The sequence below is a fragment of the Poromitra crassiceps genome (assembly GCF_964638095.1).
Source record: "Poromitra crassiceps genome assembly, chromosome: 4".
In the NCBI taxonomy this organism is placed as follows: Eukaryota; Metazoa; Chordata; class Actinopteri; order Beryciformes; family Melamphaidae; genus Poromitra; species Poromitra crassiceps.
This window is the reverse complement of record NC_139626.1, coordinates 17,650,085-17,722,173: the sequence shown is the minus strand read 5'-3', so window position 1 is coordinate 17,722,173 and position 72,089 is coordinate 17,650,085. Positions and strand designations below refer to the sequence as shown.

At 44.6% G+C, this 72,089-nt stretch overlaps 3 protein-coding genes across 4 annotated transcripts in view; 2 read left to right on the top strand and 1 right to left on the bottom strand.

Annotated features, from left to right (window-relative positions):
* Positions 1–632, top strand: part of LOC310775646 (somatostatin receptor type 2) — a gene marked incomplete at its 3' end in the record, with an annotated part of 5,012 nt that extends 4,380 nt beyond the window's left edge. The window contains exon 3 of the mRNA XM_083635801.1: positions 260–632. Coding sequence (XP_083491927.1) covers positions 260–632 — 373 coding nt within the window. The remainder of the gene's footprint in view (positions 1–259) is intronic.
* A 7,411-nt stretch (positions 633–8,043) lies between these two features.
* On the bottom strand, positions 8,044–11,330 carry LOC310774752 (somatostatin receptor type 2-like; the record flags this gene model as incomplete). The annotated part of the gene is made up of 5 exons (XM_083634886.1): positions 8,044–8,184; positions 8,813–9,103; positions 9,762–10,087; positions 10,771–10,906; positions 11,079–11,330. 5 exons carry the CDS (start codon positions 11,328–11,330, stop codon positions 8,044–8,046), a joined length of 1,146 nt encoding a protein of 381 aa, XP_083491012.1.
* Positions 11,331–38,626: 27,296 nt separating this feature from the next.
* On the top strand, positions 38,627–69,246 carry a1cf (apobec1 complementation factor; the record flags this gene model as incomplete). Of its 2 annotated transcripts, none has more annotated exons than XM_083635442.1 (12): positions 38,627–38,728; positions 42,626–42,760; positions 44,771–44,901; positions 48,350–48,588; positions 54,307–54,471; positions 56,740–56,837; positions 57,221–57,364; positions 59,360–59,504; positions 60,415–60,587; positions 62,383–62,519; positions 67,215–67,354; positions 69,092–69,246. In XM_083635442.1, the coding sequence occupies 12 exons, from the start codon at positions 38,627–38,629 to the stop codon at positions 69,244–69,246; spliced, it is 1,764 nt and encodes a 587-aa protein (XP_083491568.1). The 2 variants fall into 2 exon arrangements, with proteins under 2 accessions (XP_083491568.1, XP_083491567.1); XM_083635441.1 differs by having other exon boundaries at positions 60,391–60,587.
* Positions 69,247–72,089: the final 2,843 nt, after the last annotated feature.

The following is a 72,089-nucleotide window of genomic DNA, read 5'->3' as shown; positions in this document are numbered from 1 at the left end:
AAGACGAGAGGAGGGGCCAAAACCGAAATAGACCAATTGAAGACAGAAATACAGCAATGCAGCCAACCAAGCTGCAGCAGCGGGGCAGGTCTTGACAGGGCGAGTGCGAGTACTGTACATGCGAGTTTGTCTGCCAAGAGAGTCTAGTTCTGGGGAGGCATTTGGGAGTCAGGTGTTGTAGTGTCTTTTTTTTAAGATGGGTTTTGAGTTGGTTTTTGGATGAAGAGAGTAAGTGTGAGTTGGATTTTATTTCCTATAGGTCGCAGCGTGTCCGGGCGGCGGTGGCAGCGACGCATGAGGGCCAGCGGCTCGAGAGGCAGGTCACTCAGATGGTGGTGGCGGTGGTCGTGGTGTTCGGCGTGTGCTGGCTGCCCTTCTACACCTTCAACTTCTGCTCGCTGTTCAGAAGCCAGCTGCTTCTGAGCTTCATGCAGGCCTTCGAATTCGTGGTCCTATTGTCCTACTCCTGGAGCTGTGCCAACCCCCTCCTCTATGCCTGCCTGTCGGACACCTTCAGACGACACTTCCGCGCCCTCCTCTGCCCCGCCAAGTGCTCGGCCGACGCGTGGTGCGACGCGGACACCGAGCGCTACGACCTGAACCACACCGGTGCTGTCAGCATGCTGGCATAGCCAGAAGAGCATCAACTGAAGCTGTTCAAAATGTCTGCCTCTCACACGCACTTACACCCCTCTGCCTCTCACACGCACTTCAAATGGCATCATTCATTTTGGCATTCAGATTTTCCATGATAAACTCTCATAATAGAATGTAGACCCATCTCCTTTTCTGTGCGATATTGTATCATTTGATTTTCTAATCATTCAGACCATCAGAGGAGACCTGCTCCACTGCATGTAGTTATTATTCAGACCATCGGGGGGAGACCTGCTCCACTGCATCTAGTTATCATTCAGACCATAAGGGGGAGACCTGCTCCACTGCATGTAGTTATCATTCAGACCATAAGGGGGAGACCTGCTCCACTGCATCTAGTTATCATTCAGACCATAAGGGGGAGACCTGCTCCACTGCATCTAGTTATCATTCAGACCATAAGGGGGAGACCTGCTCCACTGCATGTAGTTATCATTCAGACCATCGGGGGAAGACCTGCTCCACTGCATCTAGTTATCATTCAGACCATAAGGGGGAGACCTGCTCCACTGCATCTAGTTATCATTCAGACCATAAGGGGAAGACCTGCTCCACTGCATCTAGTTATCATTCAGACCATAAGGGGAAGACCTGCTCCACTGCATCTAGTTATCATTCAGACCATAAGGGGGAGACCTGCTCCACTGCATCTAGTTATCATTCAGACCAGCGGGGGGAGACCTGCTCCACTGCATCTAGTTATCATTCAGACCATAAGGGGAAGACCTGCTCCACTGCATCTAGTTATTGGATTTCACAATAAACGAATGAAATGAGACACAACGACAGGAGAGGGATGAGCTATGGACAATCAGCATGTAAACTGAATAACATCAGTCCCTCTCTCACACACAGGCACGCACGCACGCGCACACACACACACACACACACACACACACACACACACACACACACACACACACACACACACACACACACGCATGCATGCATGCACACACACACATGCACATGTGAGCACACACACACATACGCATGCATGCATGCACACACACACACACACACACACACACACACACACACACGCACATGTGAGCACACACACACACACACGGCAGCTGACTCGATGACTGTCATGTGGGGATATAAAGGACAGTTCCACTGTGATTGTAGTTTTTGCTCACTTCCTGTAGGCTATCTCTTTCTCACATCCTGCAGATGGTTTTTCAGCGTTGTCATGTAAAGAGATACTTGCTGTTTTTCCATTGTTTCTGTTTTTCAAAGTAAATCATTTGAAACAAACATGGAAATATTATTCCCAGGAAAGAAGAGGTAATCCTTATCAAGAGTTTTACTTGATCAAACCAAGAGGTGCGAGATGAATCATGAGTGACCATAGAACATTCGACTCTGTGTGTGTGTGTGTGTGTGTGTGTGGGGGGGGGGGGGGGTTGTTGGTGGGTGGTAAAGACAATGATTGTCTCAGCTTAAATAAATAAATGAATCAATAAATGCGTAAATAAGTGAATAATTAATTAAATAAACAAATAAATAAATAAGTGAATAATGAAATAAATAAACACACTTCTGGGTTGGCCATCCCTGCCGTACTCTCAACTTGGGCTCGTCCCCTGCACACAGAGAAACGCCCGCTACACCCCCTCACATCCATGATTGATTGATTGATTGATTGATTGAAGTGTTTATTTCGAATATGAAAGCAAAATAATAAAATAAAAGCCATTTCAGATACAAAGAAAAATAGAGATGACAAGCACCTAAAGGTCATGCTCATTAAAATTGCCTAAGTGTGTGTGTGTGTGTGTGTGCGTGCACGCACGTGCGCGTGTGTGTGAGTGTGTTTGTGTGTGTAATTAAGCCATAGGCATTTTCATTGGTACTCTTCTTCTGTCTGATCCCCCCTGCACCCTCAGTCTACATGTAATTAACACCAGATGCCAACTTCTTGAGAGGCGTCCCAGTAAGAGTATTGATACAGCCCCAGAAAGAGAGAGACAGTGTGAGAGAGCTCAGGCAGAGAGAGCAGTCCCCTCACTCAGCTAGTCCTGATGCTCAGTTCACTATTTGTCTGAAAACTCCTGGGAATGTCTGGACCTGCTGGTTAAGTTAAGGTGACCAGATTTCTCAAATGAAAATCGGGGACATTTCCAGTCCAGCAATCAATATATCATTAAAATATCCAATGTTATTACCTATGAATTAATAAAGGGGGATGATTCTGGTTTCATTTATTTTGCCCATGGCTGTTGTACTGTAATAAACAGTGTCGGCTTCACGAAGAGGCCCCTGGTTCCCTATTAGGCCTGGCCATCCGAACCTACAGCGCCGAATGTTTTATGAATAGCCTCAGATCTCTATTTTCGGTGTCGTCCTAAGTGCTTCTTCATTGTTCAAGATTTACTGAAAGAGCTGCAGCAGAACATGAAAACACGTGTGGATGCCTGATGGGCTACATAGACATGTGATGCTTTGATATGCTTTTAACCCGCCCGTAAGCCTCCTGCAACCTTTCTGCTTGAGTGGTTTGCCAATAGACACGTCTGTAAAGGGGAGACTCGAGTACTCATAGAATCCCATCCTCATTTAGATATCTTGAGATGAGAATGGTCAAGGGTCCCCTTTGAAATTGACTATGCCGGTTTTTCATAATGCATTATTTAGCCCCCTTCCTGACAAGGTAGCATGGCATTGTTGGTCCCAATGGATGCTGTAGGTCTTACAGTTTCATAGCCTATAAGTATCTTCACTCTAGATTTAAGAATGAGCCCGCTAGAGCTAGAGTCTTCTCGGCCGCAGATGCCAGTAGAAAATCGGGGACATTTTCGGGGACAGCTCCAGCCGGGGACAGGTCATCAAAAACGGGGACTGTCCCCGAAAATCGGGGACGTCTGGTCACCTTAATAAGTGGCGGCGTGCGGCGGCTACTGCACTGGCTGGAGTGGCCAACAGGGGGCCCGGGACGGGGCATGAAGGCTTAAAGAGGACATGTAACATTTTGATCATGTGACTCTAGAGTCTAGTTCATTTGCATTTCACCTCAGACAAGACAGGGCACTGTTTTCAAGTCTGGAATTTAGGTAGATTGGCTGGAAAGATGAACAACATTTCAGCTTTTCGCCAACTACAGTAGGGCACTGCTTGATGACATCACTAGGGTGGCTGTACAGTACAGTAGTAAGGATTATGAACGTTTGGATGAATCAAAACGACCACAATCCAAGTCAGAAACACAACAGCATATCGTCGCTGTCGGGCGCAGACCTCATATGTAATTTTTTTTACATTAAATTTTTTTGTCATTAATCTCATTTTCATTTCCATTTTATTTGTTTATTTCACAGGGACAATGCACACCAAACAACAGTAAACTTTAAGTGAGCCGGAGTAAGCCTGGACAGCTAGTTTCCATCTGCTGTCCCTGGCCAGATGTTGCAAAGGCAGCCTAAAATAAAAATAAATAAATAAAATGCATGTGTTACAAAGATAATGCACACAGTTACTGTATGTCGTCATGGCTACCGACTTCTCTGTTACACCGTGACACAGAGCACACAGTTACTGTATGTCGTCATGGCTGCAGACTTCTCTGTTACACCGTGACACAGAGCACACAGTTACTGTATGTCGTCATGGCTGCAGACTTCTCTGTTACACCGTGACACAGAGCACACAGTTACTGTATGTCGTCATGGCTGCAGACTTCTCTGTTACACCGTGACACAGAGCACACAGTTACTGTATGTCGTCATGGCTACCGACTTCTCTGTTACACCGTGACACAGAGCACACAGTCACTGTATGTCGTCATGGCTGCAGACTTCTCTGTTACACCGTGACACAGAGCACACAGTTACTGTATGTCGTCATGGCTGCAGACTTCTCTGTTACACCGTGACACAGAGCACACAGTTACTGTATGTCGTCATGGCTGCAGACTTCTCTGTTACACCGTGACACAGAGCACACAGTTACTGTATGTCGTCATGGCTGCAGACTTCTCTGTTACACCGTGACACAGAGCACACAGTTACTGTATGTCGTCATGGCTGCATACTTCTCTGTTACACCGTGACACAGAGCACACAGTTACTGTATGTCGTCATGGCTGCATACTTCTCTGTTACACCGTGACACAGAGCACACAGTTACTGTATGTCGTCATGGCTGCAGACTTCTCTGTTACACCGTGACACAGAGCACACAGTTACTGTATGTCGTCATGGCTGCTGACTTCTCTGTTACACCGTGACACAGAGCACACAGTTACTGTATGTCGTCATGGCTGCAGACTTCTCTGTTACACCGTGACACAGAGCACACAGTTACTGTATGTCGTCATGGCTGCATACTTCTCTGTTACACCGTGACACAGAGCACACAGTTACTGTATGTCGTCATGGCTGCAGACTTCTCTGTTACACCGTGACACAGAGCACACAGTTACTGTATGTCGTCATGGCTGCAGACTTCTCTGTTACACCGTGACACAGAGCACACAGTTACTGTATGTCGTCATGGCTGCATACTTCTCTGTTACACCGTGACACAGAGCACACAGTACAGAGGCGTTTGGTTGTTTGGCTTGTGGAACAGGTTACCACGCTTTCTTTTTGTTTGGCTGTACACTGATTTAATGGCATCGTCTCACGTTAACCAAGGCAGATAGAGAAAAGTACCTGCACAGAAAAGCACATATCCATGGCTCTGTACGCTCAGGAAGACAGACAGAGCAGAGCTGGCTGATAATTGTTCGTCTTTGTTTTTGTGTGATTTTGGGGATATCGTGATGCATAAATCTGCTGTTGAAACTGAAAACAAGCTAATTTTATGTAAAAACTTTTAAATTGTGTTACATCACAACTAACATTACCATTCAGTTTAATGGGATTTAATGGGCTAACATTCATTTAATTATTGCCTCCGCCAAGGAGGGTATGTTTTCGGTCCTATTTTTCTGTTTGTCCGTTTGTTTGTCTGTTAGCAGGATTACGGAAAAACTACTGGGCTGATTTTCATTAAACTTGGTGGAAGGGTGCAGCGTGCAGCTTGGGCCAAGGAAGAACCTGTTACATTTTGGCGCGGATCCGATCTGATTCGGGTCAAAGCTGGGGGCAGGGCTAGGGAAAAGGGTCCGAGTCGGGGTTCGAGGGGTGGGAGGGGGAGTGGCTAGGCATATGTGGGTGGTCAGAGGGGCAGGCTCAGGAAAGGGGGTGGGGCTAGGGAAAAGAACTCATAGCTAGGGATAGGAAAGTTGTACTGTAGAGAGTCAGGGTTAGAGGGGTAGGTATGGGAGTGGCTAGGTGTATCTGGGTGGTGGGAGGGGCATGCTCAGGAAAGGAATGGGGCTAGGGATAGGAAGGTCGTAGAGAGTCTGGGTTGAAGACGTGGGGAGGGGGCACCAATTGAGTGTGTGTAGCTTGTAACACTGGTTTGGACTCAGGAGGCGGGGTCTGCTATGCAGCGCTTCACATGTGTGGAAATAAGCAGCAGACACAAATATACTATATACACAGAGATTCTATTGAAGGGCAGCTCCTCAGGAGAGCACACTCGAGCCGTTTGCAAATTAATTGTACAGCAGATACATGCAGGAGTTCAACATGCCCAAACCACCATCATACTTTTACAATATGACAATATGACAGGGGGGAAATTGACGGTAACGCTTTAGAATACAGCCCGCAAATTACCCTGTAAGTACAAGGTAACAAGAGATGTACTTACAGGGTAACTACGGGGTACCACACCAGTACTTACAGGGTAACTACGGGTTAACTACAGGGTACAAGATTTGAATTTAGTCTGTAACTACCGGGTAACAAGATCTGTACTTATAGCATAAGTACGGGGTACCACACCTGTACTTACAGGGTAAGTACGGGGTACAAGTTGTGAATTTACCGTGTAAATATGGGTAACAAGATCTTTACTTATAGGGTAAGTACGGGGTACCACACCTGTACCTACAGGGTAACTACTACGGGGAACAATATGTGAATTTAGCCTGTAACTACAGGGTAACAAGATCTGTACTTATAGGGTAATTACGGGGTACCACACCTGTACCTACAGGGTAACTACAGGGTACAAGATGGCTGGCTGTTAAAGAGACAGACCATATGACAGCTTACAGACCCGTTTTTTAATTGGGTTCCTAATACATTTACAGACACAAGCTCTGGTTTTCTCTCTGTCTCTCTCCTCCTTCCTCTGTGTCATGTCCATGTGACACATGTCCATGCCTTCTGAGCCATTCAGCATTTTGTCAGCTCATGGTGACTGAACCAAATGATGAATCTGAGGCTGGTGACCACATGTTGACATCAAATCAAGAATCCCCCATCCCCCCCCCCCCCCCCCCCCCACACACACACACACACACATTGGTAAAACAGAACAGCTTAGAACTCTTTACAATGACAGGGAGCAACAATCATGTTTATCACCAAGATACTGTGAAGTGTAAAGTACTTATGGGTTTTTCACACGTGGATGACACGATATGCAATTTTACAAGCGGGAGTTCCTTTGAAATTCAACTTATGACAGGAGGTCGCCCGTGTGTGAGACCATTTCCTATATACAGGGTCAAGCTGTTTTGAAGTCAGCAAGGTCGGACGGCTCGCCGAGATGTTTCCCCAACCGTCCATTTCATCCAGGATGACAAATTCCAGAGACAGAAGTTTGACAGAGGCCAAGTGGAAAAACGTCAAGAACATCCATCTTTGTCAATAAATAAGATAAGATGTCACACAAACAGAGATTGGCCATTGTGTAAGCCTCACTGTTTTTGAATAAAACATGAGCGTGAAATGATTTACTGTATCTTTGGAGCGTTCAGTTTCTGCTTTTTGTTTTTTCTTCTTTTCAAAGTCTTTGCAGAGTTCCTGCGCTGGATCTTTATCGCTGACATGTTTGTCCAACTGCTTAGCACATTCATTAGGAAAGAAATCAAACTACTTCTCCAGTGGGTCCACAATGCTCCACACACTGACTTGGTACAATTTGGAGACAGTCAGCACTTCTGCTGCCAGTAAGTCTGAAGCAGGCAAGAGTAAACACCATTCTTGTTCCTCTTCGATTCTGGCATGACTTGTCTAAATGTTGTTGACATTCAGTTCAGTGAATATCTCTTTAATATCAAAGCTATATTTTCTAATCTCTGAAACCCCACGCCAAATCGTTTATCTTTCACTTGAACTTTGTTCATAATGTCGACATCCATTGGCAAATCTTACATCATCCTCCTGTCCAGGTGTGTTTGGACAGTCGGAGGCGGGATGCTGAAACCGATTGGCCTCTGCAAGCCAACCGTGGCTCTGGACGTGAGCCACCCTTGGCTCTTCCACTGCTCTTCCACTCTCCCTCCATCCTTAGATGCTGGTCTGCAGCTCACTGGTGAGCAGCTTAGATGCTGGTCTGCAGCTCACTGGGGAGCAGCGCTGCGTTGTGCGTCTCCATGTTGGCGTGATTAATCATGGCGTCGTGGACCATCCTGCTCCTGTCAGCCCGGCTGTCGCTGCGCTCCATCTCGTCCAGACCCGCCACCTTGATTGATTGATTGCCAATTTTAATTTTGAACATGTAAAAAAAAAAAAAAAATCAAACAAAACAAGAATAATAAAATAAACCCAATAAGGAAACACTGATAAATAACACAAATTAAATACTGTAATATATGATTGAAAAGCGGCAGGAAGAAGTATGCATCATCCATATATATGTGTACACACACACACACACACACACACACACACACACACACACACACACACACACACACACACACACACACACACACACACACACACACACACACACACACACACACACACACACACACACACACACATATATATATATTTATACTGTATATATGTATATAAACACACATATACACATATATATATGTGTATACATGTGTATGTATGTGTGTGTGTGTATGTATGTATGTATGTATGTATGTATGTATGTATGTATGTATGTATGTATGTATGTATATATGTATGTATGTACAGTATGCATGCATGTATGTATGTATATACTATATATACATACACACACACACACACACACACACACACACACACACACACACACACACACACACACACACACACACACACACACACACACACACACACACACACACACACACATGTAAGTTTTGTATTACCTTCTTCAGGCACAGGACGTTCTGGAAGCTCTTCTTGAAGTTGTCCGAGAGGAAGGCGTACAGGATGGGGTTGGCGCAGCTGTTGGCGTAGCCCAGCACCACCACAAAGTCGAAGGTACTCTTGAGGGCGGAGGTGGAGGTGATGGAGCTGGTGACGGAAGTGATGTTGAACACGTAGAAAGGCAGCCAGCAGAGCACGAATACCGCCACCACGATGGACACCATCCGTGTCACCTTGCGCTCTGAGCGCTTGCGCTTGGCGGAGCCCACGCGCAAGCCAGACGACTTCACCTGACGGGGGAGGATTGGCAAGCGTTTAAAAGTTCCAACTGTAAAAGCACCAGAATCAAACATACAACCGTTTCTAAAACGTGGCATTTTACATCGACAATCTCAATGTAAATTCGAAACAAAACACCGGCTAATTTGAAAACCTCACTGCCTTTACAAATAAAACAACTTTGGATATGTTTAGGCAAGTAAAACAACTTGGTTGGGTTTAGGCAACAAAGCAACTTGGTTAAAGTTGGGGTTATGGTTTGTATCCCTTAAAGCCCGCCCCCTCCAGTGTCTTTTGTCATTTTTAAGATATTTCATGTGTTGGTGTCTGTTGATTAGTGTATTTTGGGGACAATCTTATTTTGTGCTCAAAGTCTTAAACATAAGCTGTTGGTAAAAACGGGTGATGACGTCAGCCATTATAGTGGTGTGACGACTGAGACATATGATATTCAGATAATACATTAAGTATACAGTAAATAGCTAGCGTTAGCCTCTGGTGTTAACTAGCTCTTAGCTATGTTAGTTACTTGGCAGTAAAAGGCCACTGAATGACCAGTTTGATATAACTGTTAACCGGTTAGAGTCACACTCTTTCCATAAAGCCCACCAGCTTATTATACAGTATTATATAATATATTATATATACAGGCAGACGCAGGATCCTCACCTTGACTATAATGAGCAGGTAACACATGCATATGACCACCAGGGGCAGGAAGAAGCCCACGAAGAAGGTGTAAAACATGAAGGCAGTGTAGTAGACCTGCTGGGGCTCGGGCCACACGATGCCACAGACCGGCACCTTGTCCAGGCCGCTGAAGATCATGGTGGGCAGATTCACCAGCAGGGACACCCCCCATACCGTCACGTTAATCAGCTTGGCCACGCGCGGCTTGCGCCATCTGGTGGACTTGATGGGATGAACCACCGCCAGATAGCGATCGATGCTCATCACCGTGAGACAGAAGATACTGGTGAACTGATTGAGGGAGTCTGGGAGGGGGTGAAGAGAGGAGAGGAGAGGAGAGGAGAGGAGAGGAGAGGAGAGGAGAGGAGAGGAGAGGAGAGGAGAGGAGAGGAGAGGAGAGGAGAGGTTAAAGGAAAAGAGGAGACATATTAAGGATGAATCCATTTGGATTAAAATGCAATTCAGTGAAATAAAAGTTTTATTTTTTATTTTGAATTTTTTAGTTCAGTTAGTTCACCCCCCAGGGCACCGGGGTTACACCCCCCAGGGCACCGGCGTTACACCCCCCAGGGCACCGTGGTTACACCCCTACTCTTGCGAAGAGTGCTAATGGGATCTTTAATGACCACAGAGAGTCAGGATCTCAGTTTAACATCTCATCAGAAGGGCGGTGCTCACTCCCAGGAAGTCTCTGCCCTGGGACATTGGGAAGATTATTCATGAGAACAGAGGGAAGAGCACCTCCTACTGGTCCCCCAACACCACTTCCAGTAAAGTAATTGGGGGCGGGGGGGGGTCTAATAAAACGAACAGTTCAAAGAACATTTTACAATTTCTTCAGATTTCTAACCATAGCGGAGGTTCATTTTGAGATATTTTCCTCCAGTGAGAAAGTGCTTAGCAACCCAGTGACCAATTACTTTTTAAATAGCGCCACCATCCTTGTGCTCCACACCCACCTACAGTCATGATCACCCTGCACACCCACCTACAGTCATGATCACCCTGCAGAGCGCCTCCTTAAAGGGCCAGTGCACAAGGGCCAGCTGCATGGCGATGAATGGCAGGCTCATCATGCACAGCACGTCGGCCACTGCCAGGTTCAGGATGTAGATGTTGGTCACCTGTAACACAAGGTCACAAATATTTTGCCTACTATGCTTTTGGAACATTGTTTCATTGCAGTAACAGATTAGTCCACTGGGTGGCACTTCTTGTTTATACTGAGTTACAGATTGATTCAGTGCCACTTCTAGTTCATCTCCGGACAAATAGCTTGTCTCTTAAGTAACTCACCGTCTTCATCTTGGCGTAACGCAGGATGACATAGATGACCAGCGTGTTGCCGCACAGCCCGACGCCGCACACCACGAAGTAGATGAAGGTGATAACCACGGAGCTGGTCTTGTCCTGGTGCGGGCCCCCAGTCTCGGAGATGTTCAGGTCCAGGTCAGACTCGTTCCCCTGGATGTAGCTGTCGTACAGCGGGGGCTCGGGGAGGGAAACGTTGGGCGGGGTCGGGAGGAAGGACCACTGATCCAAGGCCATGGCGGCTGAGAGGATGTTTCTCGAAGAGTACAATCAGGTTCTCGTTCTTGCTGTCTGAGGATGAAGGGGGAAACGTTTGGAGGTAAGATGGTGAAGAGGTTCAAAGGTTTGGGGTACCAAGGGATTGGGAGTTCGGGGATTTGAGGTGAGATTTGGGTTTGCCTAAAAAACATAGATTGAAATGTTTAGAGGTTTGAAAATACTGCTTATAGAGTATAAGGATTTGGGAGATATTCCTGGTTTTGGTGGTGCACGGTTGGCTAATAGGGAGTGGGGTATTGGGAATTTGGGGTCCAGGGGTTCGGGCCTCATGGCTCAGGGGATTGGGATAATTGTTTTTTTCCAAGGTGTTTGAGGTATAAACAACCACAAAGCATCGCATACCACCTGTGTGGAGAGACAGAGAGACAGAGACAGAGACAGATAGAGAAAAGTGAGTTTGGCTGAACAACAGAGAATTGTTCATTTGGTAAATAATATTCAGAACCATGGCAACAGGCAACTGTTGCAAGGTTATGCAACACACTTTATACACTTTCACGTCTTCACTGAGAATAGACCTTATTCGATAACCCCGGACGGCGCCATATTGTTGACAAACCGCAGCCGTAACGTAGTCTGGCCGAGCGTATAGCAACAGTTATGGCTTCCTCAAAGAGAACTGATGAAAAAATACATTTGGTCGGAGGTGCGGACCCCTATAAAAAACTGACAGAGTAAAGATAACTCATTATATTGCCAGGTATAACGTACTTGACAAGATGTATAACTACCTTGTGAATATGTGGCCCTTAAGGGGTTACATGCATGGTCAAAAGGTTTATACTGATATAGGCTACTGTAACGGCACAGGCGAGGCTGGTTTCAAACCCGAGGTCTCCAACTTACAAGCCCAAGACGTTAACGCTTTATCCACCCAGACCCCGGTTTGCTACACTACGCTAAGCTAATGATAATACCCCTAATGATAATACCCCCATTTAAATGTAACTATAATACAAGCATAATAATTAACCCCCCAGTTCCACATTTAAAAACGTATAGATCACTGTAGAGATTTGTTGTTATTTGTGCCTGCAGCAGCCTGTCTAATCTATGGAAATAACGTCTGCTAGGTTAGTAAACGGCCAGTAGAGGGTGCTGGCGCCTTTGGGTTTAGCCGTCTACTTTTCACGTCAGACCGAAAGTCAGAGTTCGGAAGTCAAAGAGCTGAAACTGTAACCTGACGCTGCCAGATCGATGAGTTTGCTTCAAATATCTGTTTCACAAACAACATCCATCTGGATTCGGCCAAGCTACATTGCTGAAGAGGGCGGTCACTTTTTTCAAGCTACTAGGCAGGTGATTGGATGGACCGTCTGTCTGTCACCGTCTGGGCTTGCCAGCGCCAACCAATCAGATCGACTTCCCTTCATGACGTAGCAGCGCCTGATCAGCTAGGACTACAATTGCTAATAGTTAGCATGGAGGTCGCAGATTTTTTGCTGTTTTTGTAAGGTGAATGTTGGGTGCAACCATTGACTATTCAATTTGCCAAAAGAAAGAAGAATTACTGCAGATGTCTGACTGAGGATGAAGTGCAGGTAGGCCATTTTGCACGTTAAATGTAACTGATTGGATTAACTGATGTTACGCTAACGATAGCAACATTTGGAGGTTGGGGTGCTACGTCTGATGATTGATGATTAATGTTAACGTTAACAGCGATTCATTCATAACACATATCGTTGTTCGTTTCTTCAGGGAACTGATGACACGATATGACACCGAGTGGCACGCACCCTGGACGGCTAACGTCATGGAGACGCAACGCTCTCTAGCCTTTATGATTATGGCAACAACCAAATGCTTTGATACAATATAATGATTTAACGCTACTATTTAACTGGTGAATTTTAGCATATGTGTCAGTGGAATGGTAGATATTTACGCATGACTGGAGAATGTTATTTGCTTACTTTTGTAATAATAAACTAAACGGAGAAATGACGGCCGTGTGTGGTGTTGTTGTTACATAATCTGCTGGTCTTGAGGCACGATTGGGTCAAATGATAAGACGATGTAAATGCATAAAGATGTTGTCAGATGAATCTGCGAAAGGGAGCTGCCTGGAGCCCAGAGGACGTCAACAGAGAAGAGGAAAAACACCCTGGTTACACCATGCAGCATGTATTTGGATATAATCTCTAACTTTAAGAATGGTTCCTTGTTGATATACCGTATTCCTAGTATTGGCTCCCATGACGTTTGTTTACCCCCTATCTAAAGTACAAGTGCAAAATCTTAAGCTACCGGTATGTTCTATCGATAAACCAATTTCTCGAATAACAGCTCCAAAATATCAGACATATAGGACTACTATATGCTAGAGCTATATTCACACTTCACAGTATAATTTATGCAAGCGGGGGAAAATATCAGATAAACTGATTGTTGTATTGTATCCTGAGATCTTTAATCTCGCCTGTATAACATAATATGTCACTCGGACACCAACGTGGTTTATTAAACAGCAGCCAACATTCCAATCATAGCAGAATACACTTCAGCTAGCAGTAAAGGGACAATACATCACACTGATCTTTGCAGTTCTGTGTTGATTAGCTAATAATTCAGTGGCATTTTGATTAACGTTATGATTTATTTCGATTTGGAACAAAAATTATGGTTTAACAGATTGCATGTTTACTGGGCTGTGGTGAGAGTGAGAAGGGCTTTGTGTTTGTGTGACTTGCGTGAATGGCTAGCCGTTAGCCATTACAGCCTTACAGCTAATAAGTTATCCCAGCCTAGCGGTCTGAAGCGATCTCCCCAAATTCTACAACAATGTCTTGTTTACTAACGTTCATAGTTGATAACATTACAGCAATACAGTTACGGTTTCGTACTCACTGTAAGATCAAGTGTTTAACGTTTATGTTAGCTTATTGTTTTGAATAGAATGTTTGACTAGCACACTGGAGCTAGCCTCGGTAGCCGCCGCCATGTTGAATAGTGAAAGAACTACAAACGCAGAGGCGCCTCTCGGTGGCGTCACACCCGGTCTCGCCACAGCCCGCCCCTAGCTCACGCTGATTGGTGCGCCTGTGTGGCGGCCGGTTTGAATGCATCTCTGAGGCCAGGGCCAGACTGAGGTGGATTGTGAATTTGTGGAACAATGCCGCCCCCGTCTGGTGGAGTCAGGCTACTGAAACTGTATTGTAACGAGTGAAACAGAAGCTAACTGATATCTGACCAAATGCTTTTATGTCTATACTACAGGTAAGGATTGCTGTTAGGATGAACCAGAACATATAATTATACAGTGTTAGTGTGAATGTGGAACCGGGATATGCTAGAGTGTGAAAGAATGAGTGGATGGTGGTATTATTAGCATTTCTTGCTAGCGCGCTAACGATTAGCATGGCGAACTGGGAAGCTAACGTTAGCATAACGATTGGTTAGCCATGTTAAATGTAGAGTGTAGGAGGTATTAATATTAGTTTAGCAACTGTTTTGAGTCTGTGATATTAATGTGTTTCGTTATGATTAAGTTACTGTGTCAGTTGAGTAATGCTATTTGTGTTTAGTGTTAAGCTATAAGTAAAAACCGTAATGCTATCTATCTGTACTGTTATGAGCTAACACTGTATTGTAATGAGTGAAACAGAAGCTAACTGATATCTGACCAAATGCTTTTATGTCTATACAGATCTTGGATCATACACAATAAATTAAATGTGTTGCACCAGTTTGGACTCCTCGTTCCACTCTGTACCTGTAACAAATACGTTGGCATACACGTCTCAGGAGCTGAAGGCTTTCAAATCCCTTGAGTCCTATAACTATTTCATCTGTGGCAATTGGTCTGACATTTTTACTTTTGTGCCACCAACGACATCATCATCATCATCATCATCATCAAACATTGTTGTGAGAGCAAAGGTAAATAACCTTAACGTTAAATGTTTAATATGATCTGACGCTTGCTTGCATGAGCCCAATGTTTGCTACTAACGTTATAGCCTCTAGTCTCTTTCCCTTCACGTTTGTGGACAGTAGCTAACACCCGGGCTTTTATTGCTGCTATTAGCCGTGTATTATTACACAGCACACTATCGCTGTGTAATATAGCTCCTGACGCAGTAAAAACAGCATTAAATAGGCTAGTAACTAAGTTACGTTGACTAGCGTCCTAAGCTATGACAGCCGTCAGTCACTTTTAAACAGCGCGCTGCGGAATGTCAACAATATGGCGGCGGTGGGCGTGCCCGTACGCGAGTTACGTCATTCGAATAAGGTCTATACCATAAAACCTCAATTAAAAGCAGAGTCCCAAACGTCACATTTGCTGAGCGATATTGCGACGGGCGATCCATCGCATGCCCTCAACTCAGTCTCCCACAAAATGATCAGGATGAAGGCTAAAGAAATATATGCCTCTGTGAGTGACAGCAGAGACGGGAAAGATTCTGCTGCTAGCGCCGGCTGGCTTGACAGATTTCGCCACCGTAACAACTTTTCTGTCAGAAGACATACAACTGTTGCCCAGAAAGACGCCAGGCACTTCACCAAGGAGCTGGTGAGTTTTCAATGCGGATTTGAGACAAAGAAGACACAGGCGAGTGACATCATAGCCATGGATGTGGTTTGACATGGTCAGCTCAACTACAGTGAATGCGAGAGGTGCGTAATTACGGCGTGGCTGAGTGATGCGCTCTTTAAAGTGGAAATTCGTTCACCAGCAACACATTTTCGTTTTGAGCTTTTTCTATTTGTTTCTGATGATTGTTTTTACATACAGGTTTGGTTCAATAATTCGTTTGACAATTCAGAGTATGTCTTTTTTCTCTGCCAGCGTTTCCCCTTTCTCATCACTGCACGCAGCACCAGGCAGCATGTGACAATGCCTTGAAGCTGCCTTCAAGAAGAAGAGAAACCATCTTCTCTTCTCTCACCTCTCTCACCGTGAGGTCGAGCAGAGAAAGGTCAGTGGTAAATCGGTCACAGTTTAAACAAGTTGAACTTTGACCTCAGCGCACGGTGGCAAATTCTAGCGGTGCGCAGCGCCAAGTGTCGCGCTGCCTTATAGTTGGGAGGCACCAAACTAGGGCACAGCGGGCGCAGAGCTGTTTTACCGTGGATCATGTGTGGGGGCTTTACTGTACTGAAAAACACACCAAATAGCAGGTGGCACAGTCAAACCTGATCTCTATACTGTATTCTTTATCCAAGTAATATTCATACTGGTTTAAATAAACAATTTCATACTATTTTCAATATTTGCTGAGCAAGAATTTTGTGCAAAAAGAATTAAACGCAGGTCCCATATACTGTAGATGCGGGGTCTCGCTACATATTTTGCTATTAATTGAAGTGAACTATTTCAGTCCTCCCTCTTCTTTAACTTTCCAGTGTCCAAAAGGGGGCGTGGCAATGGCCTTGAGCCATCACAAAAAGGCACTTAACTTCCAAACAGATTGCCGTGACAGCACAACACAGAGTTGAGGTCTAGTTTTCTTGATATATTTATGCAGGTTTCCAAGATCTATTCAACATCTAAATGTTTGCTGGGTCTCATCTCCTCTCTGTTCTCCTCAGTGGTTTAGCGTTCTGTCTCAGTCCAGACCATAAATCCTCTCTTGCTCCACACAGCCCAGTATGCACCCCTGTGCATGTGTGTGTGTGTGGGTGCACGTGTGTGTGTGTGCGTGTGCGTGCACGGGTGTGTGTGTGTGCCCACCGCCCACATAATGCATACATGCAAGAAGGCGGGCCTGAGAGAGGAGGGCACTGTGCTGCTGGAGACAAATGTTTATTCAATTGATCTGTGGACAAACAACTGGGACACTGTGACAGCAGCGCGAGCTCGCTCTGCGGACTCTGTGACAGCAGGGGCAAATAGCTGGGACACTGTGACAGCAGGGACAAACAGCTGGGACACTGTGACAGCAGGGACAGACACCTGGGACACTGTGACAGCAGGGACAGACAGCTGGGACACTGTGACAGCAGGGGCAAACAGCTGGGACACTGTGACAGCAGGGACAGACAGCTGGAACACTGTGACAGCAGGGACAAACAGCTGGGACACTGTGACAGCAGGGGCAAACAGCTGGGACACTGTGAGAGCAAAGACAGACAGCTGGGGCACTGTGACAGCAGGGACAAACAGCTGGGACACTGTGACAGCAGGGACAGACAGCTGGGACACTGTGACAGCAGGGGCAAACAGCTGGGACACTGTGACAGCAGGGGCAAACAGCTGGGACACTGTGAGAGCAAATACAGACAGATGGGGCACTGTGACAGCAGGGACAAACAGCTGGGACACTGTGACAGCAGGGACAGACAGCTGGGACACTGTGACAGCAGGGACAGACAGCTGGGACACTGTGACAGCAGGGGCAAACAGCTGGGACACTGTGACAGCAGGGGCAAACAGCTGGGACACTGTGAGAGCAGGGACAGACAGCTGGGACACTGTGACAGCAGGGGCAGACAGCTGGGACACTGTGACAGCAGGGACAAACAGCTGGGACACTGTGACAGCAGGGACAGACAGCTGGGACACTGTGACAGCAGGGGCAAACAGCTGGGACACTGTGACAGCAGGGGCAAACAGCTGGGACACTGTGAGAGCAGGGACAGACAGCTGGGACACTGTGACAGCAGGGGCAAACAGATGGGACACTGACAGCAAGGGCAAACAGCTGGGACACTGACAGCAGGGGCAGACAGCTGGGACACTGTGACAGCAGGGGCAAACAGCTGGGACACTGTGAGAGCAGGGACAAACAGCTGTGGACACTGACAGCAGCACGAGCTCGCTCTGCCCTGGTGAATAATGACACCAGTCTGACTCCTGCTTCTATCATCTACCTACCCGCTTTGTGATTAGCACATGTGAGCCCATCGCCCTGTCCACTTCAGACAGGACCATATATCCATATATCCTGGGGCAGAAATATTAATCGCAATAGAGTACCACAGATGAACAATAATAATAATAATAATAATATGAGCAAGTGATGTATGCTAATCTTGTGGAGAGAAAAAACATCCAACGCAGAAGAGCTTGGTTGAAGTAAGTGTCATTTTCGTGATCTGTGACTGAAGGTGCTGAACCTTGAAAGCAGAACAGGAGTGGAGTTATTTCAGCCCAGTGGCAGAACAATGAGCTAACTGCTCTCAGTCCAATGGCAGAGAGGATATAGAGTGCCTGCCTTGTAATGAGAAGGTTGAGGTTTGAGCAGCCATTTTTACCTGCCAGTGTCCTTGAGAAGACAGTACAACCCTATCTGCTCAGTTATAATGAGAGCTCAAATGCAAAAGGAAATTATTTCCCACAAGCGAGAAATAAAACGGTGCGCATGCAGCTTGGCAGCAGGAACCTTAACACCGCATAGCTCCATGTGTGTTTTAGGTTTTTATGTTGGAGTTTTAGGCTACAATAAGATTTATTAATTTCATTATTAGTGGCCATTTACGAAAGCTGTGCATCATAGGATGGGCTACTGCGTGCGCATACTAACAGGCATGTGCCACTTTTAACTGACGCTATACAAAATTTAACTCTTTAAGTAGGCTAAAGCAGTAAAGATGGACAACAGTGCGCAAAACAAGCGGAAATAACTATATAGATGCTACTCAAGAAAATTTTAATTAGCACCCTAATCAACACCAAAATGAAAGGGATCAAAAATAGAAAAAAATGAATTTTTCATTTCAGCTCGACTTTAAACTTCGCCAGTTCACCGTTACGAGAATGTCGAATAATGACTGTTTTGAGCATTTCTCTGTTATAATAGCACAATACATGTAATTCTGGACAAAAACAATAACAACTATTCTGGGTCTGAGCAAATGGGGTCCATGGCGATAATTTGGACTAATTAGGTGCCCTTCCTTGATAAGAAAAGGATTGAGAATCACCCAACATCACCTACCTTTCAACTCATCTCATATCAAGTCCGTGGTGGCAAAGTGTCCTTCAGCGGAGAGCATGGAGTTCAGCTGAGCTGCTGCATGCTGGACCCGTGCACCTGCTGCTGCTGCCTGGGGTGCAGTGCGCACAGTCTGAGCACCGCCAGCCTTCAGGAGGAGGCGAGGCTGATGTCTGTCCCTCAGGTCATTTCCTCTTTGGAACATTCCCCTTGAATAAAGCTGGAATGTTCCCCTTGAATTAACTGGAATAAAGCTGTCCTGGTCTGAAGCGCTCTCTGTGCGCTCAGTGCGCTGCGTCCAGCACCAAGGTCTTATGGCACCGAACCCCCAAGAGAGAGGGAGGGAGAGAGAGGGAGAGGCAGAGAGCAAGACTCGCTTTGAGAGTGAGTGTGTGTGTGTGAGACAGAGAGAGAGATTTGCTTGTTGTCTGAACAACAGAGTTGTTGCTGAAACGTCAAACGCTCACCTCCACCACCGTGTGCATCGCTGTCCCAAAAAAGTGAATGAAAAATATTGAGCCTATATATCACAGCATCAGCATTCAATTTATGTAGGCCTACTGCATAGGCTATATGCAAAAGCAATTTATACAACACAATGCATCAGGAGTAGACTAGGCTACGGATTCTCTCTTTTCAAACGAATCGGCCCCCATTGATGAAGATGAAGAGTAGGATTATTAACGTTAGTAGGCTACTAGGCTGCATTCAGCGCACAAACTGCATGGCCACCTCGAAGGGGTCCACCCGCTATGCCGACAGTCCGCAATGCCGATGTTAGGTTTAGGCTTGGGGGGTGGGAGAGGTTAGGTTTAGGCGTGGGAGAGGTTAGGGTTAGGGTTAGGGTCTGGGGGAGGTTAGGTTTAGGCGTGAGAGGTGAGAGAGGTAAGGGTATGGGGGAGGTTAGGTTTAGGCATAAGGGGTGGGAGAGGTTAGGTTTAGGCGTGGGGGGTGGAAGAGGTTAGGTTTAGGCATGGGGGCTGGGAGAGGTTAGGTTTAGGTTAGGGTCTGAGGGAGGTTAGGTTTAGGCGTGGGGGCTGGGAGAGGTTAGGTTTAGGTTAGGGTCTGAGGGAGGTTAGGTTTAGGCGTGGGGGCTGGGAGAGGTTAGGTTTAGGTTAGGGTCTGAGGGAGGTTAGGTTTAGGCATGGGGGCTGGGAGAGGTTAGGTTTAGGTTAGGGTCTGGGGGAGGTTAGGTTTAGGCGTGGGGGCTGGGAGAGGTTATCTCCAGCCGGTCCACCGACATGCTGCACGCCGCCTCGCTCAGCTGGTTCTGCTTGTGGGCTGTCGGCATTGCGGGCTGTCGGCACATAGACGGGGCACCGTTCTCGAAAGCAGCAGGGGTGAAGCTGCGCACAGATGGACCCAGCCATTTAGCCTACAGACATGCAGGAGTGTGGAATCCATTGGAGATGGACCCAGGCACCCAGCCATTTAACCTACAGCAGATGCAGATGGAGGGCATCTTCTGTCAAAGCTCCATGAGAAACTGCCCCAACACCAATCATCCTATAAGATTAATATTTCTATGTCCAACATCATAGGCTATTAGGACTGTCTGAGAGGTTTATTTATTTTAACCTTTATCTAACCAGATTTAGAATCTCAATAATCTCTTTTCAAAGGAGACTGGCAGAGACAGGCAGCAACCTAAATACGGTAATAAAAAATACTTACAAACAGAACACAAAAAGAGACAAAATTAACAAGAATGAAAAACATGACATCTTAAGGAATCTCTACTTCGTTTTGGATTTAAACATGTAATGAGATTAGCCATGTATTCCATGCTGAGGGTGCAGCATATACAAATGCCCTTTTTCCAATTTATGTGGGGAGAGCAGTTATAAATCATAAGTTATAAATCATGACATTTTATTGAAGTAAATGCTGGTTGGTGGGCCATGGCCTCATTTGTCACATTTGACAGTAATTGTATATCCATGTATCACAATTAATTTGATAATGACATATATTGATGTTTAAAATACTACACACCTTTATCTGCCAATTATAGTGCAGCGTGCTATTTTCTCTCTGATTTTCTCTGTATCTGCCTTTATTTCTCAACACACGTGTATGCACACATACACACACACACACACACAGCCACACAGCCTTGAACAGTCAGTCAATGTGTTAAGTCAACTACACCACACACACACACACACACACACACACACACACACACACACACACACACACACACACACACACACACACACACACACACACACACACACACACACACACACACACACACACACACACACACACACACACACAGCCTTGAACAGTCAGTCAGTGTTAAGTCCACTTGGCCTTCAACTTTGAGTAATGTCTAAGTCAACATTAAGCCTAGTTTAAAAGGTAAAGGTCCAAATTGAAGGTAACACACACACTTCTACAGTGTGTGTGTGTGTGTGTGTGTGTGTGTGTGTGTGCGTGTGCGTGCGCGTGTGCGCCTGTCAGTCACCCGGTGCAGCAGCAAGTGGGGATGGAGATTAAATGAGAAAAATGCTTGACACCTGTCAATAACCTGTTCAGTGACTGTCTGCGATCCAATCTGTTTCACAATCTAGTGTCGTCTTGCAAAGGTATCCCACGCAACACACACACACACACACACACACACACACACACACACACACACACACACACACACACACACACACACACACACACACACACACACACACACACACACAGTTATAAAGTAAACAAGGCAACTTAGGCCAATAATTTAATCATAATAATTTTGCTTAAGCATATTTTGGGAGACTCCGTTATCAGAGTCCAACTGGGACATTCAGCATGGCTCCGCCCCAATCCATCCATAAATGGTCAATGCCAATGACCACTGATGCATATAAATGTGCCTGATTATCAGGTGTGCGTGCAGCCTGATTATCAGGTGTGTGCGCACCGTGCCATCCCTGATAGGTTCGTCATTCTTTTAGTTCATCGTTAGTAGGGATCCTAAGCTTGATAAATGAGACCCAGTGCTAAATAGAAGAGAAATTAAATCAAAGCAAAATGATGCAGGTGTAAATGTGCAAAATGTTGATCTTGACATGATATTTATTTCCCCTTTTCCGTCATTTCAGAATGTGAAAAACATGACATTGGACCTCCATCTTTTCATGCTCCTATTTGATTGGCTTTTAAAGTTCACACAGTTGCACCTCATAATCCCTCTGCAATTTAATGTAAGGCAGCACTGCTTCCTCTGGTTGGCTGAACTTTCTTTCCACTTGATTAAGCGATAATTGAAACTAGTGTTCACAAGTGTGAATTATTTCATGAGGAAAAAAGATGGAGGAAATAGAAAAGAAAAACAGGAAAATATGAAACACAGCTGGAAGCAGTTAATACATAGCAGTTGTGCAAAAAAAACCTCAGTGGTTCTCAACCTGTGGCACGTGTACAACTGGTGGTACACGGGGCTTCCTCCTTCTCATACTTTCATAGGTGGTCATTTCTGAGCTGGTACTTGGTGTAAAAGGGTCAAGAACTGGTCTAACTGATCCGATTTCCACTTGTGATCAAAGCTCAATTCTATCAACATCTCAAATGATTCCAGTTGAAAGAAACCCCTCGATCCATGCAGCATAACAGAAAGAAATAGATCAGATATTGGAAAGCAACGGCCAAGTCCCAAAGAAAGGGGACCTCAGTTTGAGCCCAGATAGACAGAGAGCAGACAGAGAGACAGAGAACACACAGAGAGACAGAGAACACACAGAGAGACAGAGAGCAGACAGAGAGACAGAAAGTCTATTAAACAGTTTCACCATCACGACTTTTCAAAAGTTGCAAAATCCTTGACAACAAATCGATTTGGAGTGGACACAACATGGCAGACCTGGCAACCCGGGGTGAGGGGGATGCCGGGGCGCCAGTTCTATAATTTTTAACAGCTTAATCAATAATCCATGTTTGGAATCTTCTCCATGCTCCCCCAAAGCATCTAGCAAACACCAGCAGACATTGAGTAGAAAACCTGTCTAAATCGCCCCTCCTTCGCTACGGGGGCTTAAAAGTCGCTCATCCCGATCGCGACTCTTCTCGTCCCTGGCACCTCAATGGTGGAATGAGCTTCCAGCTTCAGTCAGGACGGCTGAATCACTGCCGATCTTTCAGAAAAGACTAAAGACACACCTTTTCAGGCTCCATCTGGGCCCTTCTTGAACTAACTTCTTTATCTCTTTAAAAAAATAAAAAAATAAAATAACTTTACCACTATTCCTTCAGAAGTTGTAGTTATCATAGACTGTGTTGCATAGTTGATTGCTCTATTGCTGACAAAAATGTGTTATTGTAAGTCGCTTTGGATAAATGCGTCTGCCAAATGACGTAATGTAATGTAATGTAAATGTGGTGCTCCTCAGGAGGGGAGGCAGAAGGGCAAAGAGAAAGGGGGAGAGAGAACGATTATAAGGTTGTAAAAATGTGCGTTGTTTTGCATTGGCATGGAAAATTATGTTGAAAAAGCGTGGAAAGGTGATTTTTTTTTAACGTTACAAACAGAGGGCAGATATGCGGCGTCGTTATGACGACCAGTTGTGGGCGGAGGGCAGATTGAGCGAGGACTACTTGCGGTGGAAGCAGAGACTACTTCAGGTGGAGACGAGTAAAGCAGAGTTGAGACGAGCCGTACTATGCAGTACCATGTGGTGGAAATGAGCCATTAGAGTGCATGGATACTCACCTGGAAGAAAACATGAATGGGTTTAGTCCTATTTAGAACATGGGGTAGTGGTGCACTCTTGTGGCCGAAAGGAATATTACAAACAACAAAGACGTGGAAAAATGAGCCTGACAAAGAAAGGGGTGTTCACTGTTTTCACAGATGAGAAAAGGGGAACTAGAAAGTTATTCTCACAAAACCTATTTTCTTTCATCTGTTCTTAAGTCACCACAAGGGACCAACACAGGAAACCATTTAGACCACATTTTAGAAAATGGATCACCAGATTTCTTTCTCAATTATTGCCTCTCAGGGCTTCCGTACTTTGAAAAAGTAATGTTGTATAGCGTAAATAAGCGTCCCTCTTTCCCCTTCGAAGGGTCCTTTTGTCCTCTCGCCAGGCCGCCATTGTAAATAAGAAGTTATTAATTGACCTGCCTGGATAATTAAAGGTTAAATAAAAGACTTGACTTGGACTTGTGACCCAAGACTTGAGACTTGGCCCTCAAAGACTTGTGACTTGACTTGGACTTTAAAATGACTGGTGAGCATCTCTGGAAAACAACCTTTGTGCAACAGTCCTCTTCATTCCATCACCCATCATCACATTTGACACTAACTCATGCATGTTTTTCATTGTTCTTGTAGGCCTACATGCGCACAACAAAATACAAGTAGAACAAGACCCTCGCAAAGACCCTTTTTTTATTCCCAACATGAACATTTCAGAAATAGGGTTTCCTATGGCACCTTCATAATAACATTGTAAATCCCAACATTTTAAAAATACATTCAATTATATATTTTACATATAGATATAGGTAAAGGTATATACATCTACCACATAAAAACTTATTTTGAAAGCCTGCTAGTCTATGGTGCATTTCTCAATTTGGACCAGTGAAAGAAGACGAAGAAGACAGTGCAGGAGTCCAAAAGCCCAAAACATGCAAAACAGCCACTCCATTTAGGTGGCTTTCACATATAATGTAAGCTGGTGGACTGGGTGCTTTCACATTTCAGATTCAGATTCAGATTCATTTATTAAGGACTGCACAACAAAGTTGGCAGACCACGTTTTCAAGCGGACCAGAGTTCGCTTGTTTGTTCCGCCCCAGAATTCGCTTGCGCTTTCACACCACCCCAAACGAAGTGGATTATCCAAGAAAACAAACTCTGGCGCGTTTAAAGCGGACCAAACAGCTTATGTGAAAGCCACCTAAAACAGGAATGCCGAGTGATGGGTTTAACAGGCAATCCCGAAACCATTCGATTTGAATATGTTCATGGTTGAAAAAAGAACAAAACAACTCAAACGCAAAATTTAAATCAAGCCATCCACTCGGTTTGTCGCCATTGTTGTGAAGCAGCAGTAACTCCTCCAGCACTCGTTTGATTCCTCTCAGTCCTTTTTTTTGTCCAAAGCATCTTCGGATTTGACAAGACTATCAACAGCAGAGAGAGACTGCAGCGAAACCCTTAATCTTCTGTGCAGATAGCTGTTTTTATGGTCTGTATGGTTCTTCCAGTGGGTTATTCGCGCTGGAATGTACTTCCGTATTATAACCAGTAGAGCACCACTGAATCGCCAGATACTGCACCTGCCCACTGTCTGGATAGGCCAACCACAAAGATCAACAGATAGGGCATCCAAAGAGAAACAATGCACCGGGACATACCAAATAGTTTGGACAGGAGTTGTGTTGATGAAGGAACTCAGTAAGTCCGAAAAGTGAACATAAAATAATAATAAACAAGGCTAGGTCGAAACCTAGCATAGGGCCAGCACGGAAAAGCGTTGATGAGCCTGTTCGCTGTAGCAGGCAGCGGCAGTGTTAATGGGAAGGGCTGTTAGTGGCAAAAGTATGAAGGATACTTGTCAAACATATTTCATTGCAGGGCTGATGTTGTGTGTTGGTGTGTACACCTTAAAATCAAATACGTGTTTGATTTTCAGATATTTTTTACCCCCAAAATAAATTGGCTATTTGCCCCCATTTAGCCCAATGTTTTTCTGTCTTTTAATCAATCACCTAAATGCTATATTATATCATATGATATCATATTAATTGTATTATATTATATAATTTGATATCTTATGATCTATAATATGTCATGTATATATATATAGATTTATAGATAGCCTATATACAATTGGATCTGATCAGTGTTGTAACTACATTACTGATGTAAAATATTATTTTAGAGGTAAAAAAAAATCAGACAAAACAGTTTCAGCCTTAGGCCATCATCAATGTACATCAGAACAAATGACAATGGGTAACATATATAGGTGTGGTCAAACAAATCACCTTGAAAAAAACATCAGCAGATGGAGTGCATCTGTGGAAGCTGCAGTGCAGCCAATCACAGAGAAGGAGGTGAGGCCACAGCACAAACAGGCAATCAACATAATTTGCAAGAACTATCATAGTAGCAGAATAGTGACAGCCCTTGTTAAATACATAGAAATATAAGAAATATTAACTCTGTTGGACATGATGTCAGCTCTCTTAAATTTCAAGGTATTGAAATGATTCAGCCTCTCAGAAGAGGTGGAGACAGAGATAAACTGTTACTCCAAAGGGAAGCTTACTACATCCACACATTGCAAACTGAGACCCGTAGAATTCAATTTGATGAAATTCCGTCAAGCCGTTCCTGAGATATCACGTTAACAAGCATGAAACAAGCGGTCGTGAGGTCACAGTGACCTTGAACTTTGACCACCAATATCTAATCAGTTCATCCTTAGGTCCAAGTGGACGTTTGAGGCAAATTATAAGAAATTTCATCAAGGCGTTCCTGAGATATCGCGTTAACAAGCTTGAAAATGGTTTTGGAGAGGTCACAGTGACCTTGACCTTTGATCACCAAAATCTAATCAGTTCATCCTTGCATGAAAGTTGACGTTTGAGCCAAATTGGAAGAAATTTCATCAAAAGGCGTTCCTGAGATATCGCGTTAACGAACTTGGGAATGGCGTTCATGAGGTCACAGTGACCTTGAACTTTGACCACCAAAATCTTATCAGTTCATCCTTGAGTCCAAGTCGACGTTTGAGGCAAATTTGATGAAATTCCGTCAAGTTCCTCAGATATCGCGAACATCGATGGACGGAGAGACATACAGACGTACGGACGGACAACCCGAATCACAAGCCAAAAATGGTTGGGAACCAGCAAGCTGTTCAAAAAAGGACAGTTATTTTTATTGTGTTCACTCATCATTCATAGCTTTGATTGGTCCTCTGTTGATCCGTTACTCTGCAAAGCATTAAATAGTCATGGTCAAAACATACAAACTCTGCTTAAAATAAATGGTTGGGATCAAGTGTAGGCCGACTGTTTTGTGTAGCCTGTCCTTTTTAAATGACATTATTGACCATTGCTTTCTGGCATAATTCATCATGTCATTAATTACATAAATTCTATTCAAGCTGCAGTTTACCAAGCCTGATTTGTTTACAACAGAGGTACCAGAGTACCCCCCCCATACCCCCCCCCCCCACTATCCTGCCCCCCATACACACTTTCCTGACTTGCAACTGCCAACTGCCAAGCTTGGAAAACTTGTGCTGCCTACAGATCACCACAAACAGTTATTAACCTGGAATTCCACAGCTATTTACTTTTGCTTACTGATGAAAATAGTACTTTTCCTGCAGTGAGAGCGGTAATGGGATGTTGTCATCAGAGTGACAACGTGTTTGTGCTTTAGAAGCACAGCACTCTGATCCACATGCTGACTGCTGGTCACAGGCCTCCTGTGCACGCACACACACACGCACGCATGAGCGCGTGCACACACACACACCCCTACACACACACACACACACACACACACGTGCGCGCGTACGTATGCACACAGACACACACGCACACACACACATACAGTCTTGCTTGCTCAGTGCCTATCCGTGTATTTGCATGTATGTGTATGTTACTGTTCCCACGTCTGTGTGTGTGTGTGTGTGTGTGTGTGTGTGTGTGTGTGTGTGTGTGAGAGAGAGAGAGAGAGAGAGAGACTATCTCTGGCTGCATGTGAGTGTCTCTTACAGATAGCGGCAGGTTAAACATTAACCCCTGCCGGCTCGTAAAGCTAACACCAGGACAGTGAACCTTTGGAGTTTGATACGATGTGATCACACACACACGTGCACGCACACACACACACACACACACACACACACACACACACACACACACACACACACACACACACACACACACACACACACACACACACACACACACACACACACAGTGCTTCAGAATGACACAGCTCTGAGTGGAGGGAGGTGATCTCTGAAATTGCTCAGGTAAGTTTAATTTTTTTTTATCAAGTTTTGTTTAGATTTAAATTTTACAGAGAGATAATATTAAGTAAGTGTTTCTCTCTTTGATGGTGTCTGATGAATGGTGGCAGTTAAAAGGAAAGAGAGAAAGAGAGAGAAGGATGGAGGGGAGAAAGAGAGTTGCCAAATGGTTTGATGGGACTAACGTGTTAACGAGAGAGGAGGCGAGAAACCGAAAGAGAGAGTGAGCACATGATGTAAGGGTCGCTCTACCTATCTTATTTGCCGGTGTCTGAATCATGGAAGAGGACTGATGAAAAACACAGAAAGAAAGAGAGATGGACAGTTTACTGACTAAACTGACCGTAATGTGTGTTGAGAGAAAGTGACAGAGTATGTTCAGTAAGTGTCGTAATATCTCTCTTCTTTGCTGGTGTCTGTTTAACTGTGGCAATGAAGAGAACTGAAGCGGAGAGAAAGAGATAGGGGGAGAAAGAGATAGAGAGAGCGAGAGTAGACAAATAACTCACTGAGTAGCCAGGTCAGTGTTACTGTGTGTGTGTGTGTGTTTTTTGTTTTTGTTTTTTCCAATTTTTTTATAGAACATCACACAAACAAGACAAACAGGCTCAGACCCAGGGAAAGAAAGAAAACAAGCATACAGCATTGACATTCAACGTGGTGCTACCAGCACTCAAGCATAGGCGGCGTTTGACTTTTAGCTTTGGGGGGCCACTTCTGCAGGAGTCAGAAAAAAAAGTAGCCGTTTTACATTTGAAATTTTGCCTGTTTGAAGCCAGATTTAGAGGAATATCCCATTTTAAGGCTGGCATCATCATGGTCTCTCTCTAATTATTGTTTAATAAGTATGAGAATAGAAATATAATAAACATTAGAATATGAGTAGAATTACAGAACATTAATACTCATTATTGTATGTTTAGTAATGTAATGTATATTATATAGTGCTTCACTGTTGACTGTTGATTTTGACCGTGCTCAAAGACACTTTACAAATACAGGATAAAACAACTTTAATAAAGAGAGAAAATATTAAAATAGATGAGAGAGAGGGAGAGAGAGAAAGATTATAGGTCAAAAGCAACAGTGAAAAGGTGGGTTTTGAAGGCTTTTTTTTGAAAGATGACATAATGAGTATGAAAGACAATGAGTTTTGACCTGTCAGATGTGACTGGGGAGGGCATTCCAGAGGGAGGGGGCGGCTGCAGCAAGGCCTTGTCAGAGGCCCCCCTGTCACAGCTTTAGCAAAGAGATACCTGTGATGCTTGTCAAAGTGGATATAAATTGTATGATCATATTCAGCCAGACAGTGAGGTGGAGAGCAAAAAAAATAAAAATGTATTACTGGGGGGGCCTCGATCTTCCGACAGGCGCTATCCCCTAAATAGCGTTTGCGCACTGTTTAAGTCACGGAAGATAGCATTCCGCCTTGCGCCGTCCGCCAGGTGTTCTGCCGAGTTTTGCTCCCCCGCCGAGCAGCAAAAAAAAACATCCCCACCTCACGGGAGCTACTTGTAATGATTTATACAGAAATGTAACTGTTTCAAAGTGATATAATTGTCTGGTAGACGTGACCTCCCTGATTTCTAAGTTAAAACAGCCCCGAAATATGTTGGGGATGCAATTCTCGGCGGGCATGCGGAAACGTTCACGGCACGGGATCATGTCTATGTTCCCTGGGTTCTATGTTCCCCGGGTTCTATATTCCCCGTTTTTCACTAACCTCTCCCAGCCCCCACGCCAAACCTAACCTCCCCCCATGCCTAAACCTAACCTCCCCCAGACCCTAACCCAAAACCTAACCTCTCCCACCCCCACGCCTAAACCTAAGGTCGGCATTGCGGGTGGTCGGCATAGCGGGTGGACACCATTTGGGAAAAACGGGGAACATAGGACCCGGGGAACATAGGGATGACCCCCACGGCACCTGTCGCAAACGCAAATTAGAGCCGTGCCAATTCTGCCAAAAATCATCTGCGCCCCAAAATGCCTGCGCAAATGTGATTTGGGCGGTCTTAACTACCAGAATTATTCACAGGCGTGGCCAGGCAAGGCTGGGCATTACGTCAATCAAAACCAATCAGATTCCCATCTCGCAATGGTTTGTTTGCGCGAGGCATGCAATATGCTGTAATTCTCTCCATGCGTAATAGAGTACTCACTCGTGCGAGGACAGAGGGAGCTTATTGACAGATCGTCTGTGGTGCCAATGACCCTTCGGGTTATGAAGGTAAATAGCCTATGTCTATTGTCCAACACGTTTTCTCAATACATTTCAAGATTCAAGATTCAAGATTTTTATTGTCACTCCATGGTACAAGTATCACGTGTGAAATTCTTGTGCTGTGAACTCCGTTTACAACATAGTACAAATATAACAGGGCATTTGAGTGCAAAAACAACAAGAGACACAACAAGCAATAAGGCAGTATAGTGATAAGACAAGTCAGAGACAGTGGCATATTCACTGCACATAGGTGCACATGTCGTGTGCATACTTTAAACGTGCTTAAACATTTTAAATTCGGCGTATTTGACATACAGGTGCCAATAGCATATTCCTTATTAAACATACAATTAAACTCGCCGTTTTAAATTCGGCGTATTTGACATACAGGTGCAAATAGCATATTCCTTATTAACATACAATTAAACATTAGACATACGTAATGGTAGCAGCTACAGTACGGTACAGTACGGCTACTTCACTATTTGTGTATGTTAAGGAGTCTCGTGGCCTGCGGGAAGAAACTGTTCCTCAAGCGATTTGTGCGTGCTTTTGGAACCCCTGTATCTTCTCCCTGAGGGTAGCAGGGAGAACAGGCTGTTGTGGGGATGGTTTGTGTCTTTGATGATCTTCAGGGACCTCCTGAGGCACTGCTGTTTATGCAGTTCATGCAGTTCTGGCAACTCACATCCTGTTACGCGCTGTGCCGCGCGTCTCACTCTCCATAGCGCCCTGCGGTACAGTTCCCGTACCAGGTGGTGAAGCAGCCAGTCAGCAGGCTTTCAATGGTGCCTCTGTAGAAGTCCGTAAGGATTTCTGGCCTTAGCCCAAATTTCTTCAGGCGCCTGAGTCCGTGTATTCGCTGTTGGGCCTTTTTGACAACAGTGGCGGTGTGGCCGGCCCAAGTCAGGTCCTGGTGGATGTTGACTCCCAGGTACTTGAAGCTGTCCACCCTTTCCACCACTGTGCCGTTGATGGTGATTGGGGGGTGTGTGCCCCCCCCCCCTCCTGTAGTCTACAATGATCTCCTTGGTCTTGGAGACGTTCAGAGAGAGGTGGTTGTCATGGCACCATTGTTCCAGGGCCCCCACCTCCTCTCTGTAGGCCGTCTCGTCGCCCCCCGAGATCAGCCCCACGACTGCTGTGTCGTCTGCAAACTTCACGATGGTGTTCGAAGTTTGAGTCGCACGCAGTCGTGGGTGTAGAGGTCGTACCAGAAGGGGCTGGAGACGCACCCCTGGGGCGCTCCTATGCTGATGGTCAGTGGGGAGGAGGTGAGGTTGCCCACCCTCACCACCTGGCGGCGGTCTGTCAGGAAATCCAGGATCCAGTTGCACATTGCTGTGTTTAGTCCCAGATCCTTGAGCTTGTGTACCAGCCTGGAGGGTACTATGGTGTTGAATGCTGAGCTGTAGTCCACGAACAGCATTCTTACATAGGTGTCCTTCCCCTCTAGGTGGGACAGGGCGGTGTGGAGCACATGTGCTACTGCATCCGCTGTGCTCCTGTTGGGGCGGTATGCAAATTGTAGCGGGTCGTGGTCCGGGGGGAGTGTGGGGCGGATCTGTGATATGACCAGCAGCTTCTCAAAGCACTTGCCGGCTATTGGCGTGAGGGCTATTGGGCGTGCTTAATGACATATCCAAAAGGAATTCCACTTTCCACTCCGCAAATACCTCTCTGCGCTGGGAGCGCAGCCGTAATCTCCGTGCAGAGTGCCCAGTGCAGAGAGGTATTTGCGCGTAAGAGGTCCTTGTCAAAGCTCTTAGCGCAAAGTAATTGCGCGCTGCTGACGATAGGGTAACGCCATCTATTTAACAAATTTAACACGAGAGGAAGGGGGTTGTGGGCACATTTACCACTGGTACAGGGTTGTGGCACGAAAATATCAGCCTGGACTGATATTTTACCCCAACCTCATGGCTAAACCCAACCAATCATCACTCATCATGCCTATAATCTCAACTCCTCCAGCCGACCCATTCTAAGACCGACCCTCTATGACTTACCGTAAATTCCGGACTATAAGACGCACCGGTGTATAAGCCGCGGGACCAAAATTGACTATTTTTTTCTTCTATAAGCCGCACCGGACTATAAGCCGCGGGTGTTTTGATGTTTAATTACCATATGAAAGGGTTCGTGCACAGAGAGGAATGTCGGGAAAGAGATCGCTGTTTGGGGAAGCTCCCATTTATTAACATTTCAACAAAACAAAACAAAAGTCAGGTCACTAATCCCCAGACAAAATCACACAACAATAGGCTACCGTATATGTGCAGCAAACCTGTAACCAGAGAAGTCAAGTCACTAATCCTCGTCTTCCTCTTCTTCCTGCGTACTGAAACCACCAAAGTCCTCATCTTCAGTGTCGGAAACGAACAGGTTCAGGGTGGCTTCGTCAACCACTCTCCTCTCTCCTTCAGGTGCCATGGCACGAGTCCGATACCTCACGAGTCCGACACCTCACGAGTCCGAAAAAAGAGGCTAACTTCCCCCAGACCCTAACCCAAAACCTAACCTCTCCCACCCCCACGCCTAAACCTAACATCCCCCAGACCCTAACCCAAAACCTAACCTCTCCCACCCCCACGCCTAAACCTAACCTCCCCCAGACCCTAACCCAAAACCATGAGGTGTCGGACTCGTGAGGTATCGGACTCGTGAGGTATCGGACTAGGGGGCAGTCCCCGTGGCGTCATCCTCTTCATCCCGCAGCAGTCCAGCGTTTTGGAACCCGTTGGTAATTGTGGATGTTTTCACACTCCTATAATATTCCGTGATCTTCCTTTGTGTGAATTCGCCGAAGTTTGTGATTTTCTCCTGATAGTCGGGAGGGAGTTGTTCAGTAGTTCTCCCCCGGACGGACAGTCCCTTTTGCCCAGGTTACGCGCGGCTGCTCTGTTTGATCGGCGGCTGCTCTCTTTTAATGCGAGATTGACTGCTTTCAACTTGAAAGCTGCCTCGTGTGAATTTCTGCGTACCTTCCCCATGGTAAGTGAGAGTGTTGCTTCTACTGCTCGTCTTGTTGTGAATATTCCTTGATCTTCCTTTGTGTGAATTCGCCGAAGTTTGTGATTTTCTCCTGGTAGTCGGGGGAGGGAGTTGTTGCCCGAGTGGCCGTTTGCTTACCGTAATTACCATATGTAAGTGGTCACGCACAGAGGGGATTGTCGGGAAGAGATGGCTGTTTGAGGAAGCTCCCATTTACCGTATTACAACATTTCAACAAAACAACATAACACAACACCACCGTTGTTTATTTTTACAGTGCACACAGTGTCCGCGGTGTGGTGAAAAGAGGGCAAGAGAGGAAATTAAAACAGAAGTGGATTTATAGTTAGAAAGAGTGCTAAAAAAGAGAGATTTTTTTTTTTTTTTTTTTTTTTTTCTGAAAAAATCCATAGATAAGACGCACCGTTATATAAGCCGCAGGGGCCAAAAAACGGGAAAAAAGCCGCGGCTTATAGTCCGGAATTTACGGTAGTTATTTGGTCCACATCCTTCTCTTCACTCGCACTCAGAGGGATGGAATCTGGGACCTGCAATGTTGCCCTATTTCATGCGATATAACCATGTCAACTGTGCTCTCTGGGGGACCATCTACCTGAGCGAGATGCACCAACTTCCACAGCCTGTCAATAAGGAGTATGAGGCTGGAAACTTCGTAGCCAAGCGCCATAGCCATAGCCTTTACATAGCTTCAACCAAGTGGACCCAGACCAGTGTGTGTGTGTGTGGGGGGGTGGGGTGGGGTGGGGGGGGGGGGGTGCTTTATGCATGGTTACATGGAGCCTCCGTCCTGCTTCATCGTTCATCCAAGGATTTCTCTGCTGGCTGCATGGATTTCTTCAGTGCACAATGCAAGCAAATGTATTATATGGTCATATTGGGACAAAAACATCATTGGTTGTATGGTTTGGAGGACATGCAACGATATCCACATTGACAGTGTCACCCCTACTATATTTATTTATTGTTAGTGAAAGGAACAACACAGCAACTCTTCGGCATATCGATATTAATTTAAACTAAATTTTAAATAGTTTGTGTTGTTTCCAGCTTATTTTACCATCTTTTCGGCGGGTTTCCCCCTAAAATGGGTGTGGGCATGAGAGCAAACTACAAATGACGTGTTGCCGATCTGATGTATCCCTAGCTACGGCCCAGGGGGGCACGGGGCCGCATTGGTTAGCGCTGTCACCTCACAGCAAGAAGGTTCTGGGTTCGATTCCCGCCTGGGATGCTGTGTGCGCTGAAGGTGTGTCCCCCTTCCCATGTCCTCAGTGCTATACGGAAAAAGTTAAAAACACGCACATCCAGGTCGAATCCGGCAGGTGTATCATTATCTGAGTTGTCTGTTCTGGTCTCTCTCTCTCTCATGTCAGTCCAGTCTGTACCTGTGGTTTTTGGCTGCTTATATTGCACCCTGTATAGGACACATAGAGGCGCCTCTCTAGTTTCCTCCCATTCTTTATGACGGCCTACAAGCCCGATGGTGGTTTTGGGGCGACACTACAGAGTGTCTTCCTCCTATTATTCTATGTATATATATATATATATATATATATATATATATATATATATATATAGACATGTTTTTAGTTTGAATTTCCTTTGGAAGGACAATTATCCATTGCATTGATCCGTTGTTGAAACTCATGACTAAAAATAGCATTAATGTGCATTAATGAGTGTCCTTGCCATTGATTATGTATTGCTTGTTGCTCAAATTACTACATGTACTGAGAAGTTAGCTTGTTTGTTCATGCACACATCCCTGCTTCAGGCATTGTGTTTTTTGTGGAGACAGATCCTCTCTCCACTTTATTTGGCACCTTTAGTGTTGCATTTACTTCACATGTATTATTGATATCATTTGTACTGTATTGTTATATGTATTTTTCTACTTTGTATACTCCACTGTCACATGACTGTCAACTCACGTGACTGAGTCGTGTGACTGGACCATGTGGGTATTTTAGATGGCGTCTCACTCTGTCCTTTTGTCTGAGGAAGAGCAGTCTGCTCGAAACGTTACCAATCTTGCAATACAATTATTCACTGGAGCCCTTGCAGTGTGCGAGCTGTTTTATTTATTCTCAGTGCTATACGGGCCAGGTGGGGTCATCAAAAAGTGCCTTTCCATGTGGAGTTTGCATGTCTCCCTGTGCTCCCCTGGGGTTTCCTCCAGATAGGAACCCCCCACTAAAAACATGGGGAAAAAATGCAGATCTGATGTATCTATAGCTACGGCTTATTTTCCCTAGCAACGCCCCTTACTGATCACGCCCCCTCCCACCACCAACATCCCCCTAGAGATTCCCCCAAACCACCCCTCGAATCCCGACTCTCTAGGACCTTCGTAACCCTAGCTACAGCCCCCTTTCCCCAGCCCCGCCCCGCCCCGCCCCGCCCCACCCCGCCCCGCCCCGCCCCCCTCCATGACCCGCACGCCCCCCTCCACCTCCCACATTCCTCTGGCCACTCTCTCTAGCCACCCCTGGAAAACCTATGGCCTTCATATCCCTAGGTTTGCCCCTTTTCCCTAGCCCTGCCCCTTTCCCTCACCATGCCCCTTCCCACCACCCACACCCCCTGGCCACTCCCCCTACACACCCCTTGAATACCGATTCTCTATGACCTTCCTATCCCTAGCTACGGCCCATTTTCCCTAGCTCTGCCCCTTTCTCTCACCATGCATCCTCCCACCACCCTACCCACCCCTCGAATCCTAACTCTCTACGACGGGTCAGTTGCAATCTACCGCTCGATCGCAAGCGCCTTGATGGTAGATCGGAAAATACCCCCGCCCCTCCACATTTTGTCCTCCCTCCCAATGCATTGGACACTTGATTGACATGAAGATCGACCAGTCTGTGATGTTGAGAGCTGTGTTACATTAGGTTACCATGACAACTAACACCGCTTTGCATTCTGGGGGCGTAAACCGCATGCTGCTGAAAAACCACTTCATTCACAATCATAATTGGTCTGGACCGTGGTTTTTCTTTGTGATTGATACAATGATACATTGTAGCTTTTCTTGTAATATAAATGTGCCAAGAGTGAAGGCAGTCACTCGCTACTATGCACCTTATATCTCTACTGTGCACTTTAGATCGCTGCTACAGTTGTCATATTGCACTTTAACTGTTGTGTTGCACTTTAAACTGCTGCTCTAGACTGTTCTTATAATGTTTTTATTTGTCTTATTTGTTTTTATGTATGTACTTTGTACTACGCTTTTTGCAACCCAAATTGCCCTTTTGGGACACTTAATAAATCTTGAATCTTGAATCTTGAACAACAGCACAATGGAAGAACGACATAAGAATGAGCGCAAACAACAAAAACAAGACTGAAATAGTATCAGCTATCAAAACCATCCAGCTTTCCAGCTTTCCAGAAGTTGAATGTGAAGTGATGGCGGTGATTTGAAACAGCAACTGCAGAAGGAGATAGCAAACTGAGTGTTTCTCACTCCAGCTAACGGTAGATTTGTCCACGGACCTAGAAGCCATACAGCACAATGTGCATTATGGTGTTCGAAGATATGAGAGCGAACAAGGAACTATTAACACTGTTACCAATGAAAGAACACACTCGGGGCAAGGAGACATTCAACAACTTTATTGACAAAACCCAGCTCCCAATGTATACGTTAGTGCCAATCACCATTCACCACCGACGGTGCGCAAATGGGTAAATGCAAGGAAGCAGACGACGCATTTCCTGACTGGCGTCCAACTATCACTGCATAATAACAAGATAGGAACCACAACCATAAAACAACCTGAGATCCTTTTTTTTCAGATTTTCCCCCATTTTCTCCCCAATTATACTTGGCCAATTTATCCCCATGCTGCCCTATTGGCTGTCCCGGTCACTGCTCCACCCTTTGCCGATCTGGAGAGAGCCAAGACTAGCACCTAGCTTCCTCCGACACATGCACAGTTGCCAGCCGCTTCTTTTCACCTGACAGTCCTACCAGCTTCACCGGTAGGACATAGCACGTGGGAGGATCACGCTATTCCCACCAGTTCCCTTCCACCCTGACCAGGCGCCCGACCGACCAGAGGAGGCGTTTCTTTTCTTTCTTTTTTTTGGGGGGGGGGGGGGGGGGGGGGGGGTAGTGATCATCTTGAGCTGGTCACCTTAAGCTCGCAAGGCAAAAAAGTGTGCGTACCCCGTGCTCTACAACCTTCCTATCACTAGCTATGGCCCCTTTGCGTGTGTGTGTGTGTGTGTGTGTGTGTGTGTGTGTGTGAAGTCAATGATTAGCCAGCAGACCATGACCTGCTGCTTGACAACAGACAGAGCAGCAGTCACCGGGGTTCAGAGTTGACCAATCACATCTCTTATTTTGACCCCCGCCCCCCCATTTCCGAGTGCCCCTTGATTTTGGATTTAGCCCCAGCGCATTCTCACTCCCAACTCGTCATATGCAGATCGGTCAGCAACCTGGGTTGGGAGTGAAAATGTGTTGAAGGCCTGTGTTGTATGCTGTGATTGAGTGAGGTTCTAGAGTCTGGGTGTCATCCTCGACAGCTCACTATCATTTCTATCTCACATCAATCAATCACCTTGCGATCATGCATCGAGTATCCTTCCTGACCGGACCGGTGCGATGGTACTAAGGAGTGGTGCGGACCAATGGCCTCTTCCCCAAACAAATCATACAGAAGTTTAGTTGTAAAAGTAGTATGGTTACCAGCCTTGGCACCGTCTGGAAGGATGTGTATGTTGAACCTTTGGCTTTGATTTTCAAGTTGGTTGACCTTCTGTCTCAATTTTTTTTTTTCATCTTCCATTGTGTGTTGGTTTCGCTCCAGGTCGGACAGTCGGATATCGGTATCCACAGCCGCCCTCAGGATTCCGTTACAGAATGTGTACAAATTGACTGTCTTTATAGAAAAAGGATGAGTTGCTGGATAATTAGTCGTAAGAGTCCAATCAGTCCATCAAACAGGCTTTAAATTAAAATTAAAACCAGGAGAGGAGCAGCCGCACGTATCACAGCATGCTACCGGAAGTCTTGATTTGTTTTCTTCTCATCTTCACTGATGTTCGTTGTTGTTGTTTTCCAGTGAGCTCCCCTAATTTCCCTGATTCACATATCGCTGTCAATCACACCCAATGGAATCCAATCAGAAAGCGAGCGGGGACGGGCTGACGGGGACGCAGAAGGAGGTGGCGCTGCGGGCACTAATTCAACGCACTGGCTACCAACTGCTACAGGTACGAGTGTCTTAAGTCGCCCTCACTTTGACTACGCCTGTACTACATGGTACAGCAGCAGCCCCAAGGGAAGAAAAACTGAACTTCAAACATTCAGACATATGTTGGTCCTTCTGAATTTAAAGGGATATGCCAGCATTTTGTGAGTTTAGGCCATTAGTCATATTGTCTATCAAAACTAGAATGTACATGGTTTTATTTTCAATCTGCGTGTCCTACAAAGAGCGGTACAGCCATCGTTGCTACTTAGCTAGCACTACAATGCTAGTGACCAGTAGCCATTCAGTCGCCCAAAATACACATTGCAACATCAACACAAACACTCACATGTACATGGGGTGACTTGTGTACTCACCACGCGATGAAATAATAATTCATAGTTAGGTGAAACATCATTTTTGTAGTAAATCCACACACCGAGAACTAAACAAAGAGTTACCGAACTAACAAGAGTAGCCTACAGTCATCAGTAGGCTACAGCGCATGCGCACTGCACACAGCGCATGCACCTCATGGCAGATGAGGAAGTAACTTTGGTTATACTCTTGTTAGTTCGGTTAGGCTACTCTTTTTAGTTTTGATATAGACCAGTGATTCCCAAACTGTGGGCCGCGGCCCACTAGTGGGCTGTGGAGGTACTGCAGGTGAGCCGCGAGTGGTCTGCCAACACTCACGATTTTCGTGGGCTATCAAATGGCTGTAGCAGGGTCATTTTTAAAGCTACATTGGATATCCTGTTATCAGAAGCAACTAGAAGACCTAAGGCATCCATTGGGACCAAGCATAATATGCTAGCTTGTCGGGAAGGGGGGTAAATAATTCTCCAAACATAGATTAAACTGTGGCAAGGGAAAACTATTTCAAAGGGGTCCCTTGACCTCTCAGCTCAATTTATCTGAATGGAAATTGGCTAAATGGGCACCCATGAGTCTCCCCTTTACAGATAAGGTAGCATTTTTCACAGCCTAGCATTAATAGCTTGTGGATTGATGTATTGTTGTTGCTCATCACATTTTGTCTCAACAAATGTGTTATGCATGCAAATAATTCAGTAAGGGGGGAGAAAATGTTGGCAATCATCTTTTGGGTATTTTGCCAAAATGTTTTTGTAAGTGGATGGATTATTAATTTCCCTTATGCCCAAGTTCACATGCTGTTAATGAAATAAAAAATATATAATATAAAAAAAAGATAGGGAAATACATCATCTTAGTCTTGTGTGTTGATCAGAGTTGTGATTAAAGGGTTGGGTGGGCTATGGAAGATTTTCAGATTTCAAAGTGGGCCTTCTTAAGGGAATCCCTGATATAGACAATATGACAAATGGCCTAAACTCCCAAAATGTTGACGTATCCCTTTAAGAAATTAAAGTGGCTGACAGAGTAAGGCAGTTGAAATTGAGGCTCACATACAAAATCCTGCAAGGTAATGGGCCAAAGTATTTTAGGAATAATTTTACGCTGGTTACTGACTCACATGGCTATTCTACTAGGGGCAGGGCCATGATATTTAAGACCTGTTCTGTTCAGAATACCTTTCTATCGTGTGTGTGTGTGTGTGTGTGTGTGTGTGTGTGTGTGTCTGTCTGTGTGTGTGTGTGTGTGTGTGTGTGTGTGTGTGTGTGTGTGTGTGTGTGTGTGTGTGTGTATGTGTGTGTGTGTGTGTGTGTGTGTGTGTGTGTGTGTGTGTGTGTGTGTGTGATTGATCAAGATGGAATCAATCACAGTGAGGTGATCAGGTTCATGGACGTATTAAGTCTATGTATTAACGTCACAGAAAAACAGATTTATTTAAGTTTTGCACAAATTCATTTAGTTTGACAGTTATTGAGAGTTGATTTGGCTTAAGTTGCGGACTGATTTCATTCATGTACAAATGACAAAAATACAGAAACGTTTTTAAATTACCTGGCAGTTATGGGTTAAGTTAGCCTGGTATTCAAGCTCCATATGAATCAGTCAGCACTTCATATATGGGTCTGGACGCAAGCCCATCCACTAGCGGTTATTCAGGACAGATACTGTCTGCGATGCCTGATTGAATGATTGATGTAGGCAGCGGGACCTCATCTAATGTTACCAATGATGCATCACAGAGCGCTGCAACACTTGTCACGATCTTTCCAGTAAGCCCATCAGCTTTGAAATCCATTGGCCGGTTGTTGAGCTGCTTGTAGCTTGCAGCTAAACGTTAATGGTTGCCGGTGTAGGTACCCATGTAGCAGACGAAGAGTATTTGTCACACTATACCAGTGGAATAATTAGTTAAAAGCTAAAGGTTCTAAGACTGGACCAGTTGGTAGCCACACAAAGCTAAAAACCAAACAGAAAAGGTAAAATACAAATTTATCAAATGTTTAAAATATGTCTTGGTTCTGCTGAGGAGGCCACGACTGGCAGAGGCACCAACTCCAGTCACCAGGTTCTAAGGAGATGACATGAGTCGTGTTTCCATTACTCTCAGAAATGCGCAAAATCTATATATCGCAATAGAAAGTGGGTAATGGAAACACGTGAATTTCGAAAAACCTCCCAAATATCGCAAAAAGTTTTTTCGCTCTCATGAGGTGGTTTTTCAGACGTGTCGATATAGAAGTTTATCGCAAAAGTGTAATGGAAACACATTTTTCGCATTTGCACGTCATGTGACCCATATTATCCCTTGGAAAAGGAGCGGAAAATAAGTTTGGTAAGTAAGGTTCGATAGCCGTGTCAAAACCTCTGCAGCAAGTGGAAAACTTTGAAGCAACGCTACCTAGCAGAAAGACGAGTGTTATGCAAAAGCGTAGCCGGGCAAATTAGATAATGTTTAATGGCAGAAATCGGTCCATGGTGACAGCAGGCTGCCTGTGTGCGCGCATTTGGCACAGCGGCGAGATGAGAGGATGAAAAGCACACACTGGTGCGGTGGTGCTGTCTGAAGTGAATACAGTGACTGTGAGTAGGCTAATACATTGCACACGTTTCAGGTGCAATTATAGAACCAAATCAGCCTTTTCCCCCCTCCATCTCTAAATCGGACCAGTTGTAGGCTATTAGGCTACCTTTTTTCCTCTGCCTGTCGCGCTGACTGCATTCACGCAGCCAGCAACATTTTGCGACTCATTTTCTTTTGAATTGATAATCAGGCTCGTTTATATGCATTGTAACTTCATGTTGGGATTTGCATTGACCATTGGTTGGATTTGAGCATGCAGGGGACGGGATATGGGGCAGAAGATCCCCGTGCGTAATCACTGTGGCAGCTGCTGCAACGGGGAATCACTCAAACGCAACTTCAATGGAAACGCCTACAAGTCGCAATTGTACATTGTCGAAGTTGTAGAAATATCGCAATTCTTTTGCGAAAAACTGTAATGGAAACACAGCTATAGACAGATTAGAACAGGTCCAAGGGTTGGAGACATTTAATAAAAATTAATAAAATAAACAACTGCATGTACTTCCATTATATTTTTATTTGATTATTAAAAAATATATATACGGTATATACAGTATATATGTTTTTTTTGTTTTTTGTTATTAATAATCGATTTTTGACGCGATCGACCTGGGGTCAGTCCGCGGTCGACCAGTAGACCACGATCGACTGGTTGGGCACCCCTGTTGTAGTGGAACCACTGAGTGGAACAACCTATTAGCCTTCAGTTCTTATCAATTTAAATTATTTTTGTGAAGAATCATCAAAGTTGTCCTGCTTTGCTACTGTGTTTTGTCAAAGAGTTCAATGATTGACAACAGACAGCAAACAATCAGTTGGGGCTGACAAATACATCACCGAATCAGTGGTGGATAGGTTTGCGTCCAGACCCTTATGAAGGATTCATTGGGGCTGGTTACCAGGCTAGGGCCCAGTCAAATCATTGATCTGATTGGTTGGTATTGCTGACTGTGTCAGGAGAATGGGCAGCGGCGGTACGGCGGCCCGCCCCCTGGCTGGGACGCCCCCCCTCCAGAGAGAGGCAGCGAGATCTTTGTGGGGAAACTGCCCAGAGACCTGTTTGAAGATGAGCTGGTCCCACTGTGTGAGAAGGTAAGACCCGAGACCTGTTTGAAGATGAGCTGGTCCCTCTGTGTGAGAAGGTAAGACCAGAGACCTGTTTGAAATATATCTGGTCCCACTGTGTGAGAAGGTAAGACCAGGGACTTGTTTGAAGACGAGCTGGTCCCACTGCGAGAAGGTAAGAACAGAGACCTATTTGAAGACTAGCTGGTCCCTCTGTGTGAGAAGGTAAGACCAGAGACCTGTTTGAATATAAGCTGGTCCCGCTGTGTGAGAAGGTATGAACAGAGACCTGTTTGAAGACGAGCTGGTCCCACTGTGCGAGAAGGTAAGAACAGAGACCTTTTTGAAGACGAGCTGGTCCCACTGTGCGAGAAGGTAAGAACAGATACCTGTTTGAAAATGAGCTGGTCCCTCTGTGTGAGAAGGTAAGAACAGAGACCTGTTTGAAGACGAGCTGGACCCACTGTGTGAGAAGGGAGACAAGAAACATGTTTGAAGATGAGCTGGTCCGACTGTGCGAGAAGGTAAGACCAGAGACCTGTTTGAAGATGAGCTGGTCCCTCTGTGTGAGAAGGTAAGACCAGAGACCTGTTTAAAGATGAGCTGGTCCCTTTGTGTGAGAGGGTAAGACCAGAGACCTGTTTGAAGACAAGCTGTTCCCACTGTCTGAATAGGTAAGACCAGAGACCTGTTTGAAGACGAGCTGGTCCCACTGTGTGAATAGGTAAGACCAGAGACCTGTTTGAAGACGAGCAGGTCCCACTGTGTGAGAAGGTAAGACCAGAGACCTGTTTAAAGATGAGTTGGTCCCTCTGTGTGATAAGGTAAGAGACATATAGACTACTTCAGATTAAAGGGCCAGTTCACCCCAAAATCAATACATATTTTTCCTCTTTCTTGTAGTGCTATTTATCCATCTAGATCATTTTGGTGTGCTGCAAGGTTTTGGAGATATCGGCCGTAGAGATGTCAGCAATGTCTCTTTCCAGAAATCATGACGCCGTTACTCAAGATAATCCACAGACCTTGTGGTGAGCAGTATAGGAACTATTTTCTCTCAACCAAACTACACCCACCAACCACGCAGAAGGAAGTGTGTTATGTTTTTGGGCGCTTCGCGCACCACAAGCCAAGTGCCATCCAGGTCCATTGTATTGGGGAGAAGGCAGACATCTCTATGACCGATATCTCTGAAATGCGACAGCTCATACCAAATGATCTAGATGGATAAATAGCACTACAATAAAGAGGAAGAATATGGAGGCACGGTGGTGCAGTGGTAAGCGCTGTCGCCTCACAGCTAGAAGGTCCTTGGTTCGATTCCCACCTGGGATGCTGTGAGCGCTGAAGGAGTGCATGCCCGTCCGCATGTCCTCGAAGTGCCCGCCGCCCGGGTGGGGTCGTCAAAAGGGCCTTTCTGTGTGGAGTTTGCATGTTCTCCCCGTGCCCCCTGGGGGTTTCCTTCATATAGGAACCCCACAGCAAAACATGCAATATCCTGGTCGCTGAAGTGGTGCCTCCTCTGGTCATTCGAGGCGCCTGTTCGGAGGGAGGAGAACTCGTTGGAATAGCGTGATCCTCCCACGTGCAATGTCCTACCGGTGAAGCTTCCCCTGTCAGGTGAAAAGAAGCGGCTGGCTACTGCCCATGTCTCGGAGGAAGCATGGAGCCAGTTTCGGCTCTCCCCAGATCGGCAGAGGGTGGAGCAGCAACCAGGATAAATAAATTAAAATGAGCACTAATGGGGGATAAAAATTGGATAAAAAAATAAAAAATAAATTAAAAATATGTACTTTTGACTTTGGGGAGAATTGTCCCTTTAAATCAGATGATATTACACTAGATTATGATTATTATATTAGACTATAGGCTATGTTAGAGACTAGATGAAATTAGATCAGACTAGATCAGATTAAAATACGGTAGATTACCTAATAGTCTATATTAGTATGTGTTGTTCATCCCCCTCTCTCTCTGTCCTCTCTCTCTCTCTTTCTATCCCTCCATCTCCCTCTCACTCTCCCTCTCTCTCTCCAGTTCGGTAAGGTCTATGAGGTAAGGATGATGATGGATTTTAACGGGAACAACAGAGGTTACGCCTTCGTCACCTTCACCACCAAGCAGGAGGCCAAGGCCGCCATGAGGCAGCTCAACAACTATGAGATCAGGTCAAACTCAACCTCTTTAACACAATAATAATAATAAATATATCCACAAGCGGCCACAGGGGTTCAGTGGCAGTGGTTCTGGTACATGGTCCAAATATATCCCTCGATATATCTGCCAAGTTTCACGATCATTGAACCAACGGGTGTGGCATTACGGCCATTATTGTGTTAGGCCACGCCCTTTTTTTGAATCTGCGGCACCCCCTTTTGGTCAAATCGCAGATAGCATGCAGGGCCGTAACCAGGGTTCCGAAATAGGGGAGGTCCAGCAAGGGGAGGCGAAATTTGAGTTTTTCCCCCCCCTTTTTTAGCCATATTTAGAGTAATATATCATTTAAAATCAACATTAGGATTATACTGTTGTGATGTCATTATTCAGTATATTCTCTTTCATGTCACCACCTGCTCAGCTCTCCTGTCAACATAATTGTAACTAACAAACACAAACTGTTTTAGCCAAATTCATATCAAAATGACACCTACAAACACAGGTACACAACCCAAGCCGTACACAACACACAAAGTCATCATCGATAATAAAAAAAACATACAGAGGGACATTTATTTATTCCTGATAGGAACGATTGAAAAATAAAATAAAATATATTATGTTGTTTTTAACTTTACACCACCTCTTTTTGTTACTTATTGGGTCATGAAACTGAAACCATGCATATAGCCACCTGCATACCTGACTTCGGGAGCTTGGCAATTGGCATCATGCATGATTAGCCAGTAGCATCCCAACGTGTCACACAGGTAACATTACTTAAGAGACAGACTACACACTTACTTTCTTGGTTGTTGCTAAAAAATCTGTCAGTGTCACTCACTGTCTGTCGTTCACTCGCTCACTGTCTCGCAGCTCGCTCACCTTCAATTATCTCGCCAGGCAGACAGACAGTCATCACTCACCACCATGCTGCTGCTCTCTCGGAATCAAGTTACCGCGGACGCGGCGTCAGATGACTTCCTGCCTGACCTGCCTTTCGTTTCAAAATAAAAGCGATCCCGTGTTTTTCATGCTTTTCCATGCAGATTGTTTTATAAAAAATAAAATAAAAAAATAAAATAAAATAAAAACATTTCTCTGAAATATCAGGGGAGGTCCGGACCTCCCCGTCCTCATAGCTAGTTACGGCCATGATAGCATGTCAGAAATACCATTCCAGATGAGACTGAGAAGTTTGGGACCGATTATGCGAATGGGCTTGATTTACCGCGATTACATCATTACGTCATAGACCCTACTCACTTTCACCAATGATGACAAAACTGATGATTTTGACTAGTACAGCCTCCTTGATATATCTGCCAAGTTCCGTGATCATTGGACAAACAGGTATGGAGTTACAGTCGTTATTGCGGTAGGCCACGCCCATGTTTGCCGTTTATTGGTCGAATCACAAATAATTTGGCACACATAGTGAGGCATATCTGAACATCTTTCCAAAGTTTTTTTGTAAATCGGTTATAAAGCTGTGACAATTTAGCTGAGAGGCCACACCCTCTTACAAATTTAAGGCTTAATATCTTCAAAATAGAAAAAAAGGAGCTTCTTGGATATTAGGATCATGATTTAATGTAGAAGTAATGTACAAGTGTCCTGAACAAGTTTACTAACAATGTACATCTTCAAACAAAATAGCACGGGCAACAAAACGCAACACGTTTCAACCTCGCTGGTCTTCGTCAGGCTGTATTAGCTGGGTGTGGGCTGCCGCACCTGTATAAAAGAGCATATGTGGCAAAGGTAAGGTGATGTGGCACACGGAAGATACGCAGTGGCAAATTTAAAATAATACCAGGAATGCCAAAAATAGCAATCAGGGGACACGGCTGCAGCTCGATTCCTAAGATGTCGGATAGGTTAAAGAATATGTCCCAAAATTAACAGAAATTAAGACAGAAATAGAACATATGACTAAGGTTGGCAGGCGCGTGGCTACATCTGCCACATCTGTTATCTACATTGGGATAGATTTCTGACAGTCTGGCTTGTGCAGCCTGTGCAGCACCTTGAATTGTATGAGACCCAGCCGAGCTCATGATGTTGTAGAGCTAACCCTATGAACTGCTCCAGCCCACCAATCATCAGAGAACTCAATACATATTTCCTCCTCCCAGGCTGATTTAGCTTTCACAACATAGTTGTTATTAAATGACATAATGGAGGAGTAAATCTGAGATATACAGCATGATCTCTGATCGAGTGAATGATTCAGTAATTCCTCCCAAGGAAGCAGAGTTGGTAAAGAAGGGAAAGAGCAGAACTGAGAGGTTACAGTGATGTATCTGAAAATATCTGAAGAGAACATGAACATGTTGTAGTTTCAGGTGTACCCCATGTGGGTGCTGTGTACGGAGACGGATTTTAAAATTATGTAATTAAGGCAGATTCATTGCCGAATGTGCAGATTAATAACCGAACTTGGCCATGCTGCACAATGGCTCCACAGCCTCCACTGCGCGAATCAGCCAAGGGCGGAGAATCGGCAGGCTGGCTGCCTGTTGAGGAGAATTGAGGAGCTGTCGGAGGAGCGACCCTGCAGCTCCAGGGAGAGGCAAACCGTGATTTTTTAATGCGTGTCTCACAAATCCGATTGCAGCAGTTCTTTGTATATACTGTACATTAAACACCTAGGGTATCTGCGCATGTTTTTGTATCGGTTGGGGAGCTAATTTATGACATTTATCAGTCTCAGGATGCGGAAATGTCTGTCCCCGCTGCCCAGTCTGCCAGCACACAGTCCATATGGGTTGGGCTAACATGTACACTCGATACACTGCACGGGTATTCCGCTAGTAGTAGTAGTAGTAGTAGTAGTAGTAGTAGTAGTAGTAGTAGTAGTAATACTAATACTAATACTAATAATACTACTACTAATAATAATAATAATAATACTACTACTAATAATAATAATAATATATAAGTCCCTTCATCTAATCATTCATTTGTCATTATCTTTTATTTATTTAAATATTTTATTTACATTTTTCTTTTTTTCATATTTCTTTAATTTCTTTGGTATTTATTTTTTAAATTGTATTTGATTTCATATGTATTTTATGTTATTAATGTATTTACTTTACTTTTTTATTTAATGTTTATTTTTTATGTTTATATTTATTTTATTTTATTTCATAATTACATTTAATTAATTAATTTTTTCCTGATTCTACCCCCCATTTTCTCCCTAATTGTACTTGGCCAATTTCCCCCTGCTGCTCCACCCTCTGCCGATCTGGGGAGAGTCGTAGACTAGCACCGTGCTTCCTCCGACACAATTGCAGTTGCCAGCCGCTTCTTTTCACAGGGGCGTGAACCTGCGGCACTCGTGTTTTTAGGCAGGGAATCTACCGCTACACTACCCGGACGCCCATCATTAAATTAAATTTTAATATTTATTTTATTTCTGCATTTTTTTCTATGTCTGGTCTCATGCAGGAATGGCCGTCTCCTGGGCGTGTGTGCGAGCGTGGATAACTGCCGTCTGTTTGTGGGGGGGATTCCCAAAACGAAGCAGCGAGAGGAGATCCTGGGTGAGATGAGGAAGGTGACTGAGGGCGTGCTCCAGGTCATCGTCTACCCGAGCGCCGCCGACAAGACCAAGAACCGCGGCTTCGCCTTTGTCGAGTATGAGAGCCACCGTGCCGCTGCCATGGCCCGACGCAAGCTGCTGCCAGGTACACACCGACCAACCAATCACAGCCTGAGATACTGACAAGAGAGTCGCGCACACGGAAGTCCAAAATGCTTGATCGTCACGTGACTCAGGTAGCTATGAGCTCCATTCTAACTAGTTCCAACGATAGTTCCAGGAAGTACGTGGTGGGCTGTTTGAATGCATAAAATAAAGCTGATAATATAGAAGAGATCCTTTCAAAGTATATCACAAACAGTCCATTCTGCTGCAACTCTACCAGAACCTTACTTCCTGGAACTATTGTGAGCAAAAAGACTGGTCCATTGGAGTGAATGGAGGTGACGCAACTCTTACTATCTCAATCCTCTGGCTCCTGCCACGTACACACACCGACTGACCAATCACAGCCTGAGATACCGACAAACAAGTGGAGAAAGAGATTCACACTAGTCAGACAGACACTGACAAATCAGAATATGTGTTACTGAGAACACTTAGAGACCAATCATAGCCAATGGAAAGAGAGCTCCAATCTACTTTTAGCTACAGACTGACCAATCACAGCATACTGACAAGCTATCTGATGAATAAAGACTTCTGTTGGATAGAGACTGACCAATCAGAACCTAGTAGAGCAGGTGGAACTGATAACATTAAGGAGGGCCTTGGTACTGGAACATCTACATGGAATGGAACCATCATTAATGGTAGGCCTATTGGTTACACCTGCTTTACTACTTCAAAATGGTTGCTCTGAATTGGGTCTATTGCTATAGAGACTGACCAATCACACTTAATAAACACTAACACAATGTTTTAGAGCAGCCAAAGTACAAACATTTAATCCATAATGAGTCAAGCAGCTCACAAGGAAACACATCATAAAATGTTGAGTTACTTAAAGGCTGTATTATCAGCAGCCAATCACAGCCTGTGTCTCTGGGTCACCGACCAATGGATGAGCAGCTGTTAGCTGTATGGTGATAAGATAAGTTGAGGGACTCGGTAAGAGGAACGATCATAAAGATAAACACATCAGGTTCCAACACATTTAACATTAGGGTAGGGGTGGGCGGCCAAACTATGGCCTGCGGGCAAACTGTTGCCGTTTTCAAGTGGCTTGATTTATTTTTTATTTTTTTTCCATGTCAGGCCACTTAAAAACGAATGTCGAGCTCCTAAAGTATAAACCATTTTCCCATTTTAAACCCCAAAAAAACAAATTGATTTTTGTTTTTTCCGTTTTAAACCAAAAACGAGAAAATTGTCCAACCCCCCCCCCCAGAGGTAAGTTGGGTGGAGATTGTATTGACAGATTTTTTAAGTGATTTGTTTTCCTTAGACAGTGCGTCTATTTGCTCTTGACTGTATTTGAGGCTACGACGAATGGCCTGAAACGTATGCAGTACTTCAATTAGTGCTATTCTGGCAACCAGTTACTGAGTTTATTGTCGATGGAGGTGAGTATGTCCCTTACCTCAGAGCAGCACGGTGGTTTTGGAGACGAGGGTGGAGATAGCTCAGTCTCTGCTGCATTACGGGCTCTTTTTGATTGCCCATGATGCAGAGTCTGTTGGAACACTCTTCGATATAGTCCTCAAGATGGTCCAGGTCGGTTGATATTGTAGTCCAGTATTGTAAGATGTGAAGCAAAAGTGAATTGAGGCAGATTATCTGGAGCTTCAAAGCCTCTGGTGAAGCAGCTAGCTCATAGCCAGTAGCTATCACTAGCCAGCATTAGTTCCAAAAAACAAACCACTTCGGTAAAATCACTCACTGATGGGCAAGGTCCACAAACCGGGTACAAGAGGAAGAGATTTGCAAGCTCTGACTGATCCAGAGATTTCTTGGCTCTTACGGGAAAACCAACACCCAGCAGTTAGCCAGGCCAACTGGCTAGCCTGGCTGGCTAGGCGAAAGCTAACCCAGCTAGCCGCTACTCAGTCAGCTTTGCGATTACAAAAGTAACTCCACCTTTACATACCAGATTGTTCTGGAGGTAAACGAGCTCTGAGACAGAGTGTTCTCGCCTCTATAGCACAGAGTAGACAACAAAAAATTTGATCAAATAGATGTTATTTAAAATGTGTCATGATATGCGAGGCGCAACTCCAAAACACAGCTATAGAGGAGTATGGTGACACAGACCGCTTGGTCTATGGTGACCTTTGTGAAGAGATGGAGGTTCTTGTTTAGGAAGACTCTGCACTTAAGTCTCCCAAAGGGAGCTGATGCCTGTTTAATGTCCCAGCAAGCAAAATTACGTCATGATAACGTTGTGATGACGTGTTCCAGTGACGTTCAGGACTAGGCCAGATCACAGGGTGATTTGGGGATGATTTAGACGTCTATGCGGGAACGTCAAGCTGACGTCGAAATATGACCGTTACCATGAATGGGCATGTTCAGTTATTCTGCTATGTACACAGTGTATATTCAGCAACTTTATACATAAAGCTATAATTATGTCCAGATTAACAATTTTATGTTACATTTTCAAAAAATATAGTACGACCGGGATCTACAACTTACAGGCCGGCTATTCTACCGCTACGCTAACTATTCGCTGAAATATTCTGCTGTAGGTTGGAGTAATATAGCCTACTGTTTCAAAACATGGACCCCTTGTTATTTTTATACCAGTATAACATCCATGGAGTCGGGACAGTTTTATTAAAAATGATAGCTAATTTAATTCAAAACTGAATCTGGAAGAATCATTGAGGGTCCCCTCAAAATTTACAAGTGTCACCAGCCTGTACGTTTGTTTGCCAATGCTCCTGCACAAACAGGCTATGAGACACGGATAATACATAGCCTACCGTACAGTATACGATAGGATTATGGTAGAAACTTGTTTTTTGGCCCCGGTGCTGGTAATGCACCAGGGGCCTTACATTCCCGCATGTCGCCAAGACTATTATGCACCGTTTTTGGCGACTAAATGGCGGCCGGCCACTAGAGGGCGCCGCTGCCCCACTAAGATTTGCCGTCATACCTTCCTCACGGTATCAGCTGTTTCCCCAAAACAACGTGCCCAGGTCGCTTTGCAGAATGCAGCTTACGCGGCCCCTCCCCCTTGCTGCATGCCAGACGCACAGTAGAGAGGAGCTGTGAGGAGCTGTCCCTGTGTGTTTACAACCGTGTGTGTGATAAAGCAGGAGAACGCAAGGACCCCCCTGAACTTTCCCCCATCTAAAAACGTTGGCTGTATGGGAATATTTCGGCGTTTGTAAAAATACAGATGGCCATAGCCTCAACGCAAGACTCATCCGAATGACTGATGAGTCTCGCGTTGAGCCTAGGATGGCCAGGGCTTAGATCTGCGTGAGCACGACCCGTCGTAATTTGTCAAATTCAAGGTACATTAAAACGTTGTCTTGCTTCAACATACATCGCATCGCATAAACCATTTCCACCCGCAGGTTTGAGGAGTAGCTAACATAAACGTCCGATAAATACTCTCTATAGGCTAACGTTACCTACTGAGGCAGCTAACATGGCTAATTAGCTAGCTAACGCGGTCCATCGATATACAGTCTGGTAGACAGATAAAGCAGTGTGTTCCTTCTGTTTTACACAATGTTAGCCAGCCTGCCTGGTCTCTTCTCTGTATATCCAGCTAAGAGAGGAGCTTGTGAAGATTGAACGAACATCCCCACAGTCAAAGCACTTCCCTGAGATATCTATATAAAAACGTTTATTGCTTTAATACCAAAAATAAAACCTCCAGTGTCTGTAAGCTAACGCTAACGCGTTAGCGATTAGCTATTGGCTGGTTGTTGTGTACACTTGTGTAGGCCCCATGTTATGGTTAGACCCGGGAGTTAACATTATAAAACACATTTCCTGGCATATGCAGGTAGTTGGAAAACCTGGTAAGTTCTGAAAATATGTGTCTATTATTGTGTTATTCCAGCTATCGTTATCGGTTGTTAGGTTAGAGTAATATGAAGCCGACAAAAACCGGCAAAACAGACAAGCGGTTAATGCTAGTCTGCTTCCATTAAAACCATTGTGTATTAAAATAAACGATAACGTAGCTGGAGTAACTAATAAAACACATTATTTTCTGAACTTACTTAAGTCCCCAACCAACTTCGCGCAGCTTTCTCAAAACAATGTCCTTTTTATTGCGGTCCATCGATATACAGTCTGGTAGACAGATCAAGCAGTGTCTTCCTTTTGTTTTACCAAGCAGTGTCTTCTCTATCTAAAACAGATCTATAAGGTGAAGAGCCTGTAGCCTGTAGATGATGGCTTGAGACTGGCTGCCACAGCTGTCAATCATCCCTTTTTATATGTCAAATAAGTACTTAAAAACAAACTGATCAGAAAAATGACCACTTGCACAGGCATTAGCATGACAATAACTATCTAAAATGATACAACCCACCTTTGGAAAAAATGCGTGACGATACCATGCACCGGGGCTATGCCAGGTTTCGACCTGGCCTTGTTATTTAAAACGTTGGCGTCAAGTCTGACGGTCCCTAAGCACTTGCCTCACCGCCCGCAGCACATAGAGACCAATGTTATTTGTCCAGCTCGGTCCTCGGAGGATCGTTCATTTAGGTGAAAATGAGGTTGTAGCTCGTTGTCTACCTTACTAAGATGGGGAGGCGTCGTGTGTGCAGTACACGCTTCGTTTATGAGCTATTGATCCGGGAAGTGCGAATCCTCGCAGTGTATTTTCTCTCTTTCAAAACAATCTGGCAACATGATATGCAAGTGAGACAATTGCAGGATTCCCCCGCAATTCATCTCCTCGTAGTCCCACCTCCACGAATAAACAGTTTGTTAATCAGCAGATGTCCACAACTGCTGATCACTCGGATTTTGGATAAAAAATAGCCCAGGCTGAGAAATACGTGATTGATTGCAACCATTTAGTTATCCTCATGGATATTTCAGTGGTGAGTGAAATTAATTGGATAGTGATACTTGGGCCTGATCTGACTCGTCATGATATGACTTGAGCTGGCCCCGATTGGGCTCTCTCGATTCGTCCGGGTCCGTCCGTGCTTGCTGGGGTGGCTCTGGATGTCATTGTCAATGCCACCATCCTCAGAGAGAATGCTCCCCAGATATTTGAATGATGGTATTGACAGTTGTTCATTACCAACAGTGAAGGCAGGTAGCATAGGTGGAACGCTGGTGTTCCATTGGCAGACCAATTCTGTCTTGGTGGTGTTTGTTCGGTTAAACCTTCGCTTCTTATTTACTTGCTTTGTGGATTGAGTGATGTCTGAATCACTGAATCACTGAAGTGATAGACTGCCATAACGGCAATGTCGCTCCTCATGTTGTAGCTGTCAGCCTCGTGTTGTAGCTAGCAGTCCTCTTAAGTCCCTCTGTTCCTCAGGGAGTGGATAGAAGGAAGGGCAGAAACAAAGCACCTTGTGGCTACTTAAAAATGCTGTGCGCGAGTGATTGGCCGATACTCAAACAAAAGCCAAACAAAAGCCAATTTAAACTAGTTATGATAATGAAAGACTGCCACCTCTAAAACCCCCTCTGTTCAGCAGAAACAAGGACTTTTATTTTTAATTTAGACAGTTATCTGTCTAGTTGGTTCCAGTAACAGAAGACGATGTCGACGTAACACTGAGTGCAAAGCCAAACCGAACATAAAGATTTTGGCCAGCGGCGGCCATGTTGGCTCCACAGTTTAGTCTCCAATGCTGAGTCATTGGTGATTCTGCTGCTGCATTCCTCTCTCGCTTTCTCACGCTCTCTCTCCCTCTCTCTCTCTCAGGGCGGATCCAGCTTTGGGGTCATGCGATCGCGGTGGACTGGGCGGAGCCTGAGGTGGAGGTGGATGAGGATACCATGGCGACAGTGAAGATCCTGTATGTGAGGAACCTGATGCTGCAGACCACAGAGGAGAGCATAGAGAAGGAGTTCAACAGCCTCAAACCAGGTACTGACTAATACCACTCCTACAAATACTACAACTACTACAAAATACTACTACGGGGTATGAAAAAATCTGGAGCAGCTCGGACCATTTAGATACCTTTTATTGAGGTGCAGAGTAGAGGGCTAACGTTTCAATGCCGAACGTCCTCCTCTGTCCCTCCTCTGTGATGCACCAGACCTGCCTGCAATAGCTGAACAGCACAGGGGTTAATAATAGTCTCAATTTCAAATGATAAACAAACAAAACAAGAACAGAATGAACAGAGTTGACTAGAGGCGAACGGCTTTGTTACACAGGTGAGTTTTGAGGGTGTTCTTGAAAGTGTCCAAGGATGGGGCATTGCGGATCTCTGCTGGGAGAGAGTTCCAGAGGGTGGGGCCCGCCACACTGAAAACTTTGTCTCCAAAGGTTCACAGGTCGGAGTGGGGGATGGAGAGGAGCCATTCTGAGTTTACATGGACTTGAGTATCCCGGTTACTGTCAGGGTTTTGGAGTATCCCGTTTTTGTGTTTGCGCATGTAAACATCATATCCCGGTTTCAGAAACCTGGATAGCCTAAGCCCTTATCCCGGTTTTGAGAAAGCCGGTTATGCTAGCTGGAGTACTCCGAAAGAACCCGGGATACTGCGCTGCATGTATACACCTTATCCTGCTTTCTGACCGCAGCAGACTACCTGTGCAGGCGCGGCTTCAGCCAAGTCTCACTTCTGGAGCGATGAGGAAATGGAGTTTTGCAGAGTTTTGTCTTTCGGTGATGAAAGAATTAAATACTTGGCAGCTTAGATAGGAGAAAGCATCGAAATGCTGATCTATTCAAGTCTGTAGTATACAGACTACAGGACGAAGGTGTTGTGACTCAAATGAAACGGGGACAGACCAACGCAAACGGTGACGCAAACGGGGACAGACCACCGTGAAGACGGAATCCAAGGGAATCCCACACAGTCTTCACAAGCAGCCAATACAAGCGAAAATATAATAATAATAATGAAGCCGGTTTGTATTGTAAAGATCACAGGCGCCTGCGCAAGTAGCATGCAGTAATCAGTAACCGGGATACTAGTACTTATCATGTATACAGGGATATGAATAAGCTGCTTCCTCTGTGTTCCATAAACGCCATATCCCGAATATGATCAAAAGCAGGATAAGCCTCATAACCGGGATACTCAAGTCCATGTAAACGCAGTCATTGTCTGAAGACCTCAAATTTCAGGACGGGTGGTGGGGGTGATGTGCTGCCAGAGCTTGGTGTGAGTAAGAACCCTGGCAGCTGAGTTCTGCACATATTCAGTTCAGTTCAGTTCATTGAACCCTGTAGTGTCCAGGGCTTTGCCGGGTACCCCGAACAGGACTCCATTGCAGTAATCCAGACGGGAGGTGATAAAGGCATGGCTGAGGGTCTCAGCTACAGAGTCTGAGGATGATGGCCGGAGTCTGGAGATGTTTCTGAGGTGGTAGAAGGTGGTGATGGCTTTTATGTGTGACTTGAAAGGAGAGTCACTGTGTGTGCGGGTCAAACTAAGCGCGCCCTCAAAGCTAGGATAGCTGAACATAAAACTGCCATTCGGACTAGAAACTTTGACTACGCCATGGCACGCCACTATGATCAGGCTAACCATGGTTCCGTGCCTTCTCTTAAGTTCTGGGGAATTGAAGAAATCCCACCACCACCAAGAGGGGGCGATATTGTGAATAAACTCCTCCGTAGAGAAGCCTTTTGGATTTTCACCTTGAACACTATCGAGCCTTATGGTCTTAATGAAGACAACAGTTTATCCTGTTTCTTGTCATGATTCTGTGTTTTGTTTATTGCTGCTTTTATTGACTTTTAATGTATTGCTCATGTATTGCACTTTTTTTGTCCTTTGAGTAGGCTATGTGGTAACTTTTCATTGGCTGTGTGTTGATGACGTATTAACCTTGCCCCACCAATGAGAGACTTTGTTTATTTCATGGTGGGAGTATTTAAACCTGTCATCTATGCCACATCTCTGTTTGACTCTGAGGAAGACACAGCTGTGTGTGTCGAAACGTGAATCTGCTTGCACCTTATTGCTCAACTTTGACCGTGTGCTCCACATTGCTTCTTTCTTACATGTTTACTCAGTCCCACTTCTGAGAGGCACCGGTTTCGGTTAGTTCGTCGGCTGAAGTGTGGATATTTCCTGTTTTTCACTGTGCGTGTGTGTGTGCCTGTGTTTGTGTGTGTGTGTGCGTCTGTGTGTGTGTCTGTGTGTGTGTGTGTGTGCGCGCGCATGTGTTTAGGAGCGGTGGAGCGAGTGAAGAAGATCAGAGACTACGCCTTTGTCCATTTCGCCCTGAGAGAAGATGCCATCAGCGCCATGAACACCCTGAACGGCAAGGTCTGTCTGTCTGCCTCTTTCTTTCTTTCTTTCTTTCTTTTTTCTTTCTTTCTTTCTTTCTTTCTTTCTTTCTTTCTTTCTTTCTTTCTTTCTTTCTTTCTTTCTTTCTTTCTTTCTTTCTTTCTCTTTCTTTCTTTCTTTCTTTCTTGCTTTCTTTCTTGCTTTCTTTCTTTCTTTCTTTCTTTCCTCAGCTCAGATGCACATCGTCCCTCTTTCGCCTCCATTCCTTCTGCTTCTACTTTTTTCTCTTTTTTTGCCCCAAATACAGGCCAGGAGAAGGACGCCCCACAGAAGCAGATGGGAAAACAAGGAGGCTTGGTACTATGAGCAAATATACTTATCAAACAGAGGCAATTAGAAATAATGATCCTCTCTGTCTCCAGGTAATAGACGGCTCTCCTATCGAGGTGACTCTGGCTAAGCCGGTGGATAAGGACAGTTATGTCCGTTACACGCGGGGAACCGGCGGCCGCGGCGGGTCTCTGCTGCCCACTGCTGACTACGCTGCCGCCTACACTCTGTCACAGGTAGGCCTCAAACCTGTGGCTCTGGGCCCAGGTAGGGAACAAGCTCAAGTTAAAGTAAACTTTATTCTCCTTAAGCGGAAATCTCTCTTGCAGCCAGGTAAAAACAAGCTGGGCTGGAATGATTGTAGTTTTCACCGCTGGTGAAGTTTGCACGGTGCTGGAGCAGGTCGCCGTGACATAGGCTGCTGCATGGTCATGGCACAATCCCTCAAGCAGGTCAGAAGTGTAGGCTATATAGTAGAAAAGAAAAGAAACATCATGCGCTTTGTGTTTATTAATTAGGCTAGGTGCAATAAGCTTTCAGTGTGTTGCACCGGTGCACAGCCCACAAAGGCGCACAGCGCACAAAGGCACATAGCCAAAACACTAAATAAAATCAGAAATGAATTACAGTCTGCAAAGGATATCAAATTTCAAATTACTGGCTGTAGCATTGTTGTCGGAGAAGCTAGTATTTAATCTTAAAATCTGCCTTGCGATATCTCGTTATTTGGCGCTATATAAATAGATGGTTGGTTCACTTTTTTTCATAGATTCACTTTGATGTCTACATCGTGATCATTTGACTTACAATGCTTACAGTAGCCTATATATCATCCTATGACAACCACTTATCTCTAAAACGCCAACTTTTCAGGAAATGAAAAAAATGCTGTCCTCTTACTGTAAAATACTGACCACCACGTTGTCATATTTGACACATGTCTTCATTATAGACAGTTTCCCACTGAATGTGTCATTACATTATTAATATCTTACCTGAATAAGCTCAAATGATGTTACAGGATTATCACACCGAGTCTGGGGCACTTTCTGCCAGCCAGGCAGCAGTGCGTGGGCGCCTGCCTTCTAGAGCGCGAGCACGAGCCGCTGTGTTCCAGGCAGAGGGGATGCTCGGACGGAGCTCTTCACTCTCCCAAGCCGGGGAGAGTGGCTCTGTCATGGGCTTGAGTAGCTCTCGAATCCAGACTCTCCACGACCTTCCTATCCCTAGCAACGGACCCTTTTCCCTAGCCCCGACCCGGATCGGATCCGCTCAAAAATGTGATGGGTTCTTCCTTGGCCCATGCTACACCCTTCCACCAAGTTTCATGAAAATCGGCCCAGTAGTTTTGCCGTAATCCTCCTGCTAACAGACAAACAGCACCGAAAACATCAGCTCCTTTGTGGAGACAATGCCAATTTTGACAATGTTCCACGACTGGGATTTTCTGGGATTTTTAGTATGTTAATTTGGAAGGTTTCAAGAGCTGAATACAACACAAATAATTTCTGTTGCAATTAGTTTAAGGTTGGGTAATTTTTTCTCTCATTCTGTGAGAATGATAATTAGTCTAGGGCGTAGACTAATTATCATTCAGATATATTGAGGTGAGAGGTCAAGGGACCCCTTTGAATATGGCTATGCCTGTTTTTCCCTCCCCAAAATTTAGTCTATCTTTGGAGCGGTATTTAGCCCACTTCCCAACAGGCTAGCATGTCATGCTTGGTAGCAATGGATTCCTCCTCAGGTTTTCTAGTTTACCAGTACCTTCACTCATAGCTTTAGAAATGAGGCCGCTACAGTCTCTCAAAGACAATAATATCAGCCGTGGACAAAAAGAGCACTTGGACATCAAGGATGTGCACGTGCAGATTGGGGGCTCCTTCCAAGCATGGAACATTGTGGAACTCCATGTCTAACTTTTCGACGCATGGAGGATTCAGGGTTAACATGCACAAAGTGAAATCATCTGATAGATAGGACTTAAACCAGCTTAAAACACTTCCTTTAAAGCCAATTGAATGTTCTAGTTGTTGTTTTGCAGGCATTCACTTAATTTGCCAGTTATTGAGAGTTGATTTGAGTGAAGCTGTAGACCAGTGATGTCATTTGTACATCACAATGACATCACTGGTCCACAACTTCACTTAAGTTGCCCCTAAGATATATATATTTTTTAATTTCCTACACTGGTTAAGGCCCGCCCTCTCTGTCTCTCTCCTCTCCTCCAGGTATATGACCCCTCGGCAGCATACTTGGGTGCACCGGTCTTTTACGCCCCCCAGGCGTACACCGCCATACCCAGTCAGTTCCGCTTCCCGGGAGTCAAAGGGCCCATCGGAGGTCGAGGTCTGATCAGGACGCCGTCTGTCAGAGGTGAGGAGACCTTTTATATTTATATTTGTATTACTTCATAATCTCAACATCACAACTTGAGTCAATTGAGTCCAAAGTGGAGCTTATTTTTAATGAAACTTTAAATCGGACTGAATCCTTGGGGAATCACATATAAACTGGAATTGAATCATGATATAAATCACCTGGAAGAGAAATAATCACTCAAATGATGAAATGATGCAGAGGAGAAGCTTGCCTGGCTGCATGTTGGGAGGCCTGTTACCATGGTTACTGTCATAGTACTACAGGATAGGGGACATGGTTACCAGAGATGGGAAAAAGTACACAAATTCTTTATGTACACACATTCTTTACTTAAGTATAAGTACAGTTACTTGTCTAAAAAAAGGAGACTGGTCCTAATTCAACTTGTTTACTCAAGTATACTTTAAGAAAGTATAGGCTCTGTAATGTAAGAAAGTATATAAGTAAAACATATTCCTACCAGCTGTTTCCATGCAAAGCTAACTGAAACTCACAAAATAATTTGAAGACTATTAAACTTAAAACACCCCCTCCAAATATGTTTAAAGATGTATACAGGAGTGTATTGTCGTTTATAAAAGCTAAGGTAATGAGCCTGTTTTGAAGATGTAAGCAGTAGAAAGTACAGATATTTCTGTTAAAATGTGGGGAGTAAAAGTAAAAAAGAAAAATAAATACTCAGTAAAGTACAGATACCTGAAAATCCGACTCAAGTACAGTAACGAAGTAGTTGTACTTCGTTACTTCCAATCTCTGATGGCTACCAACATAGCATTACAGGATATGGGGACTGAGCTGTGATTGGATAATTGTGTGATTGTTGTTTGCGGTTGATTTCCGCTGATTTGATTGATGTCACTGCCTTTTCGGTCTCCTGTAGAAGTTTACATGACTGTACCTGTAGGGGCAGCGGGGGTGCGGGGGCTGGGTGGGCGGGGCTACCTGGCCCGTGGTGGAGGGGGCGGAGCCTCGAAGCGGGCGGAGGACAAGCTGTTCGACCTGCTGCCGGGCATGGAGCTTACGCCTATCAACCCCGCCAACATCAGCCTGAAGACCGCCAGCAAGCACGCTCCACAGGTAAATGACCAATACACAGGTAACTCACCAATACAAGCATGCTCCATAGGTGTGTGTGTGTGTGTGTGTGTGTGTGTGTGTGTGTGTGTGTGTGTGTGTGTGTGTGTGTGTGTGTCGGAGGGGGGCGTGTAGGAGAAGTACTGCTTGTGCGTACAATGAAATATGATCCTGTCGGCGCCACTGATCAGACTGTTGTGGATATAAACCACTTCCTGTGTTGCTAGTTTGTGAGACTACGACAGGGATTAAAGTTCTCAGTCTCTATGACGGATTTCAGTCAATTGGAGTCAGATATGAAATGTGAAAAGTACAAAAATTACAGCCCCTATGTATATTGAATGAATGAATGAATGAGGCCTTTATTGCAGACTCGTGGTCCATAGAAAAACAAACATACAACAATAAACATAAATAAATATTATATATTTTATTAGTTTGAATGAAAGCTTTTATTTTTTATTTGTTTTTAACTTTATAAAAACAACATCATTAATTGTGATTTATTATAGTCACTAATGTGTCTATGTTGGAACCTATAACTGATCCAGCCTGGAACACAATTTATGCATCATTACTGGGTGTTTGGGAACTTTAGAGTGAAATGAGTGTGTACACACTTTAAAAAGCCAGACATAGCTAAAATAGGCCTGGAAAAATGTTCAGACAGAATATTTTTTTTGCTCTAATCCCTATACACTTGCTGAGTTTGAAGTCGATTGGATGAACGGTTCTCAAGATATATGAAAGACATGAGTTTCCCAACAAAGAAGCTTCTTAAGAGTTGAGAGGCCGGAGGTAACACGGGGGCGCGAACCTGCAACCCTCGTGTTGGTAGGCAGGGAATCTACCGCTACACTACCCGGACGCCCCTAGACTTGTATGTTCTTGACACTTGTATGTTACTACAGTTACATTATATAACAGGCACCAGGAATTTAGCGGTATCCAGCATTGTTTTTTCCTTTGTTTTTGATTTCCTCGCCTGTATTTGCTCGTGTTAACAACGCCCTGGCCATTATCGGAGACGCGGCCACTATTAGAGGAAATACAGTAGTTTCAGGGTTAATTTTAACCTGACGCTGCCAGATGGATGGTTTAGCTCCACATTACGTTTCACTAAACCAGTCGATCTGGGAATGCAGTAACCCGACCCGCTGACGGAGGCGGGCACTTTTTCCAAGCTACTTGGCAGGTGATTGGATGACCCATCTGTCTATCACCGCTGGTGCGTGTTAACTTCAACCAATCAGAACGCCATGCCTCTGACGTCACGTTTGCGACCGGAGGAAGGTGCCTGTGCCTGATCTCCGTGGTAGTCTATCATTGATTGAGTCCTCACCGTCCTCATCGTCGTAAAGTCGCCTTCGAAGCATGACGTTCGATTATAACGAACTAGTTGTGTGTCTTAGCCTTCCCAAATGTTGAGGGTCGTTTTTTAGAATTGAATACATAGAATTGGGAACGTTACATTCAATTTCATTCAGACTGTCTATCACTTCCGCGGCGGCAGCCATGTTGACGAGTGAAAAGAACTACAAAGACCATGTACCCACTACTTGCCCAGACGAGTCTAAGCCCGCCTAAGGCTGCCGCTGATTCGTCGAGCCGGCATGGTTCGGCCAATCATCCTAACTGCCTGTGCATGGCAAGATGGATTACGTCGAGAGAATCTCTTTTGATCTCGCGAGGTTATCCATCTTGCAAGCAAGGTTAGGTTAATTTAGCTTAGTACAGTAAATGTTCTATCTATCCATCTATTGATCTAAAAACTGTCTGTCTGTCTGTTGTCTCTCAGGTCCTGGAGGAGTTGTGTCAGAAAAATAGCTGGGGGCAGCCGTTGTATCAGTTGCACTCTGCCATCGGTCCGGACCAGAGACAGCTGTTCCTCTACAAAGTCACAATACCTGCTCTAGCTACGCAGTACCCCAATGTGTAAGAGCATGACCACTACTATTACTAATAATACTACTGCTGCTACTACCACATTTACACTCAAACTATATACCAGAAGAATGTTAATACAGGTGGAAACCAGCTGAAAGGACAGTTCACCCCAAAATATAAATTTTTCCTCTCTTCTCTGTTGTTATGAGTTGCCATGTGCTGGAGCCAGATCTGTTTTGATTGCTTCTGTATACCCCTGCACTTTGTCCACAGTTTTACACGTACTCTTGATTAAACTGCCAAATTCAACACGTCGGTCTGTTCCTTGGAGCATAATTTATCATTTATTTTGCGTTTGTGCTTGTTTTGTGCTCATTTAACGACGCACGCAATGCAAATTGGGGGCGTGCCCAAGCAAATTTGTATTCTGCCTGCCGCGCTATTACCTTATTATAGTATATAATTATACTGGGGGTGCATGGGGTAGGCGTGCCCCATGCCAAACCAGGCGTGTCCCCGCAAAATGCTTAGTCAGCATGCCGCAAATTCTTTGCGTGCACGCAATTTTAAGAGCACCTAAAAGCAGCTCTTATTTATCGTTCGTTATTTAGAAGGGGGGGTCACTGGAGGGATTTGGTGTGCTCTGAAATAAAAAGCTGTGCCCTTCAGTCTGTGTATATCAATATTTGTGTTTAAATAGCGGTCTCTTTTCTGTTTGGTTTAATTGCGGGTATGTTCTATAATTGCAATACACCCCACCAGCAGCCCATTGACCATTGACTCAATAGCCCTGTGCACCAGTTCAGCGGTGAGGTCGTCTGCCATTTCCTCATCCCGTTCCTTTTCTTCGTCCTCAACGAGGTGTAGAAAAAAGCTCTCAATTGCCGCTGTCCCATCATTGAGAATAGTAAATTGTTGTCCTGCTTTAGTCCTATAGATTAAAACAGGGATGCCGAGTGATTGGTTTAACAGGCAATCCCGAACCCATTCTATTTGAATGTGTTCACGTTCAAAAAAAGAAGAAAACAACTCAAAGGCAAAACTGAAATTAAGCCATCCACACGGTTTGTCGCCGTTGTTGTGAGGCAGCAGTAACTCTTCCAGCACTCGTTTGATTCCTCTCAGTTTGTTGTCCTCCTTTTTGTCCAAAGCATCTTCGAATTTGACAAGAACATCGACAGCAGAGAGAGACTGCAGCGAAATCCTTAATCTTCTGTGCAGATAGCTGGTTTTACGGACATTCGTCCTTTCTATATTTTTTGATGCCATGTCTGTTTGTTTGCTCGACTTTGTTCCAGTGGGTTATTCGCGCTGGAAATGTACTTCCGTATTATCACCAGAAAAGTGCCACTGATTCACCAGATACTGTACACGCCTACTGTCTGGATAGGCCAAGCACAAGGATCGACAGATAGGACCGCCAAAGAGAAACAATGCACCGGTCCGGGACATACCAAACAGTTTGGACAGGAGGGGTGTAAATGAAGCAACTCAGTAGTTGTTAAAGTCCGAAAAGCAAACATAAAAAAAAAAAAAAAGTGTATATATTTTTATCGAATCAAAATTGTATACCCCTCCCCTGGACTCAAATTAAAGAGAGTGTACCCTCCCTCAGACTAAATTTAAAACAGGATGACCCTCCCCTATTTTCCTCCAGTGGACCCTTCCCTAAATAACGAACGGTCCCTTAGCGCTGCGCTTGGCGCACCAGTATTCTCCATGCTGCGCAGCACAATGCGGAGAAATTCCTTTTGGATAGGTCATTACGCGGTAACATGTCGCTGGTCCGAAACTCCCCTTAGTCCGACCACTCAATGTTCCGACCTATTATGGTTTAAAAGTAAACAAGACAACTTACGTAAATAATCATATCCCACACATTGGCGTTGTCCCGGGATCTTAAAATATTATGCACAAGCTTGCCGTAACACAGTCTCCAAAGTTTCCGTTCTCAATCATCCTTATAACTCATTCTACTTGCGGGATCTATATAGCCTATACCCCTTTCGAAAAATGTGCTTTAGAGTTACGGTGTTAATTCATATAGTACATTTATATTTTTTATTTTGTCCAACATTTAAATATTCCAGAATTGCACGGTGTGGTAAAAATAAAAAATCATTACTATCTACTTACATCCTGATTGCAACTCTTCTCATCCCTGCCGCCACAATGGTGGAACGAGCTACTCCCTTCTGTAAGGATGGCTGAATCACTGCCCATCTTTCGGCGGAGACTAAAAACACACCTTTTCTGGCTACACCTGGGCCCTTCTTGAACTAACATATTTCTCCATCTTCTCCTTAAAAAAATCCAACTAATGTCACTTATTCCGTCTCATACTACTTTCTACAAGTGCTACAACAAACTGATCCGCAAGGCCAGGGACGCCGTGGGGCAGGAGCTGGTCTCTCTGACAGCAGTATCAGAGAGAAGGATGTTGTCCAAGTTACGTTCCATCATGGACAACGTCTCCCACCCACTCCATGACGTGCTGGTCGAACACAGGAGCACGTTCAGTGCAAGATTGGTCGAACACAGGAGCACGTTCAGTGCAAGATTGATCCCACCCAGATGCACCACAGACCGCCACCGGAAGTCATTCCTGCCTGTGGCCATCAAATTCTTCAACTCCTCCCTCAGAGCAACAGACATTCTGAGGCAGTCAATTAGGTAGCCTTGGACTCATTCCACCCGTCCATAAATCAAAGCCTACTCTGATTGTGCAATAAAACTCAATGTGCAATGACTGCTAAATACAGCAATGTGTGCAATAATCCACGCTGTTCACTTGACTGACTGGATGCACCTTACTCATTGTTATTATTATTACTACTAGTGCAGTGCCCGTTCCACCATGCACCACCCCGTGGGCGCTTACCCCCCGCACACACACTGTACTCTGTCAGGTCCCCCTAAGCGCAAGTTTGAAGTCGATCTGACAAATGGTTCTCGAGATACGCAAAGGACAGACATACAGACAGTCCTGGAATAAGTCCAAATTGCATGAAATGCGGCACCGCACTACTTCGAGTTCCCAGGAGCACACTCCCCAAGTTTGAAGTCAATTGGATGAATGGTTCTCAAGATAAACCACTTTTTGTGTTGCCAGTAGGTGGCGCTGTGCCGAATTGCACAAAATGCAGCACTCTTCAATGTCAGGTTCCCAGCAACGCACTCCCCAAGTTTGAAGTCAATCAGATGAATGGCTATCAAGATAAACTGCTAATTGCACGAAAATAGGGCACTGCACTGCACAATAGGGCACACTCCCAAAGTGTTTAGTCGATCCGACCAACGGTTCTCGATGGCATGCAGCAGATGATGCTCATCCATAAGCAGTGGTGGAAATGGCCAGGTTTTACTCTGTTTTGTTTGCATGTTGGCATGTTAAAACAAGTTTGCAACATACAAACATTTTATTGATCTATTCACGTCAGAGGAAGCCAGGATTAAACAAAACGATATCAGAAATACACAGCACGTCTGCCGTGTGACTTTTCCGGGTTTAGTGTCCTGCGTGGGGGCTACAGACAGAGGTAGGGGAGGAATTTCGAGGTTTGACTGACAGATTGCAGGCGAATGGCGTTACGAGAATTACTCACAAGCTCGTTTTAATGCTTTTCCATTGGTTGCATTTGGTAAAACCCACACAGAGACGTGAAGGGTGACCAATGACATTGATTCATGACAAAAAATAAAAATCTGAAAAAATTGATATTCGGGGTCCTGCCGTGACAGCGACGTTATTCAGCTTACAATGTTCTCCTACCATTCTCTGCTCCTTTCATGCTGCTCTCTCATTCTCAACGACCCTACTTACAGCACCATTCACTCTCAACGACCATACTTGCAGCAGTGTTTACTTTTCTCACTTAGCCCGGATCAGCTGGGGCTTGAAGGACACGCTTGATGGAACACAAATGTATTAATTTTGAATGTGTTTTGCATCCGAATCGCATGAAAACAAGGCACTGCACTCATCAGGTCCCCCTGAGCGCACTCCCGAATTTGGAAGTCAATCCGACCAACGGTTCTCGAGATACGCGAAGGACAGAGAGAGACAGAGAGAGAGAGAGACAGACGATACTCCAATTATAGTATAGATAGATACTCTGCGCTATATAAGGAATACAGTATGTACCTCAGATATTTCACTTACTAAATGGTACTTGAGAATGACTGTTGGAGAATGCACATATCCTTGTGACACTGTGACTGTACATAGGCTAAGTAACTTCTATTTTATTCTATTTGATTGTTTACGATACATTCGTATTCCTTTTACAATGAGTGATGTTTATATTTTTCATGCCTGAGGGTGAGCAACTCTAGCATGACTCAATTTCCCCTCTGGGATCAATAAAGTTAATCTGATTCTGATGCTCTATTCCTTCAAAAAAGTTGCTTTAGATAAGAGCATCTGCTAAATGACATAATGTAATGTAATGCATAAACAAATTCTGCACAAGCCCTGAGATTTGATTTGAAAAGATGCCATTTACACCATGTTTTTAGCTGAAATCTGCATTCTAGCCAGGTGCTCGAGCAAGGAGTGCATTTTAAACTACCATTCATTGTGCTAAGCTAACTACCGCTCACTATTTTTCTACTACCCGCACAGAGAAAAGAAGGAGATCTATCTTCTCGTCTTACTATCGGGAAGATGGCGAATTTCCCAAAATGTTGCCGTGGCCCGTTGAGTCCTCCAATCACAGCTGAATCTCTCTCCCTCTCTTCCAGCCATCCCTTCACCCCTGCTAAGCTCTGCTCGGCAGTGGAGGAGGCAAAGGTGCATGCGGCTGAACACACCCTGCAGACTATGGGTCTACAGACAGAGGGCGCTGCTGACGCCGGCATTGCTGCCGCCGTCGCCTTCCCAGGTATGTGAAGGTCCGTACCCAACGCCAACTAACTCTCAACAAACAACTAACTCTCAACAAACAACTAACTCTCAGCAAGCAACTAACTCTCACCAAACAACTATCACCAAACAGCCAACTCTCGCCAAACCAGCTGACTCTCACCAAACAACTAACTCACCAAACAACTAACTCTCACCACATCAACTAACTCCCACCAAACAACTAACTCGCACCAAGCCAACTGACTCTCACCAAACCAACTAACTCTCACCAAAACAACTAAGTCTCACCAAACAGCTAATTCTCACCAAACCAGCTAACTCCCACCAAAGCAACTAACTCTCACCAAACAGCTAACTATCACCAAACCAACTAACTCTCAACAAACAACTAACTCTCACCACACAACTAACTCACCACATCAACTAACTCGCCAAGCCAACTAATTCTCACCAAACAACCAACTCATCAAACCAACTAACTCACCAAACAACTAACTCTCACCAAAGCAACTAACTCTCACCAAACCAGCTAACTCACCAAACCAACTAACTGACCAAACAGCTAACTCTCACCAAGCAGCTAACGCTCACCAAACCAAGTAACTCTTACCAAACCAAGTAACTCTAACCAAACAACCAACTCTCAGCAAACCAACTAACTCTCACCAAGAAACTAACTCTCACTACACAACTAACTCACCAAACCAGCTAACTCTCACCAAACACTACACAAACACACACACACACACACACACACACACACACACACACACACACACACACACACACACACACACACACACACACGAATAATTTATATGAGCTACATGCAGGACACTTGTCCTTATGGAATGAATGAACGAACGAACAAATTAATATCTCTTATCTCCCCCTTTTCTCTTTTGGCATTACCATATACCAATTCAGAATGAACATCAACAATTGGTTTGCAGTTTGCACAGTAGCATAGCCTATATAATCTGTTCTACCACAGTGACACACAAGGGCCGGGTTTCCCAAAAGCTTCTTAGCGTTCTTAACACCTTCTTAGTGACGAAACGCTCGCAGATCCAGCTGCGTCAGGCAAAAGCAGATATGAATACAGTGCACTGTTCATCTTATTGTGTTTTCCCCTTTTTCCTTTCTTTCATGCACCCTTTAGTGTTTTCAAATTGGGGAACACTTGAAAATCTCTCCTCTATGTAATATGGTTACTTGTGTTTTAAATGTTTTACCGTAGGCTATATATTCCTCTAATCAGTGAGCTGTTGATGTTTGGTGGGCATGGCTTTAACTACTGCTATCCTTGCATATCTATTTTCCCCATTCACGGCACCAAGTTATGTCATATGATTTCATTTTATGTTTTCATTGTCTTATTTGTCTGATTTTATCCAGGTCATTGCCTGGTCATTATTTGCGTCAGTTAGTTGACATTTTCAGATATTCTTCTGCATTCAAGGGCATTAAGAACACGTTTAGGAAACATTATTTTCTTAAGGCTCTGTCTTAGCTAACCTCTTCTTTGGAGCCTTCTTAACTTCTTATATTATATTATATATATTAAGAACGTTCTTACGGCCCGCCCTTTTTTGAAAAACTGACATGACCCACTGCTGAGTGATCCCTCTGATTTTTTGGGGGTTGAGTATCTCTTTAAGTCACATGTGATATGAGATTCTCTCTCACTTTCTCGATCTCTCCCCCTCTTTCTGGCCCCTCTCTCTCCCCCTATCCCCCCTCCCTCTCTCAGGTTATACTTTGGCTAGCCCCCCTTCCTCTGCGGTGGCCTCTCAGCTGAAGCAGGCCGTGTCTCTGGGTCAGGACCTGACAGCCTACACCACCTACGAGGGCTACCCCGCCTTCGCCGTAGCCACACGCCACGCCGATGGATACGGTGTCTTCTAGGACAAAACAATGAAGCCGGCCTCACACTAGAGCCATTGGAGAGAGAGTCGCGCCAACAGAAGTCCAAAATGCTTGATCGTCACATGACTCTTCTAGCTCCATTCCATAGGCTCCATTCTACTGTAGCATCAACCTATAGTGGACCTTCAAGGATAGTTCCAGGAAGTATGTGGTGGGCCGTTTGAATGCATAAAATGAAGCTGATAATGGATTCTTTAAATGTCTTATCCTTTCAAAGTCCATTACAAACGGTCCAGCGCTGCTTAATCCAGAACCTTACTTCCGGGAACTATTGCGAGGTTTTATATATATATATATATATACACACACACACACACACACACACACACACACACACACACACAAATATATGTACAGTATATATATATATATATATATATATATATATATATATATATATATATATATATATATATATATATATATATATATATATATATATATATATATATATAGTCCATTGGAGTGAATGGAGATGCTTTTTTCTTTTCTTTTATTTAAAAAAATGTTGTCATCTCCATTCACTCCAATGGACCTGAAGCAACTGTCTAACTCTCCCTCTCTCTCTCTTTTTTTTACTATCTCAATGACTCTGGTTCACACTGCTCTGCTCATTTCAGACTGCCGCAGCCTTTTCTGACATCAAAGTCAATACACGACCACAAGCTGGATGGAAAGCGGCCTCGCCAGTCGCCCAGGAACAAATTGTTCCCCCGTCACATTTAAAATCTCTTAAATCTTTACTTTTCTTCCAACCTCTATAATTTTTTCCCACTTCTGTCTCTTCTTTCACATACAGTATCTCCTATCCAAATTAGACCATGTACATCCATCATGTTTAGTATAGATTGGCTAATTAGCCAGTAGATGGCCTGTGATTGGCTAGTGGTGTATTTTTTTTTACAATCAGTCTGGTTGGTTGATATTGGTTAATACGTTACTTTCTTTAAGCTGTTTTTATTTGGGAAGAAAGGGATAGAGCATGTTTACTACATTCAGAAACTATGTAGAAATTACCATTTGATTTAGATTTTATTTTTTTTATCTTTCATTTCTACGTCTAGGACCATTGGAATTTGTAGTTTTCACCAGTCTGGACATTGCGGACCTTTTGGCCATTTCATTAGCGTGGTAAACCCCCCAAACAACATAACCTTCACGGCCCTGCATCATAGTTGACAACATAACCGGCCAATCAGTGGCCTGGTGGCAAAACAGTAATGGCAGCTCCCAAAGCAACAAGCATTAGCAGAGTAAACAGCCTTAAAGCCCCCTCCAGTGTATTTTGTCACCTTTAAGTTGCTGGCCTGTTGATTAACCACATTGTTTGACAAATAACCTCATTTTGTGCTCAAAGTAAAAAAAAAAAAAAAAGGCTAAGTCAAAACCTAGCATATGGCCAGCGCTGAAAAATGTTGATTACGCTGTTGGTTGTAGCAGGGAGTGGCTTCGTTAGTGGAGGAACAGTCACTTTATTTGGGTAAGTTACAGCAGCTGTAATGCATGGCCTCTTGGTGATGTTCTAAGCTCTTTTCTTGCTTACTAACTAACTTTTCTCAGTCTCAGCTTCCTGGCAGCAGTCGGTAACGTTAGCAGCGGCTAAAACCCACCCAACTCTGTCAGGACTCCCTATTGAACAATCCAAAACAGATAGATGAGGTACGTTATGAGAATACAACAAACCCAGCAGCCTTCAAATGTACCAAAGCTTTATAGGCTACAGTTGCCCATTTATTGAAAGGTGGTAGGCTATATCTTAATGTTACATTGGCTCTACAGTCCGAGAGGCACCGCTGTTATGCCCAGGAGCCTACAGCAGCCATTGTGGCTATGGAATGACCATACTGTCAGTCTGCACTTGAAAAGGCTATAGGCCTACTCCAGTTTCAGCCTTGAATAGCCTACTGCCACATACACAAGACGTTTAACTGCCCATCATGTGAAAACAACAAACGGCTTAATTCTGATTGTCCTTATCAACGAGTTACTGAAACCGCTGTAGTCATCACATGACTAGCTTACTGCAGACATATCTGCTCACCACATGTGCCAACAACAGCAACAAACGGCTTAAACCTGACGGCACTTCACTAACTATAGTTCAAACTGGGAAAACGAGTTACTGAACTTCGACATACATGAGTTGTAACTGATTCAAATGACGTGATAACACAACTGGCCCTGTCAGAGACCCCCCCTGATGATGTCACACATTTGCATCACTGATGACATCACAATTGCTCTTATGCGAACACTGATGATGTCATCAGTGATGCCACAATGCACAATTGCTCAAGTTACATCACTGATGACATCACTTCCGGGACAAAATTGAAACCGAGAACATTGCCCACATGCTCCCTTTTATAATAGATAGATGTGGCCCTCCACACAGTATTGGTTAATCAAGCAAGTTCACGTTGCGTTTTTTCTGTTCACCTAATGATGACAGCACTATCATACAGTTTGTAGACAAGCACCAAGTAGCAACAATGCAGGCGGAACTATGGAACTAATGTTGTCAAATGGTAAACAAAATCCTTAGAGTACAATTGCATTGTATGTGATTTTTTTTTTTTACTGTTCGTGCAGACAAAGAGTATAATGCAGGCAAAGGGCAAAGCTGTTCTGCTTTTTTTTTACAACAGCGCTGAGTCGTTATGTTGCAGTGGAATAGGCTATTAGCCTTCAGTTCTTATCAATGTAAGTTCTTTGGCACAAATGAGGATGTACGACTACATGTATACAGCACTCGCTCAGGCGTGTTTGACATGGAACACCGAACCGTTACACAGGTAGAAAAACTGACTGGAGGGGGCCTT